The 72,089-nt window shown below is 41.9% G+C and overlaps 6 protein-coding genes across 8 annotated transcripts; 4 read left to right on the forward strand and 2 right to left on the reverse strand.

The window, feature by feature from the left end:
• Positions 1-1,683: 1,683 nt before the first annotated feature.
• Positions 1,684-9,840, forward strand: LOC124133032 (protein PIF-like). The gene is made up of 10 exons (XM_048398485.1): positions 1,684-1,705; positions 2,363-2,437; positions 4,012-4,116; positions 4,481-4,654; positions 5,580-5,771; positions 6,947-7,102; positions 7,210-7,592; positions 8,173-8,302; positions 8,807-8,898; positions 9,649-9,840. Exons 2-10 carry the CDS (start codon positions 2,371-2,373, stop codon positions 9,679-9,681), a joined length of 1,332 nt encoding a protein of 443 aa, XP_048254442.1. The 5' UTR covers positions 1,684-1,705; positions 2,363-2,370; the 3' UTR covers positions 9,682-9,840.
• A 5,006-nt stretch (positions 9,841-14,846) lies between these two features.
• On the forward strand, positions 14,847-22,951 carry LOC124133034 (protein PIF-like). Its single transcript, XM_048398486.1, has 10 exons — positions 14,847-14,868; positions 15,528-15,602; positions 17,179-17,283; positions 17,648-17,821; positions 18,731-18,922; positions 20,098-20,253; positions 20,361-20,743; positions 21,144-21,273; positions 21,784-21,875; positions 22,768-22,951. Exons 2-10 carry the CDS (start codon positions 15,536-15,538, stop codon positions 22,798-22,800), a joined length of 1,332 nt encoding a protein of 443 aa, XP_048254443.1. The 5' UTR covers positions 14,847-14,868; positions 15,528-15,535; the 3' UTR covers positions 22,801-22,951.
• Positions 22,952-33,354: 10,403 nt separating this feature from the next.
• Positions 33,355-41,866, forward strand: LOC124133035 (protein PIF-like). Its single transcript, XM_048398487.1, has 10 exons — positions 33,355-33,376; positions 34,020-34,094; positions 35,817-35,921; positions 36,287-36,460; positions 37,360-37,551; positions 39,168-39,323; positions 39,431-39,813; positions 40,093-40,222; positions 40,447-40,538; positions 41,692-41,866. Exons 2-10 carry the CDS (start codon positions 34,028-34,030, stop codon positions 41,722-41,724), a joined length of 1,332 nt encoding a protein of 443 aa, XP_048254444.1. The 5' UTR covers positions 33,355-33,376; positions 34,020-34,027; the 3' UTR covers positions 41,725-41,866.
• Positions 41,867-46,107: 4,241 nt separating this feature from the next.
• Positions 46,108-49,727, forward strand: LOC124132955. Of its 2 annotated transcripts, none has more exons than XM_046497139.2 (3): positions 46,108-46,232; positions 46,906-47,222; positions 47,552-49,726. In XM_046497139.2, exons 2-3 carry the CDS (start codon positions 46,931-46,933, stop codon positions 49,189-49,191), a joined length of 1,932 nt encoding a protein of 643 aa, XP_046353095.2. In that variant the 5' UTR covers positions 46,108-46,232; positions 46,906-46,930; the 3' UTR covers positions 49,192-49,726. The 2 variants fall into 2 exon arrangements, with proteins under 2 accessions (XP_046353095.2, XP_046353096.2); XM_046497140.2 differs by having other exon boundaries at positions 46,110-46,222; positions 47,552-49,727.
• A 3,330-nt stretch (positions 49,728-53,057) lies between these two features.
• LOC124132956 (T-cell-specific guanine nucleotide triphosphate-binding protein 2-like) lies at positions 53,058-62,734 on the reverse strand. Of its 2 annotated transcripts, none has more exons than XM_048398490.1 (2): positions 62,566-62,734; positions 53,058-54,461 (listed from the first exon to the last, which is right to left on the reverse strand). In XM_048398490.1, the coding sequence occupies exon 2, from the start codon at positions 54,459-54,461 to the stop codon at positions 53,211-53,213; it is 1,251 nt and encodes a 416-aa protein (XP_048254447.1). In that variant the 5' UTR covers positions 62,566-62,734; the 3' UTR covers positions 53,058-53,210. The 2 variants fall into 2 exon arrangements, with proteins under 2 accessions (XP_048254447.1, XP_046353097.2); XM_046497141.2 differs by having other exon boundaries at positions 62,555-62,734.
• On the reverse strand, positions 59,034-59,738 carry LOC124132998 (interferon-inducible GTPase 1-like). Its single transcript, XM_046497184.2, has one exon. The coding sequence runs from the start codon at positions 59,736-59,738 to the stop codon at positions 59,034-59,036; it is 705 nt and encodes a 234-aa protein (XP_046353140.2).
• Positions 62,735-72,089: the final 9,355 nt, after the last annotated feature.

Raw genomic sequence — 72,089 nt, forward strand, 5'->3', positions numbered from 1 at the left:
GTACTCCTACCACAAGACGGAGCCCTGTAAACAATCGCATCTGGACCAGACAATCCAATGATCAGTATAATAGGCAATTATATATAAACAATGCTTGCAAATTCTGTTTCCACGTTGATTTATATTTTGCGATCGTTTCATTGTTTCGTTTGTGTATTGCTGTATCATCCCAAGGGGCGGTCGGGTAGCCTAGTTGTTAAAGCGTTCGCTCGTCACGCCAAAGACCCGGGTTCGATTCCCGACATGGGTACAATGTGTGAAGCCCATATTGGTGTCCCCCGCCGTGATATTGCTGGAATAATGCTGAAAGCTGATTAAAACCATACTCACTCACTGTATCATCTCAAAGTCTTGTTGACGATGGCGAAAATGGCTGATATTTGGCACGGGTTGGTGGAAATGAAATAGTTTTGAAATTCTAAGATTGCATGCAAATGCAATCCCAATGGGTAGAATGTGTGACAGATATGAAATGCTATATCATGGTATATTTGATAGGATAAACATTACTTCGTTATTCTCTTCTTCTCAATAAGGGACCCGTGACGATTCCGGGGCAGAATAGGTCTTCAGCAACCCATGCTTGCCGTAAAAGGTGACTATGCTTGTCGTAAAAGGCGACTAACGGGATCGGGTGGTCAGGCTCGGGGACTTGGTTGATGCATGTCATCGATCCCAAATGCGTGGATTGATGCTCACGATATCAATCACTGTATTGTCTGGTCCAGACTCGATTATTTACAGACCGCCGTCATATAGCTGGGATATTGCTGAGTGCGGCGTTAAACAACAAACCAACCAACCAACCAACCTCTCAATAAGGGATTCTAATCCAGTCTCAACACACAAACATTCTGAAGAAACATACTCTGGCAATCCAGTATTTCTTATAGTTTCTCTTTTTGTTCAGTGCAACATTCATCCAGAACGTCAAATGCATATACTTAATTAGGTAGTACGAACGTTATGTATTTTAAGGCCTATGTAAAGCTTTCAAAACGTTCTGTGGTAGCCATTTGGAAGATTTCCTTCGGCGTAAAAGGCAAAATTGCGGTGAAAATTAGATGAATTAATGACGGAAAATGAGTAGGAACACGATGTGTTCGCGAAAAGGGTAAGCCTATCCTGCCCTAGTCTGTCTTACAGACCCTGATATAAATATGTATCAAATACAGCCCATGCAAGTCTATAATGTTTGGCATGTCTAGATTACTGAAGAGAGTCACTGGGCTCCCTTTTATTATATTTTTATTAAGATAGAGATTAGATGTTTGTCTAATCGTGTCCTACAAACTCACGCTGTGTGAAAATCAATAGTAAAGAGAATACTAGTGTATTCCCACAATAAAGTTATGCAGAGCTATGCAATAGATTGATGCTAGTGTGATATTGCTAGACGTTATGACATACCAAAATACGAATCTTAATCGCAATGTTATTGTGCGGCAATGGGTAACCAATCTGGCTAACCTGATCCATAATCGACCTGATTAGCATCACCCCCGTCGGCAACGGCGACTGCAACTACCAGTGTGTCGTGACTCCGGGGTGCGATTGTCCATGCATGTTTCCCCGTGGCCAATGTTACAGATATATGATTAGATAATGACGTAACGCTTGTTGACCACTGGTCAGTATATAAGATGGCGCATTGGTCACCTCGTCAGTAACTGATACCCCGTCTTCACACAAGGTCTACCAACTTGTAAGTAGAATTGGATTTTTATATTTTTGTAAAAATAACTTCAAGTGACTTTGTACGTTTGTACCGCTTACCTCACAAATTGTTTTTGAAGTTGCAAATTAGCAACCTCTAGATCTGTATCTGCAGTTGGATGCAAATATGAGTCTTATAACATGCATTGAACAACATGGCATCAATACTATTTATTGTCTGTTCGGACGAATTACTTATTTACAAGGCCAGTGCAACCTCGTTTTTCCGGACCCTTTTTTCCGAAATCATCTGTATCACTTCCTCCCACATCAGGGGCGGTCGGGTAGTGGTTAAAGCTTTCGCTCGTCACGCCGAAGACCCCGGTTCGATTCTCTACATGGGTACAATGTGTGAAACCCATTTCTGGTGTCCCCCGTCGTGATATTGCTGGAACATTGCTAAAAGCAGCGTAAATCCATACCCACTCACTCACTCAACCTACATCAAGCTGACACGCCGTGATATAACTGGAATACTGTTTGAAGCGGCGTTGAACCCACTCATATATGCATGTTATAAAAGCAGTGCAACATAGACTAGTTTCTATATTGCCAATAGGTATGGAACATCTAGAAAGAGATTGTGCTGAGAAACGGAAAGAATATCTGTTACTTATTAACTTATCGTGATGAATTGTCCATACAGATATCAACATGGCACTGGATACGTTTTGTGGTGTAGCGACGGTCATGCTTGTTGTCATGGTCATGCAGACAGAGGGTATGTATATAAAAGCGATACAAACAATGTCCATAGTCACAGGAAACATCAAAAGGCAATTCAAGTGTTCATCTGATAGAAAAGCGAAAAAAAACCTTCATATATTCATAAGAAATATTTGCCGAGAGCAGACTCGATTTAACCGTTCAGACTATACCATGATCATGTGTTTATGAATCACTATTAGATAGTGATGGTACCAGGTGTTGGCGAAAAGGTGAGCATATCCAGCCCCATATCCAGTGGCACCCGCTACAAATACATGCAAAGTCAAGTCAATTGTTCACCTGAAATAGGGCGGTCGGGTGGCCTAGTGGTTAAAGCGTTCGCTCGTCACTCCGAAGACCCGGGTTCGATTCCCGACATGGGTACAATGTGTGAAGCCCATTTCTGGTGTCCCCCGCCGTGATATTGCTGGAATAAAAGCGGCGTAAAACCAAACTCACTCACTCACTCACCTGAAATAACACGGGAACGTATGGTACAGGTCAAAATGGGGAACTGTAAAGGACATACTTCCTGTCACTGATGCACAAAATATGAAAACTTCCTGATCATGTCTACCTTAAAACTTTTTAAAATCTTTGCTCAGGCCGTGATGTTGTAGGAATGATCAAACAACATTTAATCAAGGTGAGGTGAGGTGAGGTGAGGTGAGGTGAGGTGAAATTGGCTTGAACGTCGCGTCCAAGATACTTGCACTTATATAGCGACGTGCATGCACGTGTGTGTGTGTGTGTTTGTTGCTGCTTGTACTAGTTCGGACTGATGCCGATTTATAGTGCTAGCTCAATGAGATACCATGCCGCAGTTTAACATGAATACCCCACTCAGACACAGTATACTGACTCCAAACCGACCAGTCCTTGTTTTAGCCCCTTAATGCCGAGCGCCAGATATCTCAACAACAAGTACTATCTTTTTAACGTCTTTTGGTATGACGCGGCCTGGGATCGAATCCCGTACTTTCCATTATCCTGCCACTAGACCACGGAGGCGGTCTAAAATGGCTGGGACAAAATGAGAGAAATACTTTATCAATGTCTTCTTCCTTATAATGGAGTACAAAGTTTCGGATAACCTTCGTTGCTGCCTTCGTGACTTGGCTGGGTAAGAGAGGTCTCACATACAGATCTAAACATAACTCCTTTCAGCTGCCGCCTGCGTGAACAGCACCGCATTGGTACAATGTGTGAATGTGTGTATTCCTGGAATATTGCTAGACTGGCGTTAAACCATACTCACTCTCCAACGCCACATTCAGCAGCATCCAATGTCTATCAATTCAGCATGTAAATAATTCTGGTTTGGCAGAGCCAGTGGCTGATAGCATGAGCAGTTGTCCACGTCGACGACATACGCTGTGATAATTAGCCAAGCATCACATCCCCACATATCAATGTGGCTGTGTTACCACTGTTCAAAGCCGTGTTGAACTTAAGCCACTCAAAGACGTGTACAAGGAGCTCATTCAGGGACTTGACCAGGAATTTTCACTTTCAACAAAAAGTAGAACCGCCACACTGGTCTATCATATGATCACAGTTTTGTTTTATAGTGACCTTCTTCTCCAGCTGCTGCTTGCACGAACAGCACCGACTGCGGCGTCAACGCCAACTGCGCCAACTCCACCTGTGTGTGTGATCCTGGGTATCAAGGAGATGGCGCCACCTGCACCAGTGAGTACCATCAGCAGGGAGGCTTTCAGAACATAGTGCTGATCACAGCCGTTATTACTAAACTAAACTCAAACCTTAAAGGTTTTCACAACATTGCCCTTTTTTACAAAATAAACACTGACATACGAATTTAACTTGAATGCAACAAAAATGATAACAGTTTATGGGAAAGTGTTCTTGATAAAATACTTTCGTGAAGATTATGTCTAAATCATTTACTAATTACTAAATGTAAATACTCAGTTCGATCAAATATGCTTGCTAACATATCACGAGGGACAAATATTTTGTGGAAAATAGACAAGGTTTGATAGACACGGTTTGATAGACATGTCACCTGATCTTTGACGTCCTTGACCTTCAGCTATATGCAGCATGCTGGACTTCCTGCTGGGGGTCGGGTTCCGCGCCCTGCCAGGGGACTGCAGTCGCTTTGTCCAGTGTGACGTCACAATACCCAAGGTGCAGTATTGTAGCTACGGCACAGTGTGGAGTGACGTCATCAAGGCGTGTGTGACACCAAGGAACGGCAACTGCAGTAAGTACAACAGAAACCATTAACATTTATAAGCTTTATACATACAGTAAACTATATATAACGAATACGCTTATAACGAACTGACGGATATAGCGAACTTACTTTTCTGTCCCGACTATTTGCTGTATATATATATATATATATATATATATATATATATATATATATATATATATATATATGCTTATAACGAACTACGGTTATAACGAACTAAAATTAGTGGTCCCTTTGAGTTCGTTATATCCGTAGTTAACTGCAATTTATATTGGTTAAAGCATCAATAATAGCAACGCGCTGTAACCATCACCAACGCGTATTAACAACAGTGACTCTTATATCATATTTCTTTAGTAAATACCTTGGCAAGAGATACGACCCCTTCTTCTGGATCCAGAGGTCATATGTTAAGCCATATTAGGGTGGGTGATTGAGTAAATGGTTGAACGCCACAGTCAGCAATATGTCATCCACATAATAAGACGAATACATGACACTTTCTCATGGACAGCAACTTCTTTGATTCTTTGAAGGAAGTTTGAGAGGTACTTCTTCCTCCTTGGTCAGGTGAATGATGAAGGAGCAGGAAGTAGCTCTGAAACGTCTTACAAAGAATCAAATAAGATGCTATCCATATCCAAAAAGTGTAATGTATTCATGTTCTCCCAACCTCTAAATGCCTTCTCAATGACCACTTAATGAGGTCTGTGTATACTTGAATCTGTAGCAGACAAACCAATACACGAGCATCAATATACGTCTTCCCCAGCGAGTCAGTCCTCTTCACGTGTAGTTAGTTCTTACAGGTGACCTTTTTCATTGTTATTCCAGAAAGAGAAATAAATCATTTTATCCCCCAACAGTGGTCAATGTGTTTCTGTATATATAAACTTCATACTGATGATTCCTTGTATCTGTTTTTCCCCAGACAAGTGCAGTGGACAGGCTGACGGCGTCGAGCTGCCCTACCCCCTCATGTGCAACTCCTACTGGCAGTGTCAGGGTGGGGTACCCCGTGCCATGTGTTGCCCTGTCAACAACACCTTCGTGGATGGTTCGGGGTGTGTCAGTGGGTCATGTGCTGACACCTGTCCTCCTGTCCAGGCTAATTACACAGCAGGTAAATTCACATTAATATACTTCTGCACAGGCTAATTACACAGCAGGTAAATTCACATTAATATACTTCTGCACAGGCTAATTACACTGCAGGTACATTCACATTAATATACTCTTGCCCTGGCTAATAACACAGCAGGTAAATTCACGTTAATTTACTCCTGTCCAGGCTAATTACACTGCAGGTAAATTCACATTAATATACTCTTGCCCTGGCTAATAACACAGCAGGTAAATTCACGTTAATATACTCCTGTCCAGGCTAATTACACTGCAGGTAAATTCACATTAATATACTCTTGCCCTGGCTAATAACACAGCAGGTAAATTCACATGAATATACTCCTGTCCAGGTTAATTACACAGCAGGTAAATTCATGTTAATATACTCCTGTCCAGGCAAATTACACAGCAGGTAAATTCACGTAAATATACTCCTGTCGAGGCTAATTACACAGCAGGTAAATTCATGTTAATATACTCCTGTCCAAGCTAATTACACAGCAGATAAATTCATGTTAATATACTCCTGTCAAGGCTAATTACACAGCAGGTAAATTCACATTAATATACTCCTGCTCAGGTTGATTACACAGCAGGTAAATTCATGTTAATATACTCCTGGCCTAGGCTAATTACACAGCAGGTAAATTCATGTTGATATGCTCATGTCCAGGCTAATTACACAGCAGGTAAATTCACATAAATGTACTCCTGCCTTGGCTCATTACACAGCAGGTAAATTAACATCAATGTACTCCTGTTCCGGCTAATTACACAGCAGGTAAATTCACATTAATATACTCCTGCCCAGGCTAATTACACAGCAGGTAAATTCACATTAATATACTCCTGTCCAGGCTAATTACAAAGCAGGTATATTCACATCAATGTACTCCTGTTCCAGCTAATTACACAGCAGATAATTTCACATTTATATACACCTGCCTTGGCTAATTACACACCAGGTAAATTCACATCAATATACTCCTGTCAAGGCGTATACTTACAGGTAATGTTACAGTTGCATTATAAGAGGTAAATTGACATTTATACAGTCAAATCCAGACTTATTTTATTACAATATAAAGTGTACATTTTTTTTAAATTCATCTTCCGAAACAAAGCTTAGATAAACGAAGAGCTGTTATGTTAATTCTCTTTACCATCACACAGATCCATGTGAGTTTGCGCCCTCTAGCGACGGCCCCGAGTTTTACATGGAAACAGTTACCGGGTTTGGTCTCATCAGGAGGGACTGTCCCCCCGGCACTAACTTCAACAACGTCACCTGCGGCTGTCACGACGTCGTGAATGTTCCATCATCTCCACGTAGGTGTCAAAGCCAATCTTCTTATTGTCTTACTACAAACTGTATGCATAAATGAGTTTCTTTTTCGAACACCACCTTCCCTCATTCCCGGAATTATGCATTCCAGTGTGCCCTATGATGGCTGACATCTACTACGACAACGCCACCACCGCATTCATTGACAACTCCACCAACGACGCCTGGATCCAAGTCAACAACGTCGCCCTTGGCAACCAGGCAGTGTTTTCAGGTTCCAGTAGTCTGGCGGTTTTCGCTCTGGCTGGTGTCACGTATGGCTCCAATCTGGAAATCGACACCGTCTTCTCTGTCAACCCTTCCTCTCCCATCAACGACCAGATTGTCCTCCAGAACGGCAAGTGTGACGAGAACGGTCCTTCCTTCATGCTCTACGTCAACGACGTCCCTGGCAACGGCTCCATCATGGACGTGACCTTCACCCTTCAAACTGGCAACTCCGTCGTCGAAATCAACTCCACCTTGACGGTCGACGTAAGAATTTCTTTATTAAAATATTATGATAATACATAAAAGCGACAAAGCATTTCCACAATCATACGAAACTTTTGTTGAAAGAGTCATAAACACATGCAATGGCGAGTCAAGTGTTCACCTGAACAAACATGGGAATATGTGGTACAATTCAAAATAGGAAGTTGCATCAGACATAAATTTTGTCATTGATTCGAATTCGTCAAATATGGAAATGTCCCCCACGTGTCTTCGAAAAACGTTCTTTAAGCTTCACTGCGACCTTACATGTTGAGCTAATTCTACCACTACCTGTGTTTTCAATTAAGTATTTAATAACATGATGGGCGGTCGGGTAGCATAGTGGTTAAAGCGTTCGCTCGTCACGCCGAAGATCCGGGTTCGATTCCCGACATGGGTACAATGTGTGAAGCCCATTTCTGGTGTCCCCCGCCGTGATATTGCTGGAATATTGCTAAAAGCGGCGTAAAACCAAACTCACTCACTCACTCACTAATAACATGTATTTCTTGGGGACAGTAATGCACATATAATTTGGTTAAGACGAATAATAATAATTGGCTGGTATATTTGTACACAGAAAACCACCAGAGTAAGGGTTGAAGTCAAGTACCCAACTCGCAGCAACAGCAGCACCTACTCCTACACCCTGTTCGACGACGACACCGACATGTCTCTCACCTCCGTCACGGACGTCATGCCTGTCACAAGTGAGTACGACTTTGAATTCATGAAAATAAGTTATTCACAGTGGCACAGACCAAAATGTGAATTCTTGAGTGGATCTCTTGCTGACAAGGAATAAAATAAAAATCCACTTAAAGGCCGTCCATTTAATGGGTGTGTGTTGTATCGGGGACATGATGGATGCACTAAAATATCTGTTGTAAACTAACATTAGTTATAATTTGTCTTCGCTTACAATCAGAGGGGGCGGTCGGGTAGCCTAGTGGTTAAAGCGTTCGCTCGTCACGCCGAAGACCGATGTTCGATTCCCGACATGGGTACAATGTGTGAAGCCCATTTCTGGCGACCCCCGCCGATATATGGCTGGAATATTGCTAAAAGCGGCGTAGAACCAAACTCAATCACTCACTCACTCCAATCAGAGGATATAATGGAATGTGTTGAGGGGGCGATCGAAAACGTCTCTAGCAGAATGTTGTCTTGAGTTTAAGTCGGGTGTTATTGCCATTATTATTTCAACCTTGTAGCCACCATCACAAGGAAGAACGCAGCTCTACAGATCGGGAGTGGAGACTGCACCAGTCAAGGATTCTCTGGGTTTGTTGGATCCATCTTCAGGGTACGTATTTACACGTTTCGTTACATTTTCCATGTTGTTATTTTGTTGAAATAACTCCCAGGTGAACAACACAACGCATTGCTCGATGTCACTGACAATGTGACTGACATGATGTGACAATATTTTGCTTCTGTGAATAATTATAAGGTCTTTAAAGTATTTTCTTGTTTTTCAATTTACGTATTTCGCTGATATGTTTTTTTGAGTTTCTAAGCCTGTTGAGTTTTCAAATAAGGTTTCGTTTTTGAACTGATTTCAACTTTTTGCACACAAATTTGCCATTTCCAGTGTGCCTGACTCACCGGAAATAGCGTTGGTCACACATTCACTCACTTACTCACCAAAGTGTTGCCTATTTCCCTGTGCATGTGCCTCTTAACACAGGTAGCAAAAGTACTGTAAGTCCCTATTGACCCCAGCATGGTGATCTATCTTCTGATGCTGGCGATCTATAGCCTTTTTTTATATTGTACTGTTTCATTTAGTGATATCTTTTTATGGTTGTATGCTAGTTTTAAATATAAATCTGTGATATTCTAGTAATTTTACTGTCCAGCGATGATTTTATTTAGTTTAAATATATGTATAAATAATGTTACATATAACTTCTACATATAGGGGTGAAATACTGCTGATGTGACGTAAAGCACTCACTCACTCACTCTTAACATCAATACTTATACTCCTTGTTTGCCGCTATATATATATCTCATAACAATGTTTTTAGTATGTTAACGATCTTACTTTCAGACCGGAATTCGCAGTTGTGGCATGGGCGTCTGAACTTGAAGCAGTGTCGACATCCAGACAGGAACGACTTACAATGTTGTTCGATATATGCAACGTGACGTACAACGACTTTCTGAGATTTTTTAATTTGTATTTATTTGCTATTGTTTTGTATTATTTATGTTTTACGAATAAATTATGTTCTTCATAAAACAAATGTTTGTTGCACATGTATTTATATGAAACGCAACTGTGCTGTCACAAAACGTTTCTAATTTTTTAGATAAATGACATCAATAAATCAATGACCACGTTAAGTTGAGATGCCTTCCGCGATCTAATGATTGCCTTTATCGTGTAAAATACTGTATACATTTTTTACTTAATTTAAAGCGTGGGGAATGAACAAAGCACTAACTATAAATAGTTGAGTATTATACATAAACATAAGATTGCTAAGACCAATTCTTGAATGGAAAAGGGGAATGGAGGTCACATATGAAATAAACGGGTATCACCAAAACATAATATTTTCATGAAGCTGAAAGACTACAAGACCTTCATGATCAGCACTGTCAATGAATACTACGTTCATTGAAAGTAGACAAGATTGTGTTGCGGGTAGATGTCAATTTAATTGATATTAAACACATTTCCTTGTGACAGAAAGTCTTTTTTCAATTGAGGGTCTTATCACAAAACCTTAGGAACGTAACTATTACAGTGTGGGGCAGGACCAAAAACCTGGAACCTTTTAGAGGTCATGTTGCCGAGCACGCTCACCCATCCAACTCCTCTCCGCAACCACGTTATATGATTTGGAATAAGTACCACAGTGGGTGTCACTATTTAAAGCATTTTCAGTTTTAATAATATTAAAGTTAATGAAATCCTACATATAGGTTAGGTCACATTAATAGTCTTGAATATACAATAGAACACAAGAGGTGAGGTGGAATGGGGTTTAACGTCGCGTCCAAGATTATTGCACTTATATAGCGACGTGAATGCACGTGTGTGTGTGTGGCTGCTTGTACTAGTCCGGACTGATGCTGATTTTTAGTGCTAGCTCACTGAGATACCATGCCGCAGTTTAACATGAATACCCCACTCAGACACAGAATACTGACTCCGAGCCGACCAGTCCTTGTTTTAGCCCCTTAATGCCGAGCGCCAGACAGTGTAACAAGTACCATCTTTGAACGTCTTTTGGTATGACGCGGCCGGGGATCGAACCCAAGACCTTCAGCTCTCCGGGCGGACGCTCTACCAGTAGACCACGGAGGCGGTCATAGAACACAAGAAAATATGGAAAATACACTGTGGGAATGCTGGGTTAGAATCTGCTTTGAGCAGTGTTTCGATTATTTCAAGCAATGTCAACTTGTTGTGGGAGGAAATACCGAAGTCATGCAGGTCTCAGATGTTTACAACGTGCACTGACAAAGTACCACCTAACGCAAGGATAGCATTCAGTTATAAACTAACCAGCCGACAGGATGACAATACCAGTCAAAGTACAAACATCAAAACCTACGGTTGAAACTCTAAACCATTTACACAACCATATATAAATTGAATGAGTGAGTGAGTGAGTTGGGTTTAACGCCGCTTTTAAAAGTATTCCAGTTATATCGCGGCGTGTCAGCTTAATGTGAAAGGAAAGCCCGAAGTGATGCAGGTTTCAGACGTTTACCAGTTCGGTGAAACCCACGAACACGGGTATGGTGCTGACAAACCTAGAAACATAATCGGGGCGAACCGGGAATCGAACCCACAATCATAGGTTTCTGGCGTACCCAAGGGACGCAACTCTGCACAGCCAATCGCGGCGCCTTAGACGACTGGGCAACCCGTGGCCCCTATAAACTGAATGAAATACATACGCGCCATGTGAACAGATACCACAACATGCCATCTTATTAATACTTCTCGTTTCATCTTACAACCGGAGCGGCGGGGTAGCTGAGTGATTAAAGCGTTCTCTCGTCACGACAAAGACGCGGGTTCGATTCCCCTCATGGGTAAAATGTGTAAAGCATATTTCTGGTGTCCCCCGCCGTGATTTTGCTGTACTATTGCTAACAGCATAAAACAATAATCAGTCATTCACTCATATTTCAACAGCTTGGGAATGTGACTGGACACGACAACTTTCAACAGTTTCCCCTGGATCCAGACACTAATGTTCTGTGTTGAAGACTGGGGTATTTCCACGTTAAACAGTAACAGTAATGAGGTATTAGAACCCTCCCAATTTATAGTTGCCTTTTAAGTTGTTATTTTCCAGAGACAATTTGACTTGAACATCCAAACACTTCTTGAAAATGATAGGCTATTCTAATAGGGATGAAACAACGCTCCTTACAATAACAGACTAGTCCAACATGTCTGCAGCAACCCTTCTTGCAATGATAGACTAGCCCAACATGTCTACAGCAACACTCCTTGCAATGAAATAAACATGGAAACGCGAAAACTGAACATTGCGGGCGCCTTTGATATTCACGAGGAAGACCTGGGAATTTGTTTATAATTTGTTTAAATCTTTGTTTATGATTACTGCGACTCTTTAAATCCGCTTTCGGGGTTTTAATATACATTGCAAGAATATATTTTTCTGGGTGTATTGATTGAATACATTCACTTCGACCCATCTTAGCCGACCAAGAAATAGACACTAAAAGCTATGGATTCCGTCTCTAGACTGACACTGGCAGTCATCAGCATTCTGCGGCAATCTACATCAGTGCTTATTTTTTATCTTCACCTTTAGGTCGCCACAAGTGACAACGTTTTGGGAACCTTCTCTCGTTGAAGTTGATCGTATCTGCCATTTTGAAAACGTGTACCGAAAAATCCATGTATTACGACGTACGGTAACCTTGCTCGTCTCATGAAGATGTTATCAAAATCTATAATTCTATGAATCAACCATATACATGCAGTGTTGAGCTTGCGATTGTTCGTGAAATAGATTTGATTGTTTGTTTTTTAACGCCGCACTCAGCAATATTCCAGCTATATGACGGCGGTCTGAAAAATAATCGAATCCGGACCAGATCTAGACAATCCAGTAATTGGGATACGATGACATGCATCAACCAAGTAAGACAGCGAGCCTGACCACCCGATCCCGCTAGTCGCCTCTTACGACAAGCATGGGTTGCTAAAGACCTACTCTACCCCGGATGTTTACGGGTCGTTCATGAAAAGGACAAATAATAAACAAAGGTTCCCACAGAGTGACACACAATTACTGAATGAAATTTTCTAACTTCCAAGACATATAATAAAGCTACTATCTTAATCAGTAGCGCAACTGTGGTATGAATAATCTCCATCTGTAGGAAACAGCAACGCTAGCAGCTCGATTTTCTACCGCAAGAGATTCCATTGGGCGTAAAAGGTAAACTCGTGATGACATTGATATGAATGGATGACTGAAAATCAGTGATGACACCAGATGTTACCGAAGAACTTGAACATGGTCTATCAGAAGAACCTCCCACTAACGCAATTTGCATTAAAGGGCAGTACTCCTACCACAAGACGGCGCCCTGTAAACAATCGCATCTGGACCAGACAATCCAATGATCAGTATAATAGGCAATTATATATAAACAATGCTTGCAAATTCTGTTTCCACGTTGATTTATATTTTGCGATCGTTTCATTGTTTCGTTTGTGTATTGCTGTATCATCCCAAGGGGCGGTCGGGTAGCCTAGTTGTTAAAGCGTTCGCTCGTCACGCCAAAGACCCGGGTTCGATTCCCGACATGGGTACAATGTGTGAAGCCCATATTGGTGTCCCCCGCCGTGATATTGCTGGAATAATGCTGAAAGCTGATTAAAACCATACTCACTCACTGTATCATCTCAAAGTCTTGTTGACGATGGCGAAAATGGCTGATATTTGGCACGGGTTGGTGGAAATGAAATAGTTTTGAAATTCTAAGATTGCATGCAAATGCAATCCCAATGGGTAGAATGTGTGACAGATATGACATGCTATATCATGGTATATTTGATAGGATAAACATTACTTCGTTATTCTCTTCTTCTCAATAAGGGACCCGTGACGATTCCGGGGCAGAATAGGTCTTCAGCAACCCATGCTTGCCGTAAAAGGTGACTATGCTTGTCGTAAAAGGCGACTAACGGGATCGGGTGGTCAGGCTCGGGGACTTGGTTGATGCATGTCATCGATCCCAAATGCGTGGATTGATGCTCACGATATCAATCACTGGATTGTCTGGTCCAGACTCGATTATTTACAGACCGCCGTCTTATAGCTGGGATATTGCTGAGTGCGGCGTTAAACAACAAACCAACCAACCAACCAACCTCTCAATAAGGGATTCTAATCCAGTCTCAACACACAAACATTCTGAAGAAACATACTCTGGCAATCCAGTATTTCTTATAGTTTCTCTTTTTGTTCAGTGCAACATTCATCCAGAACGTCAAATGCATATACTTAATTAGGTAGTACGAACGTTATGTATTTTAAGGCCTATGTAAAGCTTTCAAAACGTTCTGTGGTAGCCATTTGGAAGATTTCCTTCGGCGTAAAAGGCAAAATTGCGGTGAAAATTAGATGAATTAATGACGGAAAATGAGTAGGAACACCATGTGTTCGCGAAAAGGGTAAGCCTATCCTGCCCTAGTCTGTCTTACAGACCCTGATATAAATATGTATCAAATACAGCCCATGCAAGTCTATAATGTTTGGCAAGTCTAGATTACTGAAGAGAGTCACTGGGCTCCCTTTTATTATATTTTTATTAAGATAGAGATTAGATGTTTGTCTAATCGTGTCCTACAAACTCACGCTGTGTGAAAATCAATAGTAAAGAGAATACTAGTGTATTCCCACAATAAAGTTATGCAGAGCTATGCAATAGATTGATGCTAGTGTGATATTGCTAGACGTTATGACATACCAAAATACGAATCTTAATCGCAATGTTATTGTGCGGCAATGGGTAACCAATCTGGCTAACCTGATCCATAATCGACCTGATTAGCATCACCCCCGTCGGCAACGGCGACTGCAACTACCAGTGTGTCGTGACTCCGGGGTGCGATTGTCCATGCATGTTTCCCCGTGGCCAATGTTACAGATATATGATTAGATAATGACGTAACGCTTGTTGACCACTGGTCAGTATATAAGATGGCGCATTGGTCACCTCGCCAGTAACTGATACCCCGTCTTCACACAAGGTCTACCAACTTGTAAGTAGAATTGGATTTTTATATTTTTGTAAAAATAACTTCAAGTGACTTTGTACGTTTGTACCGCTTACCTCACAAATTGTTTTTGAAGTTGCAAATTAGCAACCTCTAGATCTGTATCTGCAGTTGGATGCAAATATGAGTCTTATAACATGCATTGAACAACATGGCATCAATACTATTTATTGTCTGTTAGGACGAATTACTTATTTACAAGGCCAGTGCAACCTCGTTTTTCCGGACCCTGTTAATCTGGAAATCATCTGTATCACTTCCTCCCACATCAGGGGCGGTCGGGTAGTGGTTAAAGCTTTCGCTCGTCACGCCGAAGACCCCGGTTCGATTCTCTACATGGGTACAATGTGTGAAACCCATTTCTGGTGTCCCCCGTCGTGATATTGCTGGAACATTGCTAAAAGCAGCGTAAATCCATACCCACTCACTCACGCAACCTACATCAAGCTGACACGCCGTGATATAACTGGAATACTGTTTGAAGCGGCGTTGAACCCACTCATATATGCATGTTATAAAAGCAGTGCAACATAGACTAGTTTCTATATTGCCAATAGGTATGGAACATCTAGAAAGAGATTGTGCTGAGAAACGGAAAGAATATCTGTTACTTATTAACTTATCGTGATGAATTGTCCATACAGATATCAACATGGCACTGGATACGTTTTGTGGTGTAGCGACGGTCATGCTTGTTGTCATGGTCATGCAGACAGAGGGTATGTACATAAAAGCGATACAAACAATGTCCATAGTCACAGGAAACATCAAAAGGCAATTCAAGTGTTCATCTGATAGAAAAGCGAAAAAAAACCTTCATATATTCATAAGAAATATTTGCCGAGAGCAGACTCGATTTAACCGTTCAGACTATACCATGATCATGTGTTTATGAATCACTATTAGATAGTGATGGTACCAGGTGTTGGCGAAAAGGTGAGCATATCCAGCCCCATATCCAGTGGCACCCGCTACAAATACATGCAAAGTCAAGTCAATTGTTCACCTGAAATAGGGCGGTCGGGTGGCCTAGTGGTTAAAGCGTTCGCTCGTCACTCCGAAGACCCGGGTTCGATTCCCGACATGGGTACAATGTGTGAAGCCCATTTCTGGTGTCCCCCGCCGTGATATTGCTGGAATAAAAGCGGCGTAAAACCAAACTCACTCACTCACTCACCTGAAATAACACGGGAACGTATGGTACAGGTCAAAATGGGGAACTGTAAAGGACATACTTCCTGTCACTGATGCACAAAATATGAAAACTTCCTGATCATGTCTACCTTAAAACTTTTTAAAATCTTTGCTCAGGCCGTGATTTTGTAGCAATGATCAAACAACATTTAATCAAGGTGAGGTGAGGTGAGGTGAGGTGAGGTGAGGTGAGGTGAAATTGGCTTGAACGTCGCGTCCAAGATAATTGCACTTATATAGCGACGTGCATGCACGTGTGTGTGTGTGTTTGTTGCTGCTTGTACTAGTTCGGACTGATGCCGATTTATAGTGCTAGCTCAATGAGATACCATGCCGCAGTTTAACATGAATACCCCACTCAGACACAGTATACTGACTCCGAGCCGACCAGTCCTTGTTTTAGCCCCTTAATGCCGAGCGCCAGACATCTCAACAACAAGTACTATCTTTTAACGTCTTTTGGTATGACGCGGCCTGGGATCGAACCCCGTACTTTCCATTATCCTGCCACTAGACCACGGAGGCGGTCTAAAATGGCTGGGACAAAATGAGAGAAATACTTTATCAATGTCTTCTTCCTTATAATGGAGTACAAAGTTTCGGATAACCTTCGTTGCTGCCTTCGTGACTTGGCTGGGTAAGAGAGGTCTCACATACAGATCTAAACATAACTCCTTTCAGCTGCCGCCTGTGTGAACAGCACCGCATTGGTACAATGTGTGAATGTGTGTATTCCTGGAATATTGCTAGACTGGCGTTAAACCATACTCACTCTCCAACGCCACATTCAGCAGCATCCAATTTCTATCAATTCAGCATGTAAATAATTCTGGTGTGGCAGAGCCAGTGGCTGATAGCATGAGCAGTTGTCCACGTCGACGACATACGCTGTGATAATTAGCCAAGCATTACAACCCCACATATCAATGTGGCTGTGTTACCACTGTTCAAAGCCGTGTTGAACTTAAGCCACTCAAAGACGTGTACAAGGAGCTCATTCAGGGACTTGACCAGGAATTTTCACTTTCAACAAAAAGTAGAACCGCCACACTGGTCTATCATATGATCACAGTTTTGTTTTATAGTGACCTTCTTCTGCAGCTGCTGCTTGCACGAACAGCACCGACTGCGGCGTCAACGCCAACTGCGCCAACTCCACCTGTGTGTGTGATCCTGGGTATCAAGGAGATGGAGCCACCTGCACCAGTGAGTACCATCAGCAGGGAGGCTTTCAGAACATAGTGCTGATCACAGCCGATATTACTAAACTAAACTCAAACCTTAAAGGTTTTCACAACATTGCCCTTTTTTACAAAATAAACACTGACATACGAATTTAACTTGAATGCAACAAAAATGATAACAGTTTATGGGAAAGTGTTCTTGATAAAATACTTTCGTGAAGATTATGTCTAAATCATTTACTAATTACTAAATGTAAATACTCAGTTCGATCAAATATGCTTGCTAACATATCACGAGGGACAAATATTTTGTGGAAAATAGACAAGGTTTGATAGACACGGTTTGATAGACATGTCACCTGATCTTTGACGTCCTTGACCTTCAGCTATATGCAGCATGCTGGACTTCCTGCTGGGGGTCGGGTTCCGCGCCCTGCCAGGGGACTGCAGTCGCTTTGTCCAGTGTGACGTCACAATACCCAAGGTGCAGTATTGTAGCTACGGCACAGTGTGGAGTGACGTCATCAAGGCGTGTGTGACACCAAGGAACGGCAACTGCAGTAAGTACAACAGAAACCATTAACATTTATAAGCTTTATACATACAGTAAACTATATATAACGAATACGCTTATAACGAACTGACGGATATAGCGAACTTACTTTTCTGTCCCGACTATTTGCTGTTTATATATATATATATATATATATATATATATATATATATGCTTATAACGAACTACGGTTATAACGAACTAAAATTAGTGGTCCCTTTGAGTTCGTTATATCCGTAGTTAACTGCAATTTATATTGGTTAAAGCATCAATAATAGCAACGCGCTGTAACCATCACCAACGCGTATTAACAACAGTGACTCTTATATCATATTTCTTTAGTAAATACCTTGGCAAGAGATACGACCCCTTCTTCTGGATCCAGAGGTCATATGTTAAGCCATATTAGGGTGGGTGATTGAGTAAATGGTTGAACGCCACAGTCAGCAATATGTCATCCACATAATAAGACGAATACATGACACTTTCTCATGGACAGCAACTTCTTTGATTCTTTGAAGGAAGTTTGAGAGGTACTTCTTCCTCCTTGGTCAGGTGAATGATGAAGGAGCAGGAAGTAGCTCTGAAACGTCTTACAAAGAATCAAATAAGATGCTATCCATATCCAAAAAGTGTAATGTATTCATGTTCTCCCAACCTCTAAATGCCTTCTCAATGACCACATAATGAGGTCTGTGTATACTTGAATCTGTAGCAGACAAACCAATACACGAGCATCAATATACGTCTTCCCCAGCGAGTCAGTCCTCTTCACGTGTAGTTAGTTCTTACAGGTGACCTTTTTCATTGTTATTCCAGAAAGAGAAATAAATCATTTTATCCCCCAACAGTGGTCAATGTGTTTCTGTATATATAAACTTCATACTGATGATTCCTTGTATCTGTTTTTCCCCAGACAAGTGCAGTGGACAGGCTGACGGCGTCGAGCTGCCCTACCCCCTCATGTGCAACTCCTACTGGCAGTGTCAGGGTGGGGTACCCCGTGCCATGTGTTGCCCTGTCAACAACACCTTCGTGGATGGTTCGGGGTGTGTCAGTGGGTCATGTGCTGACACCTGTCCTCCTGTCCAGGCTAATTACACAGCAGGTAAATTCACATTAATATACTTCTGCACAGGCTAATTACACAGCAGGTAAATTCACATTAATATACTTCTGCACAGGCTAATTACACTGCAGGTACATTCACATTAATATACTCTTGCCCTGGCTAATAACACAGCAGGTAAATTCACGTTAATATACTCCTGTCCAGGCTAATTACACTGCAGGTAAATTCACATTAATATACTCTTGCCCTGGCTAATAACACAGCAGGTAAATTCACGTTAATATACTCCTGTCCAGGCTAATTACACTGCAGGTAAATTCACATTAATATACTCTTGCCCTGGCTAATAACACAGCAGGTAAATTCACATTAATATACTCCTGTCCAGGTTAATTACACAGCAGGTAAATTCATGTTAATATACTCCTGTCGAGGCAAATTACACAGCAGGTAAATTCACATTAATATACTCCTGTCGAGGCTAATTACACAGCAGGTAAATTCATGTTAATATACTCCTGTCCAAGCTAATTACACAGCAGATAAATTCATGTTAATATACTCCTGTCAAGGCTAATTACACAGCAGGTAAATTCACATTAATATACTCCTGCTCAGGTTGATTACACAGCAGGTAAATTCATGTTAATATACTCCTGGCCTAGGCTAATTACACAGCAGGTAAATTCATGTTGATATGCTCATGTCCAGGCTAATTACACAGCAGGTAAATTCACATAAATGTACTCCTGCCTTGGCTCATTACACAGCAGGTAAATTAACATCAATGTACTCCTGTTCCGGCTAATTACACAGCAGGTAAATTCACATTAATATACTCCTGCCCAGGCTAATTACACAGCAGGTAAATTCACATTAATATACTCCTGTCCAGGCTAATTACAAAGCAGGTATATTCACATCAATGTACTCCTGTTCCAGCTAATTACACAGCAGATAATTTCACATTTATATACACCTGCCTTGGCTAATTACACAGCAGGTAAATTCACATCAATATACTCCTGTCAAGGCGTATACTTACAGGTAATGTTACAGTTGCATTATAAGAGGTAAATTGACATTTATACAGTCAAATCCAGACTTATTTTATTACAATATAAAGTGTACATTTTTTTTAAATTCATCTTCCGAAACAAAGCTTAGATAAACGAAGAGCTGTTATGTTAATTCTCTTTACCATCACACAGATCCATGTGAGTTTGCGCCCTCTAGCGACGGCCCCGAGTTTTACATGGAAACAGTTACCGGGTTTGGTCTCATCAGGAGGGACTGTCCCCCCGGCACCAACTTCAACAACGTCACCTGCGGCTGTCACGACGTCGTGAATGTTCCATCATCTCCACGTAGGTGTCAAAGCCAATCTTCTTATTGTCTTACTACAAACTGTATGCATAAATGAGTTTCTTTTTCGAACACCACCTTCCCTCATTCCCGGAATTATGCATTCCAGTGTGCCCTATGATGGCTGACATCTACTACGACAACGCCACCACCGCATTCATTGACAACTCCACCAACGACGCCTGGATCCAAGTCAACAACGTCGCCCTTGGCAACCAGGCAGTGTTTTCAGGTTCCAGTAGTCTGGCGGTTTTCGCTCTGGCTGGTGTCACGTATGGCTCCAATCTGGAAATCGACACCGTCTTCTCTGTCAACCCTTCCTCTCCCATCAACGACCAGATTGTCCTCCAGAACGGCAAGTGTGACGAGAACGGACCTTCCTTCATGCTCTACGTCAACGACGTCCCTGGCAACGCCTCCATCATGGACGTGACCTTCACCCTTCAAACTGGCAACTCCGTCGTCGAGATCAACTCCACCTTGACGATCGACGTAATAATTTCTTTATTAAAATATTATGATAATACATAAAAGCGACAAAGCATTACCACAATCATACGAAACTATTGTTCAAAGAGTCATAAACACATGCAATGGCGAGTCAAGTGTTAACCTTAACAAACATGGGAATATGTGGTACAGTTCAAAATAGGAAGTTGCATCTGACATAAATTTTGTCATTGATTCGAATTCGTCAAATATGGAAATGTCCCCCACGTGTCTTCGAAAAACGTTCTTTAAGCTTCACTGCGACCTTACATGTGGAGCTAATTCTACCACTACCTGTGTTTTTCAATTAAGTATTTAATAACCTGTATTTCTTGTTGACAGTAATGCACATATAATTTTGTTAAGACGAATAATAATAATTGGCTGGTATATTTGTACCCAGAAAACCACCAGAGTAAGGGTTGAAGTCAAGTACCCAACTCGCAGCAACAGCAGCACCTACTCCTACACCCTGTTCGACGACGACACCGACATGTCTCTCACCTCCGCCACGGACGTCATGCCTGCCACAAGTGAGTACGACTTTGAATTCATGAAAATAAGTTATTCACAGTGGCACAGACCAAAATTTGAATTCTTGAGTGGATCTCTTGCTGACAAGGAATAAAATAAAAATCCACTTAAAGGCCGTCCATTTAATGGGTGTGTGTTGTATCGGGGACATGATGGATGCACTAAAATATCTCTTGTAAACTAACATTAGTTATAATTTGTCTTCGGTTACAATCAGAGGGGGCGGTCGGGTAGCCTAGTGGTTAAAGCGTTCGCTCGTCACGACGAAGACCGGGGCTGATTCCCGACATGGGTACAATGTGTGAAGCCCTTTTATGGTGACCCCCGCCGTGATATTGCTGGAATATTGCTAAAAGCGGCGTAGAACCAAACTCACTCACTCACTCACTACAATCAGAGGATATAATGGAATGTGTTGAGGGGGCGATCGAAAACGTATTCTGTCTCTAGAAGAACGTTGTCTTGAGTTTAAGTCGGGTGTTATTGCAATTATTATTTCAACCTCTCAGCCACCATCACAAGGAAGAACGCAGCTCTGCAGATCGGGAGTGGAGACTGCACCAGTCAAGGATTCTCTGGGTTTGTTGGATCCATCTTCAGGGTACGTATTTACATCTTTCGTTACATTTTCAATGTTGTTATTTTGTTGAAATAACTCCCAAGTGAACAACACAACCCATTTCTCGATGTCACTGACAATGTGACTGACGTGATTTGACAATATTTTGCTTCTGTAAATAATTAAAAGGTCTTTAAAGTATTTTTCTTGTTTCTCAATTCACGTATTTCGCTGATATGTTTTTTCTGAGTTTCTAAGCCTGTTAAGTTTTCAAGTAAAGTTTCTTTTTTGCTACTGATTTCAATTTTTTGCGCACGATTTGCCATTTCTGGTGTGCCTGACTCACTGAAAACAGCGGTGGTCACACATGATCATTCACTCACTCACTCACCAAAGTGATGCCTATTTCCCTGTACATGCAGTGTGTTTTCATGTGTCTCTTAACACAGAAAGTAAAAGTACTGTAAGTCCCTATGGACCCCAGCATGGTCATCTACCTTCTGATGCTGGCGATCTATAGCCTTTTTTTTATATCTTGTACTGTTTCATTTAGTGATATCTTTTTATGGTTGTATGCTAGTTTTAAATATAAATCTGTGATATTCTAGTTATTTTACTGTCAATCGATGACAGGTTTTTATTTTGTTTAAATACATGTATAAATAATGGATAACTTCTCGTCACGATATGGCTTAAATATTGCCGATGTGACGTTAAGCATAACTCACTCACTCACTCACTCACTCACTCACTCACTCACTCACCCACTCACCCACGCTCGCTCGCTCACTCACTCACTCACTCACTCACTCACTCACTCACTCACTCACTCACTCACTCACTCACTTTTAACATAAATACTTATACTCCTTGTTTGACGCTATATATATATCTCAGAACAATGTTTTTAGTATGTTAATGATCTTGCTTTCAGACCGGAATTCGCAGTTGCGGCATGGGCGTCTGAACTTGAAGCAGTGTCGACATCCAGACAGGAACGACTTACAATGTTGTTCGATATATGCAACATGACGGACAACGACTTTCTGAGATTTTTTAATTTGTATTTATTTGCTATTGTTTTGTATTATTTATGTTTTACGAATAAACTATGTTCTTCATAAAACAAATGTTTTTTGCGCATGTATTTATATGAAACGCAACTGTACTGTTGTAAAAAACGTTTCTAATTTTTAAGAAAAATGACATCAATAAATCAATGACCACGTTAAGTTGAGATGCCTTCCGCGATCTTATGATTGCCTTTATCGTGTAAAATACTGTATACATTTTTTACTTAATTTAAAGCGTGGGGAATGAACAAAACACTAACGTTAAATAGTTGAGTATTATTCATAAACATAAGATTGCTAAGACCTATTCTTGAATGGAAAAGGGGAATGGATGTCACATTTGAAATAAACGGGTATCACCAAAACATAATATTTTCATGAAGCTGAAAGGCTATAAGACCTTCATCACTGTCAATGAATACTACGTTCATTGAAAGTAGACAAGATTGTGTTGCGGGTAGATGTCAATTTAATTGATATTAAACACATTTCTTTGTGATAGAAAGTCTTTTTTCAATTGAGGGTCTTATCACAAAACCTTAGGAACGTAACTATTACAGTGTGGGGCAGGATCAAAACCCTTTTAGAGATCATGTTGCCGAGCACGCTCACCCATCCAACTCCTCTCCGCAACCAACGTTATATGATTTGTAATAAGTACCACAGTGGGTGTCACTTTTTACAGCATTTTCAGTTTAAATAATATCAAAGTTAATGAAAGCCTACATATGGGTTAGGTCACATTAATAGTCTTGAATATACAATAGAACACAAGAGGTGAGATGAAATGAGGTTTAACGTCGCGTCCAAGATTATTGCACTTATAAAGCGACGTGAATGCACGTGTGTGTGCGTGTGTGGCTGCTTGTACTAGTCCGGACTGAAGCCGATTTATAGTGCTAGCTCACTGAGATACCATGCCGCAGTTTAACATGAATACCCCACTCAGACACAGTATACGGAATCCGAGCCGACCAGTCCTTGTTTTAGCCCCTTAATGCCGAGCGCCAGACATGGTAACAACAAGTACCTTCTTTGAACGTCTTTTGGTATGACGCGGCCGGGGATCGAACCCCTGATCTTCCGCTCTCTGGGCGGACGCTCTACCACTAGACCACGGAGGCGGTCATAGAACACAAGAAAATATTGAAAATACACTGTGGGAATGCTGGGTTAGAATCTGCTTTGAGCAGTGTTTCAATTATTTCAAGCAATGTCAACTTGTTGTAGGAGGAAATACCGAAGTCATGCAGGTCTCAGATGTTTACAACGTGCACTGACAAAGTACCACCTAACGCAAGAATAGCATTCAGTTATAAACTAACCAGCCGACAGGATGACAATACCAGTCAAAGTACAAACATCAAAACCTACGGTCGAAACTCTCCATTTACACAGCCATATATAAATTGAATGAGTTAGTGAGTGAGTTGGGTCTAACGCTGCTTTTAACAGTATTCCAGTTATATCGCGGCGTGTCAGCTTAATGTGAAAGGTGTGCAGGTTTCAGACGTTTACCACTTCGGTGAAACCTACGAGCACGGGTATGGTGCTGACAAACCTAGAAACATAATTAGGGCGAACCGGGATTCGAACCTACAATCATAGGTTTCATAGGGATGCAACTCTGCACAGCGAATCGCGGCGCCTTAGACGACTGGGCCACCCGTGCCTCCTATAAATTGAATGAAATTTATACGCGACATGTGAACAGATACCACAACAAAACATGTATGAAAGCCAACATGCCATCTTATTAATACTTCACGTTTCATCTTACAACCGAAGCGGCGGGGTAGCTGAGTGATTAAAGCGTTCTCTCGTCACGGCGAAGACGCGGGTTCGATTCCCCACCTGGGTAAAATGTGTAAAGCACATTTCTTGTGTCCCCCGCCGTGATTTTGCTGCACTATTGCTAACAGCATAAAACAATAGTCAGTCATTCACTCATATTTCAACAGCTTTGGAATGTGACTGGACACGACAACTTTCAACAGTTTCCCCTGGATCCAGACACTAATAAATGTTCTGTGTTGAAGACAGTAATGAGGTATTAGAACCCTCCCAATTGATAGTTGCTTTTTTAGTTGTTATTTTCAAGAGACAGTTTGACTTGAACATCCAAACACTTCTTGCAATGATAGGCTATTCTAATAGGGATGAAGCAACGCTCCTTACAATAACAGACTAATCCAACATGTCCGCAGCAGCCCTCCTTGCAATAATAGCTTAGCCCAACATGTCTGCAGCACCACTCCTTGCAATGATAGACTAGCCCAACATGTCTGCAGCACCACTCCTTGCAATGACAGACTCTTCCGACAGGTCTACAGCAACACTCCTTGCAATGATAGACTAGCCCCACATGTCTGCAGCAACACTCCTTGCAATGACAGACTCTTCCGACAGGTCCACAGCAACACTCCTTGCAATGATAGACTAGCCCTACATGTCTGCAGCACCACTCCTTGCAATGATAGACTAGCCAAACATGTCTGCAGCAACACTCCATGCAATGATAGACTAGCCCTACATGTCTACAGCAACACTCCTTGCAATGATAGACTAGCCCAACATGTCTGCAGCAACACTCCATGCAATGATAGACTAGCCCAACATGTCTACATCAACCCTCCTTGCAATGACAGACCAGCCCAACATGTCTACATCAACCCTCCTTGCAATGATAGACTAGCCCAACATGTCTGCAGCAACACCCCTTGCAATGATAGACTAGCCAAACATGTCTGCAGCAACACACCTTGCAATGATAGACTAGCCCAACATGTCTGCAGCAACACCCCTTGCAATGATAGACTAGCCCAACATGTCTGCAGCAACACCCCTTGCAATGATAGACTAGCCCAACATGTCTGCAGCAACACTCCTTGCAATGATAGACTAGCCTAACATGTCTGCAGCAACACTCCTTGCAACGATGGACTAGCCCAACATGTCTGCAGCACCACTCCTTGCAATGATAGACTAGCCCAACATGTCTGCAGCAACACCCCTTGCAATGATAGACTAGCCCAACATGTCTGCAGCAACACACCTTGCAATGATAGACTAGCCCAACATGTCTGCAGCAACACACCTTGCAATGATAGACTAGCCCTACATGTCTGCAGCACCACTCCTTGCAATGATAGACTAGCCCAACATGTCTGCAGCAACACACCTTGCAATGATAGACTAGCCCTACATGTCTGCAGCAGCCCTCCTTGCAATGATAGACTAGCCCAACATGTCTGCAGCAACACACCTTGCAATGATAGACTAGCCCAACATGTCTGCAGCAACACACCTTGCAATGATAGACTAGCCCTACATGTCTGCAGCAACACTCCTTGCAATGATAGACTAGCCCAACATGTCTGCAGCAACACACCTTGCAATGATAGACTAGACCTACATGTCTGCAGCAGCCCTCCTTGCAATGATAGACTAGCCCAACATGTCTGCAGCAACACACCTTGCAATGATAGACTAGCCCTACATGTCTGCAGCAGCCCTCCTTGCAATGATAGACTAGCCCAACATGTCTACAGCAACACTCCTTGCAATGATAGACTAGCCCAACATGTCTGCATCAACACACCTTGCAATGATAGACCAGCCCAACAAGTCTGCAGCAACACCCCTTGCAATGATAGACTAGCCCAACATGTCTGCAGCAACACTCCTTGCAATGATAGACTAGCCCAACATGTCTGCAGCAACACTCCTTGCAATGACAGACTCTTCCGACAGGTCTACATCAACACTCCTTGCAATGACAGACTAGCTAGCCCAACATGTATGCAGCACCACTCCTTGCAATGATAGACTAGCCCAACATGTCTGCAGCAACACACCTTGCAATGATAGACTAGCCCTAAATGTCTGCAGCACCACTCCTTGCAATGATAGACTAGCCCAACATGTCTGCAGCAGCCCTCCTTGCAATGATAGACTAGCCCAACATGTCTGCAGCACCACTCCTTGCAATGATAGACTAGCCCAACATGTCTGCAGCAACACACCTTGCAATGATAGACTACCCCTACATGTCTGCAGCACCACTCCTTGCAATGATAGACTAGCCCAACATGTCTGCAGCAACACTCCTTGCAATGATAGACTAGCCCAACATGTCTGCAGCAACACTCCATGCAATGTTAGACTAGCCCAACATGTCTGTAGCAACCCTCTTTGCAATGATGGACTAGCCCAACATGTCTGCAGCAACACTCCTTGCAATGATAGACTAGCCCAACATGTCTGCAGCAACCCTCTTTGCAATGATAGACTAGCCCAACATGTCTGCAGCACCACTCCTTGCAATGACAGACTCTTCCAACATGTCTACAGCAACACTCCATGCAATGATAGACTAGCCCAACATGTCTGTAGCAACCCTCTTTGCAATGATGGACTAGCCCAACATGTCTGCAGCAACACTCCTTGCAATGATAGAGTAGCCCAACATGTCTGCAGCAACCCTCTTTGCAATGATAGACTAGCCCCACATGTCTGCAGCAACACACCTTGCAATGATAGACTAGCCCAACATGTCTGCAGCAACACTCCTTGCAATGATGGACTAGCCCAACATGTCTACAGCACCACTCCTTGCAGTGATAGACTAGCCCAACATGTCTGCAGCAACCCTCCTTGCAATGACAGACTAGCCCAACATGTCTGCAGCAACACTCCTTGCAATGATAGACTAGCCCAACATGTCTACATCAACCCTCCTTGCAATGACAGACCAGCCCAACATGTCTGCAGCAACACTCCCTGCAATGATAGACTAGCCCAACATGTCTACATCAACACTCCTTGCAATGACAGACCAGCCCAACATGTCTGCAGCAACACTCCCTGCAATGATAGACTAGCCCCACATGTCTACAGCAACACTCCTTGCAATGACAGGCTAGCCCAACATGTCTGCAGCAACACTCCTTGCAATGATAGACTAGCCCAACATGTCTACAGCACCACTCCCTGCAATGATAGACTAGCCCCACATGTCTACAGCAACACTCCCTGCAATGATAGACTAGCCCCACATGTCTACAGCAACACTCCTTGCAATGACAGACTAGCTAGCCCAACATGTCTGCAGCAACACTCCCTGCAATGATAGACTAGCCCAACATGTCTACAGCAACACTCCTTGCAATGACAGACTAGCTAGCCCAACATGTCTGCAGCAACACTCCTTGCAATGAAAGACTAGCCCAACATGTCTGCAGCAACCCTCCTTGCAATGACAGACTAGTCCAACATGTCTGCAGCAACACTCCTTGCAATGATAGCCTAGCCCAACATGTCTGCAACAACCCTCCTTGCAATGACAGACTAACCAAACATGTCAGCAATAACCCTCCTTGCAATGATAGACTAGCCCAACATGTCTGTAGCAACACTCCATGCAATGATAGACTAGCCCAACATGTCTGCAGCAACCCTCCTTGCAATGACAGACTAGCCCAACATGTCTGCAGCAACCCTCCTTGCAATGAAAGACTCTTCCGACAGGTCTACAGCAACACTCCTTGCAATGACAGACTAACCAAACATGTCTGCAACAACCCTCCTTGCAATGACAGACTCTTCCGGCAGGTCTACAGCAACACTCCTTGCAATGACAGACTAGCCCAACATGTCTGCAGCAACACTCCTTGCAGTGATAGACCCTTCCGACAGGTCTACAGCAACACTCCTTGCAATGATAGACTAGCCCATCATGTCTGCAGCAACACTCCTTGAAATGATAAACTCTTCCGACAGGTCTACAGCAACACTCCTTACAATAACAGACTAATCCAACATGTCCACAGCAGCACTCCTTGCAATGATAGACTAGCCAAACATGTCTGCAGCAACACCCCTTGCAATGATAGACTAGCCCAACATGTCTGCAGCACCACTCCTTGCAATGACAGACAAGCGCAACATGTCTGCAGCAACACTCCTTGCAATGATAGACTAGCCCAACATGTCTGCAGCAACACTCCTTGCAATGATAGACTAGCCCCACATGTCTACAGCAACACTCCTTGCAATGACAAACTAGCTAGCCCAACATGTCTGCAGCAACACTCCCTGCAATGATAGACTAGCCCCACATGTCTACAGCAACACTCCTTGCAATGACAGACTAGCTAGCCCAACATGTCTGCAGCAACACTCCTTGCAATGAAAGACTAGCCCAACATGTCTGCAGCAACCCTCCTTGCAATGACAGACTAGTCCAACATGTCTACAGCAACACTCCTTGCAATGATAGTCTAGCCCAACATGTCTGCAACAACCCTCCTTGCAATGACAGACTAACCAAACATGTCTGCAACAACCCTCCTTGCAATGATAGACTAGCCCAACATGTCTGTAGCAACACTCCATGCAATGATAGACTAGCCCAACATGTCTGCAGCAACCATCCTTGCAATGACAGACTAGCCCAACATGACTGCAGCAACCCTCCTTGCAATGAAAGACTCTTCCGACAGGTCTACAGCAACACTCCTTGCAATGACAGACTAACCAAACATGTCTGCAACAACCCTCCTTGCAATGACAGACTCTTCCGGCAGGTCTACAGCAACACTCCTTGCAATGACAGACTAGCCCAACATGTCTGCAGCAACACTCCTTGCAGTGATAGACTCTTCCGACAGGTCTACAGCAACACTCCTTGCAATGATAGACTAGCCCATCATGTCTGCAGCAACACTCCTTGAAATGATAAACTCTTCCGACAGGTCTACAGCAACACTCCTTACAATAACAGACTAATCCAACATGTCCACAGCAGCACTCCTTGCAATGATAGACCAGCCAAACATGTCTGCAGCAACACCCCTTGCAATGATAGACTAGCCCAACATGTCTGCAGCACCACTCCTTGCAATGACAGACAAGCGCAACATGTCTGCAGCAACACTCCTTGCAATGATAGACTAGCCCAACATGTCTGCAGCAACACTCCTTGCAATGATAGACTAGCCCCACATGTCTACAGCAACACTCCTTGCAATGACAGACTAGCTAGCCCAACATGTCTGCAGCAACACTCCCTGCAATGATAGACTAGCCCCACATGTCTACAGCAACACTCCTTGCAATGACAGACTAGCTAGCCCAACATGTCTGCAGCAACACTCCTTGCAATGAAAGACTAGCCCAACATGTCTGCAGCAACACTCCTTGCAATGGCAGACTAGTCCAACATGTCTTCAGCAACACTCCTTGCAATGACAGATTAGTCCAACATGTCTACAGCAACACTCCTTGCAATGACAGATTAGTCCACCATGTCTGCAGCAACACTCCTTGCAATGACAGATTAGTCCAACATGTCTACAGCAACACTCCTTGCAATGATGAACTAGTCCGACAGCAACACTTTTTTCCCCGAGTTGCTGATGCAGCCATAGAATGGACCATTTCATAAAGTGTTTTTCTGGATGTGTTTACATGTCGACCACACACGATATATTGTTTATGATGACTTAAAATCTTGTTCATATTTTTATCACATCAAATCTTGACCATCTCGTATCTCGAAATTTTCTTCAATGTGAATTCCACAGGATTCAACTGTGAGTGAGAGATCGGTCACTTGATCGGTGAAGTGTTGCAACAGTTAATATTAAGCCTTAAGGGATAACACACACGTATTTCATACGTTTTTCACGACATTTAATTATACATGAAATAAACATGGAAACGCGTGAACTGAACATTGCGGGCTCCTTTGATATTCACGAGGAAGACCTTGGAATTTGTTTATAATTTGTTTAAATCTTTTTTTATGATTACTGCGACACTTTAAATCCGCTTTCGGGGTTTTAATATACATTGCAAGAATATATTTTTCTGGGTGTATTGATTGAATACATTCACTTCGACCCATCTTAGCCGACCAAAAAATAGACACTGAAAGCTATGGATTCCGTCTCTAGGCTGACACTGGCAGTCATCAGCATTCTGCGGCAATCTACATCAGTGCTTATTATTTATCTTCACCTTTAGGTCGCCACAAGTGACAACGTTTTGGGAACCTTCTCTCGTTGACGTTGATCGTATCGGTCATTTTGAAAACGTGTACCGAAAAATCCATGTATTACGACGTACGGTAACCTTGCTCGTCTCATGAAGATTTTATCAAAATCCATTATTCTATGAACCAAGCATATACATGCAATGTTGAGCTTGCGATTGTTTGTGAAATAGATTTGATTGTTTGTTTTTTGACGCCGCACTCAGCAATATTCCAGCTAAATGACGGCGGTTTGAAAAATAATCGAATCTGGACCAGATCTAGACAATCCAGTAATTGGGATACGATGACATGCATCAACCAAGTAAGACAGCGAGCCTGACCACCCGATCCCGCTAGTCGCCTCTTACGACAAGCATGGGTTTCTAAAGACCTACTCTACCCCGGATCTTTACGGGTCGTTCATGAAAAGAACAAATGACAGACAATTATGAACAAAGGTTCCCACAGAGTGACACACGATGACTGAATGAAATTTTCTAACTTCCAAGACATATAATAAAGCTACTATCTTAATCAGTAGCGCAGTGTGGTATGAATAACCTCCATCTGTAGGAAACAGCAACGCTAGCAGCTCGATTTTCTATCGCAAGAGATGCCATTGGGCGTAAAAGGTAAACTCGTGATGACATTGATTATGAATGGATGACTGAAAATCAGTGATGACACCAGATGTTACCGAAGAACTTGAACATGGTCTATCAGAAGAACCTCCCACTAACACAATTTACATTAAAGGGCAGTGCTCCTACCACAAGACGGAGCCCTGTAAACAATCGCATCTGGACCAGACAATCCAATGATCAGTATAATAGGCAATTTTAAACAATGCTTGCAGATTGTGTTTTCACGTTTATTTATAATTGGCGATCGTTTCATTGTTTCGTGTGTGTATTGCTGTATCATCCCAAGGGGCGGTCGGGTAGCCTAGTGGTTAAAGTGTTCGCTCGTCACGCCAAAGACCCGGGTTCGATTCCCGACATAGGTACAATGTGTGAAGCCTATATTGGTGTCCCCCGCCGTGATATTGCTGGAATATTGCTAAAAGCGGCGTAAAACCATACTCACTCACTGTATCATCCCAAAGTCTTATTGACGATGGCGAAAATGGCCGATATTTGTCACGGGTTGGTTGAAATGAAATATTTTTGAAATTCTAAGATTGCATGGACATGCAATCCCAATGGGTAGAATGTGTGACAGATATGAAATGCTATATCATGGTATATTTGATAGGATAAACATTATTTCGTTTTTCTCTTCTTCTCAATAAGGGACCCGTGACGATTCCGGGGTAGAATAGGTCTTCAGCAACCCATGCTTGCCGTAAAAGGTGACTATGCTTGTCGTAAAAGGCGACTAACGGGATCGGGTGGTCAGGCTCGCTGACTTGGTTGATGCATGTCATCGATCCCAAATGCGTGGATTGATGCTCACGATATTAATCACTGGATTGTCTGGTCCAGACTCGATTATTTACAGACCGCCTTCATATAGCTGGAATATTGCTGAGTGCGGCGTTAAACCACAAACCAACGAACCAACCTCTCATTAAGGAATTCTAATATAGTCTCAACACACACACATTCTGAAGAAACATACTCTGGGAATCCAGTATTTTTTTTACAGTTTCCCTTTTTGTTCAGTGCCACATTCATCCAGAACGTCAAATGCATATACAAAAATTAGGTAGAACTAACGTTATGTATTTTAAGGCCTCTGTAAAGCTTTCAAAACGTTCTTTGACGGAAAATGAGTAGGAACACCAGGTGTTCGCGAAAATGGTAAGCCTATCCTGCCCTAGTCTGTCTTACAGACCCTGATATAAATATATATCAAATACAGCCCATGCAAGTCTATATTGTTTGGCAAGTCTAGATAAGTGAAGAGAGTCACTGGGCTCCCTTTTATTATATTTTTATTAAGATAACTGAACAACTGGTTTTTCTGAACGATATGTTTATTTCAGAGATTAGATGTTTGTCTAATCCTGCCCTACAAACTCACGCTGTGTGAAAATCAATAGTAAAGAGAATGCTAGTGTATTCCCACAATAAAGTTATGCAGAGCTATGCAATAGATGGATGCCAGTGTGATATGGCTAGACGTTATGACATACCAAAAACGAATCTTAATCGCAATGTTATTGTGCGGCAATGGGTAACCAATCTGGCTAACCTGATCCATAATCGACCTGATTAGCATCACCCCTTTCGGCAACGGCGACTGCAACTACCAGTTGCGTCGTGACTCAGGGGTGCGATTGCCCATGCATGTTTCCCCGTGGCCAATGTTACAGATATATGATTAGATAATGACGTAACGCTCGTTGACCACTGGTCAGTATATAAGATGGCGCATTGGTCACCTCGTCAGTTATCGATACCCCGTCTTCACACAAGGTCTACCAACTTGTAAGTAGAATTGGATTTTTATATTTTTGTAAAAATAACTTCAAGTGACTTTGTACGTTTGTACCGCTTACCTCACAAAATGTTTTTGAAGTTGCAAATTAGCAACCTCTAGATCTGTATCTGCAGTTGGATGCAAATATGAGTCTTATTACATGCATTGAACAATATGGCATCAATACTATTTATTGTTTTTGGGACGAAATACTTATTTACATGGGCAGTGCAACCTCGTTTTTCCGGACCCTGTTAATCTGGAAATCATCAGTATCACTAAGTCTTCCTCCCACATCAGGGGCGGTCGGGTAGTCTAGTGGTCAAAGCTTTCGCTCGTCACGCCGAAGACCCGGGTTCGATTCCCGACATGGGTACAATGTGTGAAGCCCATTTCCGGTGTCCCCCGCCGTGATATTGCTTGAACATTGCTAAAAGCGGCGTAAAACCATACTCACACACGCCGTGATATAACTGGAATACTGTTTGAAGCGGCGTTGAACCCACTCATATATGCATGTTGTAAAAGCAGTACAACATAGACTAGTTTATATATTACCAATTGGTATGGAACATCTAGAAAGAGATTGTGCTGAGAATGGGAAAGAATATCTATTACTTATTAACTTATCGTGATGAATTTTCCATACAGATATCAACATGGCACTGGATACGTTTTGTTGTGTAGCGACGGTCATGCTTGTTGTCATGGTCATGCAGACAGAGGGTATGTATATAAAAGCGATACAAACAATGTCCATAGTCATAGGAAACATCAAAAGGCAATTCAAGTGTTCATCTCATAGAAAAGCGAAACAAACCTTTATATATTCATAAGAAATATTTGCCGAAAGCAGAGTCGATTTAACCGTTTAGATTATACCATAATCGTGTGTTTATGAATCACTATCAGATAGTGATGGTACCAGGAGTTGGCGAAAAGGTGAGCATACCCAGCCCCATATCCAGCGGTGGCACCTGCTACAAATACATGCAAAGTCAAGTCAATTGTTCACCTGAAATAGGGCGGTCGGGTAGCCTAGTGGTTCAAGCGTTCGCTCGTCACGCCGAAGACCCGGGTTCGATTCCCGACATGGGTACAATGTGTGAAGCCCATTTCTGGTGTCCCCCGCCGTGATATTGCTTGAATATTGCTAAAAGCGGCGTAAAACCAAACTCACTCACTCACTCACTCACCTGAAATAACACGGGAACGTATGGTACAGGTCAAATTGGGGATCTGTAACGGACATACTTCCTGTCACTGATGCGCAAAATATGAAAACTTCCTGATCATGTCTACCTTAAAACTTTTTAAAATCTTTGCTCAGGCCTTGATGTTGTAGCAATGATCAAACAACATTTGATCAAGAGTCGAACGACATTGTTTGAAAGCTTCATAGAAAGGGCATCCTCGAGTGTACCTCATGGGTTGTCAAATGTAGACACCGAAGGCTGGAGGTGAAGGAATAGTGTTCAACACACGTTCTGTAACGTTTTACAGTACACACTTTATGGCAATAGATGAGGTCCCAGTCTTGCCTTGATACCGATGAACAAAGGCAAACATGTACGCAGATTTATTTATTATATTAAGAGAAAATGGGGGTGATTGATTGAATGATGTTTAGGTATGTGTCCTGATGCAATATATCTGTCGAAAAAGAATATCACTTCGTTTTCAACTGTAAGCATTATGTTCACCTACGTAAAGTTTATGTGCCAGAATTGTATTGGAAATTGAAAGTATTTTTGAATTTAAAAGTTTGATGTGTACATCCCAGGATGATCTATTAAAACGTTGGCAATATGATGTATATTCGGCATTAAATCTTCAATCTATGTAATATGTTTCACATTGTACTTCTTGTATACAGGCCAAAAGCCTTCTCACAGATAAGTCAAGCTTGCCTTAACTGCTTGCATGGTATGTTGTTGCACACATTAAAATGGCTGGGTGATGTGATTTGAGGTGAAATGAGTTTAACGTGGCGTCCAAGATTATTGCACTTATATAGCGACGTGCATGCACGTGTGTGTGGCTGCTTGTACTAGTCCGGACTGATGCCGATTTATAGTGCTAGCTCACTGAGATACCATGCTGCAGGTTAACATGAATACCCCTCTCAGACACAGTATACTGACTCCGAGCCGACCAGTCCTTGTATTAGCCCCTTAATGCCGAGCGCCAGACAGGGTAACAACAAGTACCATCTTTTAACGTCTTTTGGTATGACGCGGTCGGGGATCGAACCCCGTACTTTCCATTACCCTGCCACTAGACCACGGAGGCGGTCTAAAATGGCTGGGACAGAATGAAAGAGATACTTTATAAATGTCTTCTTCCTTATAATGGAGTACAAAGTTTTGGATAACCTTCGATGCTGCCTTCGTGACTTGGCTGGGTAAGAGAGGTCTCACATACAGATCTAAACATAACTCCTTTCAGCTGCCGCCTGCGTGAACAGCACAGACTGCGGCGTCAACGCCAACTGCGCCAACTCCACCTGTGTGTGTGATCCTGGGTATCAAGGAGATGGCGCCACCTGCACCAGTGAGTACCATCAGCAGGGAGACTTTCAGAACATAGTGCTGATCACAGCCGATGTAATTATTGCTTAACTCAAACCTTAAAGGTTTTCACAACATTGCCCTTTTTTACAAAATAAACACTGACATACGAATTTAACTTGAATAAAACAAAAATGATAACAGTTTATGGGAAAGTGTACTTGATAAAATACTTTCGTGAAGATTATGTCTAAATCATTTACTAATTACTAAATGTAAATACTCAGTTCGATCAAATATGCTTGCTAACATATCACGAGGGACAAATATTTTGTGGAAAATAGAAAAGGTTTGATAGACACGGTTTGATAGACATGTCACCTGATCTTTGACGTCCTTGACCTTCAGCTATATGCAGCATGCTGGACTTCCTGCTGGGGGTCGGGTTCCTCGCCCTGCCAGGGGACTGCAGTCGCTTTGTCCAGTGTGACGTCACAATACCCAAGGTGCAGTATTGTAGCTACGGCACAGTGTGGAGTGACGTCATCAAGGCGTGTGTGACACCAAGGGACGGCAACTGCAGTAAGTACAACAGAAACCATTAACATTTATAAGCTTCATACATACAGTAAACTATATATAACGAATACGCTTATACCGAACTGACGGATATAGCGAACTTGCTTTTCTGTCCCGACTATTTGCTGTAGTTATGCTGTATTTATATATGCTTATAACGAACAACGGTTATAACGAACTAAAATTAGTGGTCCCTTTGAGTTCGTTATATCCGTAGTTAACTGCAATTTATATTGGTTAAAGCATCAATAATAGCAACGCGCTGTAACCATCACCAACGCGTATTAACAACAGTGACTCTTATATCATATTTCTTTAGTAAATACCTTGGCAAGAGATACGACCCCTTCTTCTGGATCCAGAGGTTATATGTTAAACCATATTAGCTAACTTGGGGTGGGTGATTGAACGCCACAGTCAGCAATATGTCATCCACATAATAAGACGAATACATGATACATTCTCATGGACAGCAACTTCTTTGATTCTTTGTAGGACGTTTCAGAGCCACTTCTTCCTCCTTGGTCAGGTGAATGATGATGGGGCAAGAAGTAGCTCTGAAACGTCTTACAAATAATCAAATAAGATGCTATCCATATCCAAAAAGTGTAATGTATTCATGTTCTCCCAACCTCTAAATGCCTTCTCAATGACCACATAATGAGGTCTGTGTATACTTGAATCTGTAGCAGACAAACCAATACACGAGCATCAATACACGTCTTCCCCAGTGAGTCAGTCCTCTTCATGTGTAGTTAGTTCTTACAGGTGACCTTTTTCATTGTTATTCCAGAAAGAGAAATAAATCATTTTATCCCCAAACAGTGGTCAATGTGTTTCTGTATATATAAACTTATCATAATCATATATACTGATGATTCCTTTTATCTGTTTTTCCCCAGATAAGTGCAGTGGACAGGCTGACGGGGTCGAGCTGCCCTACCCCCTCATGTGCAACTCCTACTGGCAGTGTCAGGGTGGGGTACCCCGTGCCATGTGTTGCCCTGTAAACAACACCTTCGTGGATGGTTCGGGGTGTGTCAGTGGGTCATGTGCTGACACCTGTCCTCCTGTCCAGGCTAATTACACAGCAGGTAAATTCACGTTAATATACTCCTGTCCAGGCTAATTACACAGCAGTTAAATTCACATGAATATACTCCTGTCAAGGCTATATACACAACAGGTCAATTCTCATTAATATACACCTGTCCTGGCTAATTACACAGCAGGTACATTCACGTTAATATACTCCTGCCCTGGCTAATACACAGCAGGTAAATTCACATGAATATACTCCTGTCAAGGCTAATTACACAGCAGGTAAATTCCCATTAATAAACTCCTGTCTAGGCTAATTACACAGCAGGTAAATTCACTTTAATATACACCTGTCAAGGCTTATTACACAGCAGGTAAATTCACGTTAATAAACTCCTATCCTGGCTAATTACACAGCAGGTAAATTCACATGAATTTACTCCTGTCAAGGCTAATTAAACAGCAGGTAACTTCCCATTAATATACTCCTGGCCTAGGCTAATTACAAAGCAGGTAAATTCACATGAATATACTCCTGTCAAGGCTAATTACACAGCAGGTACATTCACACTAATATACTCCTGCCCTGGCTAATTACACAGCAGGTAAATTCACATGGATATACTCCTGTCAAGGCTAATTACACAGCAGGTCAATTCCCATTAATATACTCCTAGCCTAGGCTAATTACACAGCAGGTAAATTCACATGAATATACTCCTGTTAAGGCTAATTACACAGCAGGTAAATTCACATTAATATACACCTGTCAAGGCTAATTACACAGCAGGTAAATTCACATGAATATACTCCTGTCAAGGCTAATTACACAGCAGGTAAATTCACATTAATATACACCTGTCAAGGCTAATTACACAGCAGGTAAATTCACATTAATATACACCTGTCAAGGCTAATTACACAGCAGGTAAATTCACATCAATATACTCCTGTCAAGGCTAATTACACAGCAGGTAAATTCACATCAATATACTCCTTTCAAGGCTAATTACACAGCAGGTAAAGTCACATTATTATACACCTGACAAGGCTAATTACACAGCAGGTAAATTCACATTAATATACACCTGTCAAGGCTAATTACACAGCAGGTAAAGTCACATTATTATACACCTGTCAAGGCTAATTACACAGCAGGTAAATTCACATCAATAATACACCTGTCAAGGCTAATTACACAGCAGGTAAATTCACATGAATATACTCCTGTCAAGGCTAATTACACAGCAGGTAAATTCACATTAATATACTCCTGGCCTAGGCTATTTACACAGCAGTTAAATTCACATTAATATACACCTGTCAAGGCGAATTACACAGCAGGTAAATTCACATGAATATACTCCTGTCAAGGCTAATTACACAGCCGGTAAATTCACATCAATATACACCTGTCAAGGCTAATTACACAGCAGGTAAATTCACATTAATATACTCCTGCCCAGGCGTATACTAACAGGTAGTGTGTTATCGATATACTCCTGTCTATTTACATTAAAGTAAAGTGACATTTATGCAGTCAAGTCAAGGCTTATTATGCTACAATATAAAGTGTTATTTATAAAAAAATGTAATTCATCTTCCGTAACAATGCTTAATTATGTTTAAATGAAGAGTTATTATGTTAATTCTCTTTGCCATCACACAGATCCATGTGAGTTTGCGCCCTCTAGCGACGGCCTCGAGTTCTACATGGAAACAGTTACCGGGTTTGGTCTTATCAGGAGGGACTGTCCCCCCGGCACCAACTTCAACAACGTCACCTGCGGCTGTCACGACGTCGTGAATGTTCCATCATCTCCACGTAGGTGTCAAAGCCAATCTTCTTATTGTCTTACTACAAACTGTATGCATAAATGAGTTTCTTTTTCGAACACCACCTCCCCTCATTGTTGGAATTTTGCATTCCAGTGTGCCCTATGATGGCTGACATCTACTACGACAACGCCACCACCGCATTCATTGACAACTCCACCAACGACGCCTGGATCCAAGTCAACAACGTCGCCCTTGGCAACCAGGCAGTGTTTTCAGGTTCCAGTAGTCTGGCGGTTTTCGCTCTGGCTGGTGTCACGTATGGATCCAATCTGGAAATCGACACCGTCTTCTCTGTCAACCCTTCCTCACCCATCAACGACCAGATTGTCCTCCAGAACGGCAAGTGTGACGAGAACGGACCTTCCTTCATGCTCTATGTCAACGACGTCCCTGGCAACGCCTCCATCATGGACGTGACCTTCACCCTTCAAACTGGCAACTCAGTCGTCGAGATAAACTCCACCTTGACGATCGATGTAAGTAGCGACAGTAGTAACGTCATGTTCAAAAGTGTCACAAGTGAAAATGTCACAAGTGAAAAATGTCACAACTGAAAAGTGTCATCATAACAAGGTGTGCCCATAGAGAAAGTCCGTATGTACTTTAGGAAACATCCTTTTAAATTGAAAAGGTATATCGTTACCACATTTTTATCATATTTACTTGTTGGAGTTGTTATTGTGTGATATTCATATGATCGAAACAATAAAGTTGCTGCTGCTGATAATTATAACCATATGATTTTTTACAATCAGAAAACCACCACAGCGAGGGTTGAAGTCAGGTACCCAACTCGCAGCAACAGCAGCACCTACTCCTACACCCTGTTCGACGACGACACCGACATATCTCTCACCACCATCTCCGACGCCATGCCTGCCACAAGTGAGTTAAACAGCGATAACCATGTTACGTTATTGATGATGACATTTTACCATTTCATTTAATATTGAAGCACATTTTTAAATAGAAATATGAATAATATTTTCACTAGAGTTTTTGAACTCATCTGTCGTTTACATCTTCAAGTGATACATTTATCTTAAAAATGCAGTTGATAAAGTATGTAATGACCGATAATTAATGCCAATGATGTGTCTCTCTCGCAGCCACTATCACAAGGAAGAACGCAGCTCTACAGATCGGGAGTGGAGACTGCACCAGTCAAGGATTCTCTGGATTTGTTGGATCTATCTTCAGGGTAAGCGTCTGCACCCTAATGTTTATCTTGGGTTACCTTGTTTCAGTTAGTGTGCATTGAGACCTAGTGGTCTCCGGCACTGTGCAGAATTGCCTCCCTTACGTGACCCAGGATCCTATGATCAATCTCTCATTAAGGTGACCATGAAACACTGAGATAATAATAATAATAATAATAATAATAATGAAGATGATGATGATGATGATGATGATGATGCTACTAAAAATAATTGCATATATAATGCGCCAGATTCCATTGTGGATGCTCATAGCGCTTCACAATTAATAACCCGGTCAATGAATCATTGAGCACTCCATTTTCATTCTCATCTCCCTGGGGAGTATACAAACCAAGCTACCTGTGAGGCGCTAGAAGGTTAACAGCCACATTACCATCTCATCCAACCGGGCACCCACTCACTGCTTTGATAGTCCAACATTCTGCAGGAGCTTTTACTCCATCTCTTCATTTTAGTTTAAATTTAGCATTACAGATAATTGCAATCGAAAGTGAGATTTGGAGGTTTTCGGGTCATGAAATGGTTAAATATACATCATTTAACGAGGCATAGCAATCTACTGGAATACAGAGGATGGCGTGGAAGAGGTTGGATTGGGTGTACGCAGCCCTCTTACGTGTCAACCTTGCGTGCACCCCATCAACGTCTCCCGTTTCCGAAATCCGCATTTATTTCTTTGCGTATCCAGGTTGTTGCCTCTCACGTCTTATAGTGATGCGGGGGCACGGGTGGCCCAGTCGTCTAAGGCGCCGCGATTCGCTGTGCAGAGTTGCGTCCCTTGGACACGCCAGAAACCTATGATTGTGGATTGGAATCCCGGTTCGCCCCGATTATGTTTCTAGGTTTGTCAGCACCATACCCGTGCTTGTGGGTTTCACCGAAGTGGTAAACGTCTTAGACCTGCATCTCTTCGGGCTTTCCTCCCACATTAAGCTGACACGCCGTGATATAACTGAAATACTGTTAAAAGCGGCGTTAAACCCAACTCACTCACTCACTCACTCATAGTGATTCACGGTGACTTTCACATGAAAGCGCGTAACATGATTGCCTCAGAAAATGTATTTCAATCAATCATATATATCAATATTTGAGTTTTGATCTGTTTTCATGTAGTACTTGTCTTTATTGCAGACTGGAATTCGCAGCTGTGGGATGGGGCTCTAACGGTTCCATAACCAGGAAACCCAGTTCATATTATCATACATTATAAGTCTTTGTTACATACACATATGGTGTTCACGCTATATAAATATTACCGTGTGTGTATGCGTTATATTCATAATGTCAATAAAATCATTGATAAATAGTTATGCTTATGTGATTTGTTTCTTGAGATGTGGAGATTGGTTTCCTTTTTACCCATAAGGTCTACATACACAAACTACATTCTGAATATTTTTGGTTTGGTTTGGTTTGTTTTTTAACGCCGCGCTCAGCAATATTCCAGCTTTATGACGGCGGTCTGTAAATAATCGAGTATGGATCAAACCATCCAGTGATTGATATCATGAGCATCAATCCACACAATTGGGATACGATGACATGCATCTACATGTACCAAGTCAGCGAGCCTGACCACCCGACCTTGTTAGTCGCCTCTTACAACAAGCATAGTCGCCTTTTACGGCAAGCATGGGTTGCTGAGGACCTATTCTACCCAGGATCTTCACGGGTCACATTCTGAATATGCAATGGAAAGTTCTTTTAGGTTCGAAAGCCTGTGTTGCCACTCTGGGAACGTGTTTTCTTTTTGAAATCAAATTTCCCGTTATTTCAATTATTTGTGTATTTTTTTAAAATTTTGATTTGTTTTCTCGTTTCTTGGATTATATTTTTTTGGAATTTCGATTATTTTCGCGTAACGTTGAGTTTTTTCTCGATAAACAATTGAAGTAACGAAAACATAATTGAAAACAACGCAAAAAGCTTGTAATTCGGAGTTTTAAAAATAAACTATGAATAATGAAAAAAATCGAAATTGAGAGTTTTTAATATAAACTTGGTAGAAATTTCGAAGTAACGAGAAAAAAATGCAAATGTTGAGAAAATGCTGTAAATAGCGAGAAAATATTCGAAGTAAAGAGAAAAAACTCGAAATTGTAAGGACGAGATATTTCGATTTAAATATAAATAAATTATACTTCCAAAGTGGCACCATTATGCTTTCGTAATCAGGCGTAGCTGCATCCAGAGATCGTGGGTTCCATCCCAGATTCCACTTGATCATGTTTCATAGTTTGTCAACACTTTCTGTTTAAGGGTTTCATCAAAAAGGTGTCACAGGCATCACACACCTTACTCATTCTAACTAGTTCTACTGCTGTTGCTACTACTACTGATGCTGTTACTACTACTGCTGCTACTGCTACTGCTACTGCTACTATTTCTACTTCTACTTCTGCTACTGCTTCTACTACAACTACTACTACTACTACTACTACTACTACTACGACTACTACTACTACTACTATTTTTACTGCTGCTACTACTACTACTACTGCTGCGACTTCTACTACTACTGCTACTACTGTTGTTACTGCTGCTACTTCTACTACTACTGCTGCGAGTACTACTGTAACTGCTGCTACTACAACTACTACTACTGCGACTTCTACTTCTACTGCTACTACTGTTATACTGCTTCTACTACTACTACTACTACTTCTGCGACTTCTACTACTACTGTACTGCTGCTGCTACTACTTCTACTACTACTGCTGCTGCTACTGCTACTACTTCAACTTCTGCTACTGGGGCGCCGTGATATTGCTAGAATATTGCTAACACCATACTCACTCACTCGCTACTTCTGGTACAGCTTCTACTACTACGACTACTACTACTGCTGCTACTAATGCTACAGCTGCTACTTCTACTTCTACTGCTACTACTACTACTACTTCTTCTACTGCTGCTACTGCTGCTACTTCTACTACAACTGCTACTACTGTTACTGCTACTACTATTACTGCTGCCATATCTACCAATATTGCTACTATTGCTGCTGCTACTACTACTACTGCTACTGCTACCTCTGCTACTACTGTTACTGCTGCTGCTCTACTATTTCATCTGCGACTTCTACTACTACTACTACTGCTGCTGCTGCTGCTACTACTACAGCTACTACTACTACTGCTACTTCTACTACTGCTCTCACTATTACTGCTACTGCTACTGCCTCTACTTCTGCTGCTGCTATTGCTACTACCTATACTTCTACCGCTACTACTACTGCTACTTCTACTGCTGCTACTACTACTACTACTTCTACTGCTGCAAATACTACCAGTATTGCTGCGACTTCTACTGCTACTTCTACTACTGCTTCTTCTACTACTACTCCTGCTGCTGGTACTGCTACTGCTGCTACTTCTACTACTACTACTGCTACCTCTACTTCTACTGCTACTACTATTACTGCTGCCACTTCTACCATTACTGCTACTTTTGCTACTGCTGATGCTACTACTACTACTTCTACTGCTGCTACTACTACTGCTATTATCACTACTACTGCTACTACTGCTACTACTATTACTGCTGCTGGTACTGCTACTGCTGCTACTTCTACTACTACTACTGCTACCTCTACTACTACTGCTACTACTCTTACTGCTGCCACTTCTACCATTACTGCTACTTTTGCTACTGCTGCTGCTACTACTACTACTACTACTTCTACTGCTGCTACTACTACTGCTATTATCACTACTACTGCTACTACTGCTACTACTATTACTGCTGCTGGTACTGCTACTGCTGCTACTTCTACTACTACTACTGCTACCTCTACTACTACTGCTACTACTATTACTGCTGCTGGTACTGCTACTGCTGCTACTTCTACCAATACTGCTACTATTGCTACCTCTGCTACTACTACTTGTACTACTGCTGCTACCTCTACTACTACTGCTACTACTATTGCTGCTCGTACTGCTACTGCTGCTACTGCTACTACTACTGCTGCTCGTACTACTACTGCTACTACTATGACTGCTGCTGGTACTGCCACTGCTGCTACTATTGCTACTGCTGCTACTACTATTACTGATATGGCTGAAATACTGCCAATGTGACGTTAGATATAAACTCACTCACTACTACTATTACTGCTGTTACTACTACTACTACTACTACTACTACTGCTGCTACTACTACTACTGCGACTTCTACTACTACTGCTACTACTATGACTGCTGCTGGTACTGCCACTGCTGCTACTATTGCTACTGCTGCTACTACTTTTTCTGATGTGGCTGAAATACTGCCAATGTGACGTTAGATATAAACTCACTCACTACTACTATTACTGCTGTTTCTACTACTACTACTACTACTACTACTGCTGCTACTACTACTACTGCGACTTCTACTACTACTGCTACTACTATGACTGCTGCTGGTACTGCCACTGCTGCTACTATTGCTACTGCTGCTACTACTATTACTGATATGGCTGAAATACTGCCAATGTGACGTTAGATATAAACTCACTCACTACTACTATTACTGCTGTTACTACTACTACTACTACTACTACTGCTGCTACTACTACTACTGCGACTTCTACTACTACTGCTACTACTATGACTGCTGCTGGTACTGCTACTGCTGCCAATACTTCTGCTGTTGCTAGTACGGCTACTACTGCTGCTACTTATTCTACTGAAGAGCATATGACAGATTTAAGAAAATAATCTTCAACAAATCGAAAACGGGATGTTACCGTCTCATTCTCCTGGACTTGCACATAAATTTGAGCATTCGATTACTTTAAAATCAAGCCTGTATAGTGCGTTCGGTGTAAAAAAAATCCCCATAATAATTAGTGTCGATATCGACGGAATGACTAATCAATGCGAACAAAAAGGGAATAAGTCACCAAATATTTTCAGAAAAACCACTTTACCAGTGTAATTCAGATACCATGAAAGATTAAGGTAAAACACATCCTTCTTTCTGAAAGTACCCGTACATATGTATCTCAAAATACATAGTCTTGGTTCTTAATATTGACTATCATATCAAGTCTTAATGTAATATGTCAAGAACTTAAATCTGTGACACAGTTTTTCCCTGATAGGATTGTGGAAATATGAAGCATTTTAACACAAGTTGACATGGCCTAGAGATTAATGTCCACAATTAAACAAGTAGGACAGCGATTATTTGATAAAAAAATTACACGAAATGCTGCCTTAGATTAGCAAAATACTACATTGTAATTGCTAAGTGAACTTTGTTAAACTTTCAAAATCTGTTACGTTTGCAGAGAAGGAAATTGTTGATCTTGAAGAAGTGATAAATGAATATTCTATATATAACGTTGTTTTATGTTATTATTTCTATGAAAACCTATCCACGTCCAGCTATCTTACTGATCATAATTATTCAACAATAATAATAATGCTCAGATATATTTGTGCATAAAAGGGTCTTATCATTACAATACCTGCTGATTTCGAAATCGGGATAGAACCTACAACCTCAGATCGTTGTCACTTATTTACGTTAGCGGGTCACCCGTCAGTTACCTCCCTTGAGCTATACCTGGCCTCACCGCAACAAAAATGTTACACATTGCATCTGACGCTTGACGGTTGCTCCAAAAGACTGTGTTCGTACCTCAACTGTAACTAGGCACCCGGAACGTCAGGTGGGAAGAGGTAAAGGTGGATTTAAAAAAAATATGATTCCTGGTGTTGAATCATTGTTCAGTGTGCTTGGATTGATTATAGATTACATGTACACCAGGAAGTAGATATCAACATTCTGTTTAGATAGTATACAGCCACATATTGCAGTTCACATGTGGAGTGGACGCGATGCAGCTCGTATGAGAGTCTAGATAGGATACACATACCTATTCTGAAGATAATATATGTATCGACAAACAACTAATATAAGTATTTCATGCAGAAATATTCAGAATAGGCAAACCCCCTTGGGGGGCGAAATACGCCCATGGCAACCAGTGAGTGTATATCCCATATAGGACTTCAGCATGGAAAGGTCGTGATTGCATTAAATATTCAGACTATTTGATTCTATCAAGGTGTTCATTGGTGATTTCGTTCGTTTTTTAGTCCGTTTCTCCCAATTTGGATATTTCGAATTTGCACATTGCATTACTAGAAAGGGGAGGTAATTCCGCAAGACTTTATGTGATGCTGAAACACTGGCCATAGACACGTGAAGGAAAAGTGAGAAACGTGTAACGCTAACATGTTGGTTGTGGCTGGGGGATTATAATAATATCAATTAATACAATAATGGTATTTATGTCTGTTCATAATTGACAATTATGTACATCATGAAGTATAAATATTGTCTTAACAGAGGCAGAGATTACTTAACCTTGGCGATGTGGCAGGCCAAGAAAGTGCAAGAATTCCTCACCTGTGTGATCTGCCAGGAAATTTACACAGACCCGTGTACACTGAGGTGTGACCACACATTCTGTAGGAAATGTGTCACTGCATACATCCAAACTAGACCAGATGCTGTGCAGTCCAAGACGATCCCCTGTGCCTTCTGTCGACAAGATACCAAGGTGCCCAACCCCAGCAGACCAGTGGAGGAGTGGGCGGGGCAGATCAAACCCAGCATCATTATACAGGGGCTGGTGGACACACAAAGTGAAGCTATGGAAGCAGGTATGATTTGTTTGAAGAGCATTGGAGTGGTCTCTGTAAAAGTTAGTATTCAACGTAAATTTGCATATAATCATTTTAATATTCTTAAAACGTTAGTAAATGGCGACTATGCTTGTCGTAAAAGGCGACTAACGGGATCGGGGGGTCAGGCTCGCTCACTTCGTTGATTTGCGTGGATCGATGTTCATGATGTTAATCACTGGATTGTCTGGTCCAGACTCGATTATTTACAGACCGCCGTCATAAAGCTGTAATATTGCTGAGTGCGGCGTGAAACAACAAACAAAACCAAAATCTTTAAACGTTAAACACCAACGTCTATATTTCAGATACAATGGACAATCACTGCTCAATGTGTATAGCTATAGGGAAGACAACTCCTCGAGCTTGGTGGTGTCATGAATGTGAAGTTTCCCTATGCAAAACATGTTTAAAGATGCATCATGCAAGTCCGATCTCACGTGACCACGAAGTGGCTGATCTATCTGAAGGGGGCCCGGTAAAGAAAACCCGCAAGGTTATGTGCAAGGAACATAAAAAAGAAGCCGTCAGTCTTGTGTGTAGAGATTGTCACAAAGCTGTATGTCCGTCATGTTGTGTTGTTTACCACAGGAGATGTGACTCTGTGGTTACAATACACTCTATGATAACAACAATTAAATATCACTTGACAAAGAGAAGAAATATGATGGCGAATAAGATAAAAGGAAAACAAAGAATGGTTCAGAAAACCCAAGAAAGGATTATCAGAATTAAGGAAAAAAGTAAACAAGCAGAAATGGATGTCCAAAATGACATTGCAAGCGCCATTAAAAAAATCAAACAGAAAGGTGAACGGCTGATAAATGAAATCAAAGAAATTACAGAAAATGAATCTAAACAGTTGCAAGCTGGTGTGAAGCATGAAGAGATTGAGGTGCAGATGTACAGACAACATTGTGAGTTCATTGAGCAGACCTTGGTATCGGACTGTGAGATGGACCTGTATGACGCGTATGAGGCTTGGGAGACGAGGGAAATGATGGACAAAGCCTCAGCAAGCAAACGAAGAATAGATGACATCAGGTTTAATTCAGACGCTGATGAAGTCCAGCACATCCTTGATGACCTACGGCTGGGGAAAATTGACGTCACATACCTGGATCAGGGAAGTTGTTTGCCGACTCGTGTGGTGGTTGACACGATAGACGGGAAGATGGAGAGTGACGAGAAGGAGCCTTCCCTTCGTGATGTCACAGTCCTGGTTGTCGATGGCATGGAGACAGTTGTAGTCACTGACTTTCAGAACATGTGTGTAAAATCATTCTACACCAAACACAACAGGTCGTGTCACAGAAAACTTCCCCTGAGAAGCGATCCATTTGGTATAACTCAGTGGAAGGAGAACAAGGTGATGGTCGCTATGGCTAACTCTTGTCAAATTCTAACGCTGGAAGTGACACCTGACCTGAAACTGCTCTCAGCCGTCTCAACCAGCAAGGGGTATTTCAGCATCGCTGTTCTGGGTCCTTCAACTCTAGCAGCAGGTGGTCACGAACGTGTTGATATCTTGGATATTTCTGGACACGTGTTGAAGTCAGTCACTGAACGCAACAACAAGAGACTGTTTACCTACCCTTTCCACATGTGCGTCAACACCAAGGGCAACATACTCGTGTCTGACTGGAAGGAGAAGTCTGTGACATGTGTTACGTCAGAGGGTGATGTGGTATGGAGCTACGCCCCTACCGGACACAGAGCTCTCATTTACCCTCGTGGTATCACAACTACAAGTACCGGCGATATCCTGCTTGCTGATAATTTCTCCGACAAAGTCATAGAACTGAACGAGTCTTGGGAGTTTGTCAGATATATCCTCCAGTCAAAAGATGGTAAAGCTGTTATTTCTCCAAGGGGTTTGTATGTAGATAACAGAAACTCACTGTATGTGTGTGGAGGCAGGAAGACAATAGAAATAATCTTCACATGAAATTGTATCACAATTGATATTTGTGTCAAATGGACCAAATGAATCTATATTGACTCATGTTATGAGAGCGGACTTATCTTGTGAAAAGAAGATAACAATCACGAGGATACTTATGATCGATAAATACAGTCAAAGGACACATCATAGAGTATATATCTTGTTAAAAAGGCAATAAAATAGATGATAAGAAATTATGGTCTTCGGCATCGATTCCTTCGTGGTGATGTTAGAATATTTTTAACCTGTATTATCGTTATTGTTTTTCAATCGTTGAAAGACTCAGAGGACATGCAATAAAAGTTCACTTCAACAGAGGCTTGGGCTTGTTCAATTTCTGTGGATGAAAGGTGTCACCGGGTCGTTACCGGACCTCTCTGCTCCCCGGCTTTATTTCAGACACCGCTCGGCAAAGTCCGGCGATCGTCATTGATCAGTGTCATGACATTCTGTGTTAGGGAATTTCTGTGTTTCTTTCTCTTGTGTTTTATTGGCACACTCATATTTACTGACTTGATGTAAGTATCTCTTATATGTTCGCTACCTTATTCTTGTATTGAAAATGTTTTTGTGACTATGATTTGCAAACATGAGGGGAATTTATATGTACATTCAGATATTTTTCATGTATTTATAATCATTTTTGCCTCATCAATAACTGTACATATTTTGTTGTAAATCTTTAATGATACCATTGGAAAGCTTATGTTCAGCGTTTTATTTTGACATTAACATCTTCAGTACGGATATAGTAGTCAGTTTGCTATTTGTATTTTCACCCGTGTTTAGAAACACACGTTGTCTGAGCGCCCAGTCTGTTGTATTCGACGGCTGTCCAGGAGATATGCTCTCTCTGAGGTCCGCGAGCAGTATATTTATACTTCTGTCAGGATCTTGGGTCTTTACCCTCCAGGGTTCGTTAAGCAGTTTGTACGGGTCAGTGTGCTACGGGGTGGTCACGTTCGAAACTCAGGTTTTGTAAGTAAGTGGTTTTGGGACACCTTCGAATTTCTTCTGACATACCCTGATTGTATTGACCTAAACGTAGTAGCTAGGGTTTGTAATATTCTGTTTTCTAGTAATCCCTGGATAACCAACCTTCCCATGATCTCGACTTAGTAACTAGTGTATCCAATACTCTGTTTTTCTAGTAATCCGCATCTTCCCGAGGCAAGAGAGTTAACTGACTTTAAAAGTCCAGTTCCCACCCTTGCCGAACTAGGCTTGAATTCCTGGGCTCGCTCGAAGCGCCACCAGTGGCTATTACGAGTTATGTCCTTTCTATGTCTCTCCTATTGACCAATCAGATTCAACCTCTCGTATCAGCGCCCAGTCAAGACGATTTGATTGATAATCAAGATCTATATTGTGATAAAACGAGTCTTACATTGCGAAGTGCATCAAATCACGTGAGCACCTTGATTAAAAACTTGAAAAGATTTGGAAAATATCTGTAGACAACGAGTTGGCGGTGCACATGCTGTGCAAATCCTGCATAAAATTTGCATGACAGTTTACGAACCGGATTTCGATTTCAGTACGCGATTGTGATTGGACTACGCATAGACTCCTCAGTCCAGCCAAAATATAACACCATAATACCAGCCTAGTTCGGCAAGGTGAGAACTGGAGTTTTAGTCAGTTAACTCTCTTGCCTCGGGAAGATGCTTAAACAAGTGCAGACAACTCTCGTTCTAGTTGAAAACTATTCAGGAACGCCCAACTCCCTGCTGCTGAGAGCTGTTCTGACCTGCCCACGACATCAGTTGGTATATTTTTCTAGATGTTCAACGATCTGCTGCCACTGGCAAATACTACAAATGAACTTACAGTTTCTAGTGCCACCAAAATTATTTACACAGCATTGTTGACAATGGTAACATTGTAGTGCTTAAGAGCATTTATTTCTTGTGGTCCTTGGTTTCATGCTAATAATAGTTCTCACGATGCCTTGTAGTTTAAGAAACTATCCAATCTCATTAAAATCAGACCTTAGTTCTCGCTATCGCTAAACAAAGATCTGAGGACATCCCATTACGGGTCACGTCAGACCGACCTTGCGCGAATTTTGACCGACCAATGGAAGGACTGACAAGAAGTCGACATTAGCCAATCAGAAGGCAGCTTTCTCGTGCTTTACGGCACTAAATTCAAATGGCGACTACGCTGCGAAACATATTTTGACAAATTCTCGATTAAAAATTTGAAACCTGAACAAAAGAACATTCTGGAATGGCAAATATATGGTCTAGATTGTATGTATTCATTCGTTAAACCCGTAACTATCGTTCGGAATACTCCGTGTTAAAGTTTTCAAGGTTGCATGGTTAGAAATAACATTCCGATTGTCACTTTCATGATCTGGTAAGCGACGCTCTGATTGGTCGGATGAACGGTCGTTCTGACGTGACCCCTAATGGGATGTCCTCAGATCTTTGTTTAGAGATAGCGAGAACTAAAATCTGTTTTTAATGAGATTGAGAAACTATCGCATTCAGTGTTTCGTGAGCACGTCAATTACAAGTCTATACCTATTGCCATGCACACACTGTTTGGGCCACGGTTGGCCTCGTTAACTATTGACTCAACGATTTAGTGTGCAGAGTTGTCCCTTGGGCACGACAGAAACCTATGATCGCTGGTTCGAATCCAAGATTCATCTGGATTTTGTTTCTAGGTTTGTCAGCATTCAACACCTGTGCTCATGGCTTTAAACTTCAAGATCTATACTCCTTTCGATGTTTCCTCCCCCATGAAGTTGACATAATATTAAATGGTGAGGTGAGGTGAAATGGGGTTTAACGTCGTTCAAAGATTATTGCACTTATATAGCGACGTGTATGCACGTGTGTGTGTGTGTGTGTGTGAGTGTGTGTGTGGCTGCTTGTACTAATCCGGACTGATGCCGATTTATAGTGCTAGCTCACTGAGATACCATGCCGCGCGCAGTTTAACATGAATACCCCACTCAGCCACAGTATACTGGCTCCCAGCCGACCAGTCCTTGTTTTAGTCCCTTAATGCCGAGCGCGAGATAGGGTAACAACAAGTACCATCTTTTAACGTCTTTTGGTATGACGCGGCCTGGGATCGAACCCCGACCCTTCCGCTCCCAGGGCGGACGCTCTACCTCTAGACCAGTGTACCCATGTCAGGAATCGAACCCGGGTCTTCGGCGTGACGAGCGAACGCTTTAACCACTAGGCTACCCGAACGCCCCAGTACGAGGAAGAACTGGTGCAATAGTGCTGTCTTTGACAAATATGCACCATTCTGTAATACCTGCTGTGCCATCGGCTGATGTATTTCCTCACTTGACAGTGATAGCTATCAGATATATTGATGCTAATTAGAACATGTTACACCGTGAGTACATGTTATGTCTCGATCACTGGGTTGTTACAATCCAGACTATTATGTAAAAGCCTCGTGATACAGCTGGAACATTGCTGTGCGCTATTCAGAAGTGCATGACCCCCAAAGTGACATTCACTTTTGACACAAACCGGAATAATGCTTACATTTAACGTATGAATATTTAGTCTTCGTAAAATTCTTTGAATTCGCATACAAAGAATATCCCCGACTCCCGAAGAAACAGCTGCTGACATAGTCAGTGCTTTCCGGAACCTCAATCTTTGCAGTTATCAGAAAAAAGGACTCAGAAAGCAACCAAAGGGATCATTCCATATATATACTACTCAAAAGAAGTTAAGCATCACCCGATTCTTTCATATTGGTAATGTTAATCTGTCATGGCATGAGAGATTAACTTTTGTAATATGAAAGAATCAGGTGATCCTTAACTTCTTTTGAGTTATTGTAGTATACATACAAAGATAACACAAATATTGTGATTGTCTATATTTATCTACATGCAATACAAAGATAAACAATATTCAAGTATGAAGACACAATGCCTTTCAGGAAGTGGTCAAATGTAACAAATGTTATATATGGGATAAAACTCTCTGAGTAAAGTACAGATTGTCATTATGTTATCCTCTCGCATACAACGCGAGCTAGTCCACCCCCGAGCTTGTTGCCTCTATTACAGCATCGATGACTTTCATGGCGTCTTTCTCCAAGTCATCGATCATCTTCATCATCATATAGTAGGCAGTGACGAAATTGGCTGTCCCGCCAACAAGAGCACCTAGATATGGTACAAAACGTGTCAGTTCTATGGGAACACGCTTGAGTGACTCCTCTGCTGCCTCAGACTTGATCATGTTCATCAAGAATGTTTTGACAGACTGACGGGAAGTCATGATGGCGGAACCGTCTTTCAGGGCATCTTTGAAATAGTCCAGCGGTTTATTAGTCCCGGCAGAGAGTTCCTGTAATGATTCGTCATTAAGTCCATACTGCTTCAAGTAGAAAGTCACCTCTGCCGCCAGAAGAGCAATATCTAGTGACACACCGATGGCGCCCCCTAACAGAGGAATTGGTATTAGGGAGGTACATGCTCCTTGGATTCCGGATGCCAGTGCCACCTTTGGTACCCGTTTCCTCAACACCATGGTCTTAGACTTAATGACACCTTTTGTGAGAGGAGACAGTGACAGCACGAGTGTATTCCTCTTTATTTCAGGCAGTGACACCAGCATGTCTTCCATCAATTTGGAGTAGTCCCACTTATGTTTGTCATAGCAGTCGATGCAGTACACTGGCCTCTTTTTCAGCTGTCCTGCTGTAAAGTTGTCATTGCAATCCTTCTTGATTCGCTCGAGAACCCTACTTTCTGAAAAGTCACGTTCGCTGTCCTTTGCACTTTCCATGGCATCTTCAATCTTTGTCCTGATGAAGAAGTATTCTTTCTTCAAAGACTCTATTTCCCGCGCTAACCAGATGTCCTTAGATGTGAACCTGTCATCTGACAGCAGGAGGAAGAAGTCGTATTTAGAGTATCCAACCCGTCCCAGGTACGACTTGTCCTGGGGGAAGCGTGGCGTTCCTACACCAGGAAGGTCCCACAATACTAGCTGTTCATTGTAGGGGTGGCAGTACTTAGTTGGTTCCCGTGTCACGTCTCCTGTCCCCACAGCCGCACTGCCTTCATCATCTGCAGTCAGTCCACGGATGCTGTTGATGAAGGATGACTTCCCCACGGCCGCCTCGCCTACAAGAGCTATTGATAATGGGACATTTCGCCAGTCCCTCATTTTATTTTGTACTATGCCTGGTAGGCCGCTCAACCCATGTTCGTCAACGTGGCGGCGGATTTCGTCAATCTCAGCTTCAGTTATGACTTCGAAAGCAATGTCATCCATCTGCAAAATAGTCATAATGCCTTTCGTCACTGACACAAACATGAATTTTTCAAATCTGCACGATAAGATCAATTGTAATATTCTAGCAGATAGTTTGATGTGTTCCTATAATTCATCAGTGAAAAACACAGAAATGCTGTCATCGCGTGTCCAAATCTAAGTAAGTGAGTGAGTGAGTGAGTAAGTATGGTTTTACGCCGCTTTTAGCAATATTCCAGCAATATCACGGCGGGGAACACCAGAAATGGGCATCACACATTGTACCCATGTCGGGAATCTAACCCGGGTTCTGTTTTGACCACTAGGCTACCCGACCGCCCCCCAAATCTAAGTATGTATAAAAATAATTGTCCCTACTGTTACATGGTGACAAATCAAAACTAAAAACTATATTCATTTCACTAAAAAAAAAACATGATCAAGCAGGGTATAAACTGAAAAGGGAGTTTGAAACACAGCCATTTAGGAGCATTAACTAATTGGGGTATAAAACAAAACTGATTTTTCTTAACTCTTATGTCTCCACTGTTACAAAACAGTGATGCTTATAATGAATACTAATGTAGTAGGGAGCACGGGTGGCCCAGTCGTCTAAGGCCCCGCGATTCGCTGTGCAGAGTTGCGTCCCTTGGGCACGCCGGAAACCTTTGATTGTGGGTTCGAATACCGGTTCGCCCCGATTATGTTTCTAAGTTTGTCAGCACCATACCCGTGCCCGTGCATCACTTCGGGCTTTTCTACCACATTAAGCTGACATGCCGTGATATAACGTTAATAATGTTAAAAGCGGCGTTAAACCCGACACAGCCACTCACTAATGTAGTGAAGAATTGATAGATAGAGTATAAATACTTTGTCTGATAGTTGCACGGTGCTGAAATGTCTCACATCTTTTGCAGCTCTTTATTTTATGGCAGTGTGACAGTAGGGACAGACGTAAATGATGGAATTATATTACTTTCAAAATGTGACAGTTGTGCATCATGAAACAAAACCTTTTAAAGACTAACACTAACAACTCAAAGGAATAGTCGTATACAGTAAACTACGGTTATAACGAACACGCTTATAACGAACTGACGGATATAACGAACTTACTTTTTTGGTCCCGACTATTTGCTGTAGTTATGTTGTATATATGCCTATAACGAACTACGGTTATAACGAACTAAAATTAGTAGTCCCTTTGAGTTCGTTATAACCGTAGTTTACTGTATATCATAACATTGATTCCCATTATTTGACATCAATATTCACGATAACGTCTTGAAACTTGAATGGAACAGAAGGGACATCAAAGTGTAGACCCGTGAAGATCCGGGGTAGAATAGGTCTTCAGCAAATCGGGTGGTCAGGCTCGCTGACTTGGTTGATGCACGTCATCGATCCCAATTACGTGGATCGATGCTCATGATGTCAATCACTGGATTGTCTGGTCCAGACTCGATTATTTACAACCCCCACCCCTTCATATGGGTGGAGTAGTGCTGAATGCGGCGTTAAACAACAAACAAACAAACACCAAACAAACAGTGGTGACTATACATGCCATGTCAGACACCTGTTAATTAACAAATACTTGTGACATTGACCTGCTCTATAAGACACCTGGTACACCTGGATATCCTCCTCAGTGTGGACATTTCCTTTATGTCACGTGTATGTCACGTGTATGTCACGTGTATGTAGCCTTCTGCATTACCCAGATTGTCAAAAGGGTGGCATTCCTGGTAGCAAATCCGGGTACTCTCCCAATGTCAGTCAACAGATTGGGTGGTACCAAACCTAAGGCACCGAGGACAATGGGGAATCTGACAACTTGGTACTTGCGATGCAAGCGTGACATATCGAAAGCGAAAGTTATAGAGCTGGAATATTGCTGAGTGCGGCGTAAAACAACAAACCAAAACCAAAACCAAAATGTAACAGTTTGGATAAAATTATTCTAAGATATCAATTGATGGTTCATTCGTTGCAGTAAAGTTTCAAATGGTTCTTGTGAAGATACATTGCCTCATAGTAAACAGAATGTGTACAGTTTGACTCAGATAAATACCAGTGTGGGAACTGAACTTGAGATTATTGATGATACAGTAAACTACGGTTATAACGAACACGCTTACAACGAACTGACGGATATAACGAACTTACTTTTTTGGTCCCGACTATTTGCTGTAGTTATGTTGTATATATGCCTATTACGAACTACGGTTATAACGAACTAAAATTAGTAGTCCCTTTGAGTTCGTTATAACCGTAGTTTACTGTACGTGTAAAAGTAGGGACATCAAAATGTAACATTTTGGACAAAATTATTCAAAAGGTTAAATTATTGCTTCTTTCAATGTAGAAAAGTTTCAAATGTTTGCTGTAAAGTTAAATTGCTTCATTAAAATCAATGAATATATAAACAGATATTTACCAATGTAGGAAATTAACTATAGACAATTATGTGTAACAGCATATCAGATTAAAAAGAAAAATATATTCAGAAATGATCTTAAACAAGCGAAATACGCAACAAACGCGGCATCACAAAACTTCACGTTGGTTCACGACGACACATTCGTCTCTGCCGTGTAGAGTTGTGTCCCTTGGGCACGCCAGAAACCTATGATTGTGGGTTCGAGTCCCGGTTCGCCCCGATTATGTTTCTAGGTTTGTCAGCACCATACCCGTGCTCGTGGGTTTCACCGAAGTTGTAAACGACCTGCTTCACTTCGGCCTTTACTCCCACATTAAGCTGACACGTCGTGATATAACTGGAATAATGTTAAAAGCGGCGTTAAGCTCATCTCACTCACTCACTATACGAACAGGTAGATGGTTACCAAGTAACTAAGAGTAACTCGGTTCAATGTGTTATGATTTGTGTTACAAAACAATTCAGGACAACAGTCGATTCAATCAGCACGAAAAGGTTTGTTTTTTAGTTGTTTAACGCCGTATTCAGCAATAACTATATGACAGCGGCCTGTAAAAAATCGAGTCTGTGACAGACAATTCTAGTGGTGACGTCGCGAGCATCGACCTACGCAATTGGGATACGATGACATGCACTCAGCAATATTCCATCCCTATGAAGGGGGGGTGTGTAAATAATCGAGTCGGAAACAGACAATCCAAGGATTGACATCATGAGCATAGGTCGATGAAATTGGCATACGATGACATGCATCAACCTAGTCAGCGAGCGTGACCACCCGATCCCGTTAGACGCCTCTTATGACAAGCATAGTCCCTATTACGACAAGCATGGGGTGCTGAAGACCTCGTCTAGCCCATGCTTGTCATGATCATAAGCGTGGGACAAGTCAGGGCATGAGGAGGTAGCTGACGTAACGGAGGTCGTCTTCAAGGCCCTGCAGCCCTATATACGGTGGCTTTATGCATCCTTCCCTTGTGTTGTACTCATATCTTCCTGGATGTCTGTTGGTGTAAAGACATTTTACGTGATCATTACCCATTCTTCGGAATTGTCACTTGTCCAAAGGTCCAAACTCCTGCTTCTGTTCACAACAAAAGGGGGCGGTCGGGTAGCCTAGTGGTTAAAGCGTTCGCTCGTCACGCCGAAGACCCGGGTTCGATTCCCGACATGGGTACAATGTGTGAAGTCCATTTCCGGTGTCCCCCACCGTGATATTGCTGGAATATTGCTAAAAGCGGTGTAAAACCATACTCACTCACTCACTCACAACAAAAGATTTCACAACTTGGCAAATCCTTCTGTGTGAGATTCAAAGCCCGTCAATCGCCCCTCGTTGCTGAGGGCACATGTGGACAGAAATTAATATCAGCAAACGGGAAACCAAATTAAAACAAAACAGAAAGAAACCATTGGGATAAGTCTTTAAACAAAAGGTTGTCATTCGAAAATACATTCACTAAACTCATGTGCAGAAAACCTGAACAAAGATCAAAGGATGTACTGGTATGACGTTGAGTGAGTGAGTATGGTTTTACGCCGCTTTTAGCAATATTCCAGCAACATCACGGCGGGGGACACCAGAAATGGGCTTCACATATTGTACCCATGTCGGGAATCGAACCCGGGTCTTCAGCGTGACGAGCGAACGCTTTAACCACTAAGCTACCCGACCGCCCTGTAGGACGTTGAATGATTGAATGTAGGTCAGTGTTCCAACGTACCCTGTTCCATTTACTAATTTATTTATTGAGGGTGTGTGTGTGGTGTGTGTGTGTGTGGGGGGGCTCTTAATGAGTCCCTATTGAGCTTCTTTTAATTATATTTTGCCAAGATAATCAAGCTGGATCTTTTTCTGTAAATGTCTTCTTTTCAGAGACTAGAAGTGTGTCTATGCACCAACGGGGATATCACAGTTCACTTCTTGACCTGGAGGTCGTGTGTATTTTTAAACATGAATCTCAGTACATCAGTTTCTTAAAAGCGGGAGGGCACGGGTGGCCCAGTCGTCTAAGGCGCCACGATTCGCTGTGCAGAGTTGCGTCACAAACCTATGATTGTGGGTTCGAATCGAAAGCGGCGTTAAACCCAACTCACTCACTCACTCACTCACTACAACCAGTAGGAAGCAGTGTACGGAACGCCAATTACAGCAGCACACAGAACTTTTCAAGAAAAGGTTTTGTTGCTCGACCAGTTGCGTGAAGCTTTCGTTTGACGATGTCTCTGTGAGACTTTAGGGAGAAGTTGGCGCCATCCGCCACAAGACTCCTGAGGGTTGGTAGGTCGTGGCCCTCGGGCTCCCTACAGCTGACCAGGAAGACTGGCACATCAGGGAAACAGTCCTCGATCTTCTTCAGGATAGCTTCTTTTTCATTATCTTCATTGAATGTTCTTGGGTGTGCCTTTTTCTGATTTTTTAGGTCACGGTCGATCTTCGTCCTGACATAGAAATAGCGTTTCCCCTGTTTCGCAATAGCACTGTGAAGAAGAAGTTCCGTCTCCTCAATTTTGGTACACGACACATGCACATAGAAATCGTAACTTTTAAAGTTAATCTTCTTCAGGTATTCTGGTCCATATGGGACGTTTTGGGTGTCATATCCGGGTACATCCCACAGCACAACATCCGATCCGGGTAGGTGATAGGGGTGGGTTCCAGACGTACACTCCACCACGTCAGTCCTGGCTGCGTATTCCTCCTTGTGTGGTAAACTAAAATAGGCATTAATGAAACTGGACTTGCCGTTGCCGGACTTGCCTATGACACCCACGTTATAAAGACGCTGACTGGCAGCCTTGCTGCTGTCCTTGCCGCTGTCCTTGGCGCTGTCCTTTCCTCGTATAGACATTGTCACTGAAACATCACAATGTCACACTTGCAGAACATGCAACACCGGCTCAGGCTAGCATTATACACAGTACTACACAGTATCACGAGTACTACACAGTACCACAAGTACCAAACAGTACTACACAGTATCACTAGTACCTCACAGTACCGCAAGTACCAAACAGTACTACACGGTATCACAAGTGCACCACAGTACTATACAGTACTACACAATACTGCACAGCACTACACAGTACCACAAGTACGAAACAGTACTACACGTGCAACACAGTACTTTACAGTACTACCCAGTACTACAGTGCTACACAATACTTCACAGCACTACACAGTACCACAAATACGACACAGTACTACACGTGCAACACAGTACTATATAGTACTACCCAGTACTACAGTGCTACACAATACTGCACAGTACTACACAGTACTTGATGGGTGCCCGGTGATACATATTTTATATTATATTATGATTACATCTAAGCAACCGCTTCAAATGGAGTGAATGCTGCCCTTAACCTCAACCTTAAAAACTAGTCAATACCCTTATCAGAATATCTTACAATAGTAACAATGAGGTAATGCACAGGCATATCCGTTCATGGTGGTGTATTGTATCATTGTGTGAACATTTTGTGTTTGATAACATTTCTACGATAATATACACATGAGTGAGTGAGTTTGATTTAACGCCGCTTTTAACAGTATTCCAGTTATATCGCGGCGTGTCAGATTAATGTGGGAGGAAAACCCGAAGTGATGCAGGTCTCAGACGTTTACCACTTCGGTGAAACCCACGGGTACGGTGCTGACAAACCTAGAAATCGGAGCGAACCGGGATTCGAACCCACAATCATAGGTTTCTGGTGTGCCCAAGTGACGCAACTCTGCACAGCGAATCGCGACGCCTTAGACGACTGGGCCATCCGTGCCCCCATATACACAGGACACATGAATGATATACTACACCAATCTTGTTAAGAAATCTAAAACTTTCAGGCTGAATTTATTATCACGGATGTGTGATCTAAACTTGCCATACTAATTATGTAATTATGTAATTATGTCACTGTATGTATCGGCGTCTCTCGAGATATAGATACTACAATCGTGGTTAACAAATTGAAGACTGTGAGTGTGATTTTATATATTCCAGCAATATCACGGCGGGGAACACTAAAAATGGGCTTCACACATTGTACCCATGTTGAGAATCGAACCCGGGTCTTCGGCGTGACGAGCGAACGCTTTAGCCACTAGGCTACCTGGCTGCCGCCTTCTGATCTCCGGGCAGACACTCTATCCACTAGACCACGGAGGCGGTCCGCATTAATTTTGTAGAGCGAGTATGTTTTTACGCCGCTTTTAGCAATATTCCAGCAATATCACGGTGGGAGACACCAGAAATGGGCTTCACACATTGTACCCATGTCGGGAATCGAACCCGGGTCTTCGGCGTGACGAGCGAACGCTTTAACCACTAGGCTACCCACACGCCTTGAAGACTGACTTTCATGTTGGAGTGCTTATATTTTGGGAATCAGGCATTACGTATGAATCTATTATGAATATATGTATTATAGATACTACGTAAGGGTTGTATACTGGAGCACAAAATGCTGAAAGTTCAGAGAAGATGTTAATACAATATGTATACACGTGACATACACATGACATACACGTGACATAAAGGTAATGTCAACACTGTTGAGGATATCCAGGTGTACCAGGTGTCTTATATAGCAAGTCAATGTCACAAGTATTTGCTTAATTAACAGGTGTCTGACATGGCATGTATAGTCACTGTGAATCACTGTTTGTTTGTTTATTTGTTGTCAACAATACTCAACCCATATGAAGGGGGATGTAAATAATCGAGTCTGAACCAGACAATCCAGTGATTGTAGTCATGAGCATAGATCGATAGATTGGCATACGATGACATGCATCAACCAAGTCAACGAGCCTGACCACCCGATCCCGTTAGTCGCCGCTTACAACAAGCAAAGTCGCCTTTTACGGCAAGCATGGGTTACTGAAGACCTATTCTAATCCGGATCTTCACGGGTCACAGTTTCATGTAAATGTACCTGATACAGCCTGCACATGTCACGATGTAATACTGTCATGTACGTGGACAACGCGTGTGACACGTAGTGTAAGTATGTAATACGCTCGACCAGGCCAACGTAAATGCCGGCAGTAAACGACTGTAGTGAGTGAGTTGGGTTTAACGCCGCTTTTAACAGTATTCCAGTTATATCACGGCGTGTCAGCTTAATGTGGGAGGAAAGCCCGAAGAGATGCAGGTCTCGGACGTTTACCACTTCGGTGAAACCCACGAGCACGGGTATGGTGCTGACAAACCTAGAAACATAATCGGGGCGAACCGGGATTCGAACCCACAATCAAAGGTTTCTGGCGTGCCCAAGGGACGCAATTCTGCACAGCGAATCGCGGCGCCTTAGACGACTGGGGTCATTCGTCACCACTCGCCCCTTTCCGTAACCTGCAAGAAGACGGCTTGTCCCGGAATAACACGAGTTGGTCACGAATGGACTGGGCCACCCACGCCCCCAGTAAGCGCCTGTAAAGGATTTCCCTACACGACTAACGGCTACAACGGCGTATGTTGCGCAGTAGCTAAGCCTGTCATAAAACTGTTGTGTAAACAGTTCGTCATACCATGTGTAAACAACGATTAACTACATAAAGACATTCCGAATTGTCCGCAAGCGCAAGGCCTTTAACAAAGGTCATGACCTCCTAACCCAAAACGCAGGACAATCACCATGACATTATCGAACTAAGCGTTACCTTCGGGGTACCTTCGGGATGTTAAATCTTAGGTATCCCTCTCACAGAACCGGAGACGATCAGTGTTTGTCCTTATTCAGCTGATTTTAGTATTATCCATTGTCCGATGATATGGAGGAAACGAGATGTCTGCGCCAGGCGCTAAGCGACCGACAAGAGCCGCGCGTTCTGATTAGTTAAGGAAAGTCTTACCTGTGTGACGTCAGGCTAAAAATAGCTCGCCAGCGCCAGGCGAGAATGTTGAAATAGCAATAGCGGGAAAGCCTCTCGAAATCTCCCCTCTCACAAACAGTCGCTAAACCAGGTCACGCATTCAATATCGTTTGTATTAACCGGTAGTGACAGCCTTTTTAAGCCTGGGCGAGTTCACGTCAGTGTTGGGGGCAACAGAATTCTTAATGAATGTAGGGCGACAGAGGATTTGAGGGACGACATGTGGTGCTCTATCCCAGCGTGGAGCTCTATTCGAGGAAGCCGACCTTTGTCTAGTCCTGCACCATGACTGTGGAATATATTTATTTTATGGAAAAAACACACCCTAGAAACGTATACAAAAGCATGCCTAGCCGCTCAAGCTAGCTCTATATGAAATCAGCATCGGGATTTTTAAAATTTTATTTTTAGAGTCAAGAAGGGTATTGTGTAATATAAGATTTCATAGACTAAATGTTAGTCTAACCTTTGTCCTGCCTGTTGTCTTGATGGCCTTCAATACAGCCGGTAGACTAACATCTAGCCTCTGAAATGAACATGCCGTACAGAAAAAAACAGTTGTTCAATTTTTTTTAAAAATCGGGGAAGATATCCTTCCATCTGAACATGTTCTGCACGTGTCTTCTGCCAATGCTAAAAGCATTTTCTTCATTTTCTGAAATTTTGAACTTTCTGTGTTTGTTTAAAAAGGAGCCCAGAGACTCTCTTCATTTTCATGATACTGCAGTAATCTGGACTTGTCAAACATTATAGACTTGCATGGGCTGTATTTGATAAATTTGTATCAGGGTTCGTAAGATAGACTATACAGCTGGGTGTGGTCGACTGAGCCTTTGGGTCGAACTGTCATCCATACATTTCAGAAGTTAGGCCTGGCGCATGATAACAACGAAACAAGAACATTTTAACGCGTGTGTATTACTGTAACTCTCCTTCAGAGGAATATTTTGTCTGTTTGTTTCTTTATTTGTTGTTTAACGCCGCACTCAGCAATATTCCAGCTATATATCTTTCGCTTTAGAAATGTCACGCTTGCATCCCAAGTACCAAGTTGTCAGACTCCCCATTGTCCTCGGTGCTTTAGGTTTTGGTACCTCCCAATCTGCTGACTGACATTGGGAGAGTACCCGGATTTGCTACCAGGAATACAGCCCTTCTGACAATCTGGGTAATGCAGAAGGCTGCAGTGTTTGGGAGTCTTCACATTCTCCGAACAGTTCTGGGTGGGTTTGACTAGGCAGCGCTTCCTGGGAGAAGTCCCATTCGCTGTCTGGGCTGCGTGTAGAGGGGTCAAGGGCCCTGAGCTGATGATAAGCCTAACCAGCCTGAGTGTGCCAGGATCATCCAAACCCTCTTTGCTGCATTTTATTATTTTAATCTGTAAATAATAATAATAATAATGCTAATAATGAAGATGTAACGTGCGAAAACTGTTCCCAGAAGAGTGAAAAAGGGTTAAGTCAAAACTGATTTATTGGTGCTTTATGGCGTTTGGTGAACACGATTAAAAACCTACAGGTTTAATTTTCAGGATTACCGATACCCGACTCAAGGATATTATATGGGTGCTTTTAATAAAATATGACTGCTCCCGTATATTTAACAATGGCTGCTGGCTTACAGCGAGAACCCCCCCCCCCCCCCCCCCTCACACACATCGTACCCACACCCCGCACCAATACAGTTGGCTAATCTTTACAATTCATTTAACAATTTCTTTGTATTTACAACACGCTTCAGCTCGCCGATGTTCACTTGACATGGGCAAAGGGAAGTAACTCGTGCTAGCTCTGTACAACAAACTAGGATAGGATAGGATAAGTTTTATTCCATACTGAAAGGCGTCGGGCCCATAGTACAATTCTGTTTTCGGGAGTGGTTACAGATCCGTTTAACAGGTCATATTCTAATTAACATAGCATGATAAATGAACATTGATAGATTTTTTAGAGTATCTTTATCAGTTGTTGACATGATCGTTATAAATCAATATATCAGATCAATATATTTTCTTCTAAGGTGGTCGTATTTTGGACAAACTAACAGCAAATGAAACTCATCTTCAATGTTCCGGATTCCATGTTTTTCATACAATAACATCATATTGTAACATTTTCTAGGTAATCTATCAATAGGCATTTTAAGAATCTTGAACCAATACTTGAAAGTCTAATATGTTGAAATATGTAAAGTGTACACGTTCGCATTCACCATATACCATAACACTCGATGTAGAGTTTTTTAGGCCAAGGAATCGTTTACAAGCATATAGATGGACCAGTTAAATAGTTCTGTATTCAGTATGCCCCCAGAGTAATTTTTGTATCAAATATTTAAAAAAAGGTTTGATATGAAAGATCAGTGAAGGTTTTTAAACTATGTAAGATTCCCATTAGTATCATTTTTGCCTGCATTGCTGCATTACTGGTGTGGTAATTCCACGTTAATCTGCCTGTGAAGATTACCCCAAAATATTTATAAGAAGTGACAATTTGTAACGGTTGTGAGCTGAAGAACCATTTTTCCCTACTTGATAGTTTATTTCCCTTTTTGAAAACTAACACTTTCGTTTTCTCAGTGTTCAGTTGGAGTTAACAATTAGAACAGTACAGCTCCAGTTGATCTATCAAATTCTGAAAACCTTTTATCGTACAAGAGAACACAACAAACTATTCAAAGTGATTATCGTCAATCGCACCCGAACGTGAAAATAACACAAAGGATGTTTAAAAGAAATACGTTATGAACAAAACAGCTTCATTTCAATGAATGGAAACATTTCTATGAATCATGCTTTAATCAAAGTCAAATATACCTGGACACCACAAGGCCCTTCAAATTCATGTAAATATCCAGCCTGGATAGTTAAACATGTTTCTCTGTACTTTAACAACATCTGTGAATCAGTCACCGAGTTGGACATTCGTGACCAACTCGTGTTATTCCGGGACAAGCCGAATAGCGACTCGTGCCCCTCTCGTGGCCATTTTGTGCGACCGGGTTCCGTCTTAGCGCAAACGGGCATACCTAAAACAATTGTCAACTCGTTGCGTAATGGTTCACATATATTTCCCCATATATTATATAGATTTCAGATGGAATTTAAAGCACATCGGGACGTGCGGAATTATACAGTGTGATTGAACACACTTAACTGTGTCTTGGGTATATTTTTAGACGCAGGACATATGTAAAATCAAAAATTATTTCTGAGGGATTCTTTGATGAAGAACTTGAAATCATACGCGCATTCTGATTGGTTTGTCGTATTTTCGCACATAACATTCATCGATAGGGGGACGAGTCTTCTTGCAGGTTACGGAAAGGGGCGAGTGGTGACGAATGCGAATTGGACTGGTTGTCCCGTTAGTCGCCTTTTACGACAAGCATAGTCGCATTTTACGGCAAGCATGGTTTGCTGAAGACCTATTCTACAAGTCTTAACAATAAAACACATTACTACTAATACGATTTACACATTCTTAAAGAATAATGAAAATCATTCTAAGTTTCTTTCTTTCTGAAAATTCCCGTATTTATTTATTTTAGAATAATGGTGTTGTCATAATTATTGACAATAATATCAAGTCTCTGTGTGATATGTCAAATAACATATGAGTATGATAAAATTCTCATAGGAAGCTTGATGTGGCAAAATGAATCAGTTTAACACAATCTAACGTAACTGTAAACCCCACTGTGTCACCATAGAAATTTCTGTCCTCAATTCAACAACTTAGGTACCAGTTATCTGATCCCAGAAATATATATTTTTTTGTAATACTTTTTTTATTCAGGGGACCCAGAAATATTGCCTCAGATCAGCAAATTAATACATTATGTTTGTGTAGTGAATTCTATCAATCACACGCAAGTTACCTCCCTTGGACTATCCCACAACAGCAGTGAACACACCATGCCATTCAGAAAGTGGTCAAATGTAACAAATGTTATATTTGGGGAAAAACTTTGTTAGTAAAGTACAGATTCTCGTACCTTTTTGGGATGAGTCCCATCTGGGATTCGAACCCACACTGCCAGATTGAGGCACCTAATCGCCATCACACGAAGTCAGGATCTAATCTACTCAGGCACCGAGGCTTCTGCATATTACCGGGCAGCTTCTCATTGCCAAGCCAAGAAATTGCGAGAATTCCTCACCTGTGTGATCTCCCAGGAATTGTAAAAATAACCGTGTACACTGAGGTGCTATCACACATTCTTCAGGAATTCCTCACCTGTGTGATCTCCCAGGAATTGTAAAAATAACCGTGTACACTGAGGTGCTATCACACATTCTTCAGGAATTCCTCACCTGTGTGATCTCCCAGGAATTGTAAAAATAACCGTGTACACTGAGGTGCTATCACACATTCTTCAGGAATTCCTCACCTGTGTGATCTCCCAAGAATTGTAAAAATAACCGTTTACACTGAGGTGCCATCACACATTCTTCAGGAAATGTGTCACTGCATACATCCAAACTAGACCAAATGTTTGACAGTTTTTTACGCCGCTTTTAGCAATATTCCAGCAATATTACGGCGGGGGACACCAGGAATGGGCTCAACACATTGTACCCATGTCGGGAATCGAACCCGGGTCTTCGGCGTGACGAGCCAACGCTTAAACCACCAGGCTAACCGACCACCCCAACAAAAAAGATATATGATGGTAAAGAAAATAGGCGGAAAACAGTAGGAAAACAAAGGAAAAGACTTTGGGAATTAAGAAAAGTAAGACATGAGCAAAAGTGGATGCCCAAACGACCATTGAAAGAGCTATTATAAAATTGAAACAAAAAGGTAAACAGCTGATATATGAAATCATGGAAGTGACAGAAGTGGAATGCAAACAATTTCAGTCTGGTTCGCAGCATCTAGGGGCTGTAATGCAGATGTACCGACACCATGGTGAGGTGAGGTGAAATTGGGTTTAACGTCGCGTCCAAGATTATTGCACTTATATAGCGACGTGCATGCTCGTGTGTGTGTGTGTGTGGCTGCTTGTACTAGTCCGGAATGATGCCGATTTATAGTGCTAGCCCACTGAGATACCATGCCGCAGTTTAACATGAATACCCCACTCAGACACAGTATACTGACTCCGGGCCGACCAGTCCTGGTGAGGCGAGGTGAGGTGAAATGGGGTTTAACGTCGCGTCCAAGATTATTGCACTTATATAGCGACGTGCATGCACGTGTGTGTGTGGCTGCTTGTACTAGACCGGACTGATGCCGATTTATAGTGCTCGCTCACTGAGATACCATGCCGCAGTTTAACATGAATACCCCACTCAGACACAGTATACTGACTCCGGGCCGACCAGTCCTTAATGACGAGCGCAAGACAGGGTAACAACAAGTACCACCTTTTAAAGTCTTTTGATATGACGCGGCCGGGGATCGAACCCCGGACCTTCCGCTCTCCGGGCGGACACTCTACCACTAGACCACGGAGGCGATCTTTCTGCCAAAAGACAAAATGAAGTTGGTTTAACCAACATTTATCTTTTCTCACTTGGATTTCCTAAAATCCAAGATTCACTTAAAGCATGGTATTGCAAGATCAAGGTAGATATGTACATCCCCTTTTCGCTGAGATGCTACAGTTGCCAATAATTTCGTTATGGATTTTATTTTTACCACAACAAGCAATATTAAAATCATCAAACAAAAAGTGATCCATTGATTGAATCATTTGAAACCTTTGATAAACTGTTTATCGTTATGCAAACAATGTGGCAGACAGGATACTGCCTTGTGGTACACTCTGTTTGTAATGGTCAGACAGGGTTGAACCCACACAAATTTGAAATGTCTATCTTTTAAAAAGATATAAATAGAGGCAAACGGCCCCTTAAACCACAATCATGAAGATCTTTTGAAATGCCATGCTTCCATGTGGTATCATATGCCTTTTGGAGATCAATAACGATAGATACAGCATGTTTTTTATTAATGATGGAATCTTTAATAATATATTCTTAACGTACCAAATGATCGATGGTACTTCGATTTTTGCGGAAACCACATTGCATATAATGAGATTGTTGGTTTCCAAATACCAAACGAAATGATTATTTACCATACGTTCCATAGTCTCTCAAACGCAGCTAGTAAGGGATATTGGACTATAATTAGAGGGATAGGTATGACCCAGACCAGACTTAGGTATAGGGTTAACTGTAACATTTCGCCATGATGATGGAAAATTACCAGAAGTCCAAATATTGTAAACGATATTTAGCATTGTTTCAACACGATTCAAATAAATTTTTAAGCAGCTGATAATGAATATTATACGGCCCGAAAGGAGTATCATGAGTTTGTGCAAAGGCGATGTGGAGCTCATGAATGGAAAAGATTTCATTATGATCGTCACTGTTATCAGACTTAAAAAATCAATTTTCTTTTTTTCTTGCCGTTCCTTAAATATATGAAAGTTTGGTACATAATTGGATGATGAGAAATGTTTAGCTAATGTTTAACTTTCTTTATTATCAATGTCAGATTTATCTGTTAGAAGAGTGTCACCCTACTTTAGATGGCGAACACTGGATTTGGACCCTTTTCCTTTCATTATTTGCACCATATTCCAAACCTTAGAAATCGGTGTTCGTCAATTATTTTTAGAAACAAACTTTTGCCATGACTGTTGTTTATTTTGCTTAAATATGCGACGTGCCTTGGCATTTGAAATTTGAAATTGATTTAAGTTATTGGCTGTGGGATGACGACAAACATATAATTCTGCCTTCTTCCTAGCCCTTCTTGCTTGTTTGCAGCCAATGTTAAACCATGGTTTACAAATATGTGGAACCGTAGAGGACTTTGGGGTACATTCATCAGCAATTATATTTTATTCATTAGAAAAGACTTGAATGGAATAATTAGCATTTACAAATAATTCGGGTTTTAATCTTTCAGTGCATAATGTGTGAAATAAAGACCAATAGGCCTTTGTAAAATTTAAAAAGATATTAAATGAATTGTAGAGTCTTTTATCAAGTTGATCTGTATCTCTAAAATAGGTTTCCTGGAGACAAAATACTAGTGGTTGAAGTCTTGTATTAATAATTGTAAATCATTAAAATAGTCCTCTGCAGTTCCATTGAATGATATTATTTGAGGTATTCGTGGGGGTTCAACTTGATAACGAGAGCGAAGAAGGTCCATTCCCATGATCTGGGAGTGAGTGACCAAACTCCATCTCTAGAGGTTGAAATAGATTATGTACCTGAACCGGGATTACCCTGGTCATTTTCTCCATTTGTTTTTTCTCAGTGACAATACACAGCATGCAATTAGTGTTTGAATGACATTGTTAACAATATATACTTGTTACAAGTGCTGCTCAATAAACAGTGGTGTTGAATACATAGTTGTTTGTTTTCAGCATACATGTATGTCTAAGTTGGTATTCCTGCTATCCAAAATGTCTTATTTTTATACAAATGCGATGTTTAATAATGCGCGGAAAGGCCTTTCGCATTTAATACATGCTCGCGTTAATTTCAAGATTTACAGTAACGATGGAATAAACTTTTTGGCTTCATGATAAAAACTGTCGTTTGAGTGCTTTAATTTTAGAATTTTGGTCTAATGATAAAAAAACTGGACATGTTTTAGAAAAGCAAGGTGCTCACCGCTACAGTTAGCACATTTGACATCATTGGTGCACTCGGAGCTGTCATGAGAGCCAATGCAGCGGCAGCAAATCACAGTCTTGGTACGGCAGACCTTGGCACCATGGCCAAATCATTGACATTTGAAACATCGGAGTGGGCTTGGTATGTAAACCTACACTTTAATGTTGAAATAGCCAGCTCTTAAAGACTTTGGGACCGTTGACTGGGAAAAGGTTAAAAGATAGGCATGGGTCTTGTTTATTGTTCCATCATTATGCTTGTAAGTAAATCTTTTTATCATGGTAACACCTTGATTTTTCATTTCAGTGACAATTTCCTCCTCACTAATGACCGTCAGACAATGAGCTCGGTACCGCACAATCCCTCTACTTGACATCAGTGGCCTGTGCACTGAGACAACAACCTGATCATGAGTATAGCCAAACTGCTGGAGACCGAGCAGGTTGATAGATTGTTGCCTCTTTGCACATTCCACAAGAATGGAACCAAACCGAAGACGGGTGTCATTTTGTACATCTCCACTAGTACTTTGTATGCCCTTGGATATGGCAAAGGGATTTAACTTTAACGGTAACCTGTCAACAGAATCTATGCATGACTATAAACCTTGGCCAGGAATACGAAACTTGAGATCAATATGACAACGTTTGTTGGGCTTTGATGAACCAGAAGAGTAACTGTTGTGAAGAGCCATGATGGAAATAAGATTGATTCGGCGACCCTGCTCCCCACCCGCCATCGAGTGTCAACATGGGCAATGTTGCAGTGGAAGCCAGCCTGCAACACCAGGGCTACAGGGGCGTTTTACTCCTGAAATAAAGACATGAAAAGCTATGAAAACAAAAAGAATAAAAGTCAGGCTGGTTCAGCCCACAACATTCTCAAGAACCACAGATTTCAGTGGTCTGTATCACTGGATTTTCCAATGAGCCACCGCCTTCTGGCATGGGACTCTAGGCAATTCATGTAACATAAGTTGCATGAACATTCATGAATTGTGAAATAAGTCAAAATAAGTTACACATGAATGGTTTCCATGCTCAGGGCATGGCACGACCAGCCGATTGATAGAATCGGGCCCATTCTACCACCCGTCTGGGTGAAGTAAGGGTCAATGTGGTCTGTTGGGCAAAAGGAACACCGTTCTTGGCTCCATCGCCCTCAACCACCAGAATCCCGTCCTCCACAGACACAGGGGCGCAACCCATGGCAAAACAGGTTGCCCAGTTCGTTCGCCTTTTACGACGAGCAATTCTGAAGACAACATATGAATCACCACTGATCATCTCGTTTATATTAGAATCATTTGTATGAGGCCTTTTTTTTAATAAGCAACTCGTGGTCTCCATCTTTGTTTATTTGGAGAAAGCTCATGAAACCACGCGGAAATTCAGCATCCTCAAAGATCTCCACGATATGAGCCAACGCGGTTGTATACCTGCTTTCATAACACATTTTTTAGAATATTTGGCCGATAATTCAAAGTTAGAGTGGGCTCCACAATATTTGAATTATATGATATGGAAATGGGAGTCCCTCTAGGATGTATTTCATCAGTCACTCTTTCTAGTTTTTGAATAAACAGCTTTGCTGAGGTTTGAAATGAGTAATGGATCACTGTTTGTTGACGATCTTATGCAGAGGTACAAATATGAACAATGTTGAAAGGCA

The sequence above is a fragment of the Haliotis rufescens genome, unplaced genomic scaffold (genome assembly GCF_023055435.1).
Source record: "Haliotis rufescens isolate VD_foot unplaced genomic scaffold, xgHalRufe1.0.p SCAF_18, whole genome shotgun sequence".
Lineage (NCBI taxonomy): Eukaryota > Metazoa > Mollusca > Gastropoda > Lepetellida > Haliotidae > Haliotis > Haliotis rufescens.

Coding starts and splice junctions, on each gene's coding strand:
- LOC124132998 (XM_046497184.2), bottom strand. CDS start 59,738: ATGTCTATACGAGGAAAGGACAGCGCCAAGGACAGCGGCAAGGACAGC.
- LOC124133035 (XM_048398487.1), top strand. CDS start 34,028: ATGGCACTGGATACGTTTTGTTGTGTAGCGACGGTCATGCTTGTTGTC. Junction 35,922..36,286: donor AGATGGCGCCACCTGCACCA/GTGAGTACCATC, acceptor CTTGACCTTCAG/CTATATGCAGCATGCTGGAC. Junction 37,552..39,167: donor CCAGGCTAATTACACAGCAG/GTAAATTCACGT, acceptor GCCATCACACAG/ATCCATGTGAGTTTGCGCCC.
- LOC124132956 (XM_048398490.1), bottom strand. CDS start 54,461: ATGGATGACATTGCTTTCGAAGTCATAACTGAAGCTGAGATTGACGAA.
- LOC124132955 (XM_046497139.2), top strand. CDS start 46,931: ATGTGGCAGGCCAAGAAAGTGCAAGAATTCCTCACCTGTGTGATCTGC. Junction 47,223..47,551: donor AAGTGAAGCTATGGAAGCAG/GTATGATTTGTT, acceptor TCTATATTTCAG/ATACAATGGACAATCACTGC.
- LOC124133034 (XM_048398486.1), top strand. CDS start 15,536: ATGGCACTGGATACGTTTTGTGGTGTAGCGACGGTCATGCTTGTTGTC. Junction 17,284..17,647: donor AGATGGAGCCACCTGCACCA/GTGAGTACCATC, acceptor CTTGACCTTCAG/CTATATGCAGCATGCTGGAC. Junction 21,876..22,767: donor TTGTTGGATCCATCTTCAGG/GTACGTATTTAC, acceptor TCTTGCTTTCAG/ACCGGAATTCGCAGTTGCGG.
- LOC124133032 (XM_048398485.1), top strand. CDS start 2,371: ATGGCACTGGATACGTTTTGTGGTGTAGCGACGGTCATGCTTGTTGTC. Junction 5,772..6,946: donor CCAGGCTAATTACACAGCAG/GTAAATTCACAT, acceptor ACCATCACACAG/ATCCATGTGAGTTTGCGCCC. Junction 8,303..8,806: donor GGACGTCATGCCTGTCACAA/GTGAGTACGACT, acceptor TCAACCTTGTAG/CCACCATCACAAGGAAGAAC.